At 50.8% G+C, this 69,704-nt stretch overlaps 4 protein-coding genes across 5 annotated transcripts in view; 1 reads left to right on the plus strand and 3 right to left on the minus strand.

Moving 5' to 3' along the window:
• LOC129405631 (alcohol dehydrogenase E chain-like) overlaps positions 1-2,659 on the minus strand; it is a 12,127-nt gene extending 9,468 nt beyond the window's left edge. The window contains exons 1-2 of the mRNA XM_055142350.1: positions 2,609-2,659; positions 696-797 (exon numbers count right to left, since the gene is read on the minus strand). Of these exons, the coding sequence (XP_054998325.1) occupies positions 696-797; positions 2,609-2,626 (120 nt within the window). The 5' untranslated portion in view covers positions 2,627-2,659. The remainder of the gene's footprint in view (positions 1-695; positions 798-2,608) is intronic.
• Positions 2,660-6,764: 4,105 nt separating this feature from the next.
• Positions 6,765-15,839, minus strand: ADH7 (alcohol dehydrogenase 7 (class IV), mu or sigma polypeptide). Its single transcript, XM_055142458.1, has 9 exons — positions 15,785-15,839; positions 14,158-14,259; positions 13,210-13,348; positions 12,940-13,027; positions 12,632-12,848; positions 10,641-10,901; positions 9,980-10,115; positions 8,464-8,602; positions 6,765-7,160 (listed from the first exon to the last, which is right to left on the minus strand). The coding sequence occupies exons 1-9, from the start codon at positions 15,800-15,802 to the stop codon at positions 7,136-7,138; spliced, it is 1,125 nt and encodes a 374-aa protein (XP_054998433.1). The 5' UTR covers positions 15,803-15,839; the 3' UTR covers positions 6,765-7,135.
• Positions 15,840-29,683: 13,844 nt separating this feature from the next.
• Positions 29,684-47,571, plus strand: C6H4orf17 (chromosome 6 C4orf17 homolog). The gene is made up of 9 exons (XM_004617689.2): positions 29,684-29,699; positions 31,714-31,890; positions 34,501-34,698; positions 38,141-38,205; positions 41,641-41,784; positions 43,708-43,789; positions 44,932-45,118; positions 46,246-46,289; positions 47,369-47,571. The coding sequence occupies exons 1-9, from the start codon at positions 29,684-29,686 to the stop codon at positions 47,569-47,571; spliced, it is 1,116 nt and encodes a 371-aa protein (XP_004617746.2).
• A 4,465-nt stretch (positions 47,572-52,036) lies between these two features.
• TRMT10A (tRNA methyltransferase 10A) lies at positions 52,037-68,261 on the minus strand. 2 transcript variants are annotated; one of them, XM_004617690.3, is made up of 8 exons: positions 68,116-68,261; positions 64,417-64,608; positions 64,101-64,263; positions 63,092-63,163; positions 61,648-61,722; positions 58,329-58,478; positions 55,837-55,942; positions 52,037-53,984 (listed from the first exon to the last, which is right to left on the minus strand). In XM_004617690.3, the coding sequence occupies exons 2-8, from the start codon at positions 64,596-64,598 to the stop codon at positions 53,764-53,766; spliced, it is 969 nt and encodes a 322-aa protein (XP_004617747.2). In that variant the 5' UTR covers positions 64,599-64,608; positions 68,116-68,261; the 3' UTR covers positions 52,037-53,763. The 2 variants fall into 2 exon arrangements, with proteins under 2 accessions (XP_004617747.2, XP_054999447.1); XM_055143472.1 differs by lacking the exon at positions 61,648-61,722.
• Positions 68,262-69,704: the final 1,443 nt, after the last annotated feature.

The following is a 69,704-nucleotide window of genomic DNA, read 5'->3' on the forward strand; positions in this document are numbered from 1 at the left end:
ATCCCACCTGCATGGCAGAGCCTGGCAAGCTACCCGTGGCGTATTCGATATGCCAAAAACAGTAACAAGTCTCACAATGGAGACGTTCCTGGTGCCAGCTTGAGAAAACCGATGAGCAACGGGACGACAGCGATACAGTGATACAGTGATATGTTTCCTTAATACCGATGTATATGTTTCCTTAATTCATATCTGGATGTCCATTTACATGAAAAGTGTCTCCTAATGGGGCTAGTACTAGAGCTACCGCAGCAGTCAGGCTGTGGGCTTGGCATGGGCCTGACTGGTGATCCATCCCCGGTGCCACCTGGTCCCCTGAGATCACAGTGCTCTGCATGGCAGGTGGCTCGGACAATCCCCGGCACTGCGGGGTCCCAGCGCCACTGCGTCCCGGGCCTTGCCTGGAGCTGAGACCGGGCTGCTCAGACTCACCAGTGGCCCCTCCAGCCTCCCGAGCACGGCTAGGCCGGCCCCGCCACAAAAGCATCTCTTAAAGGAATTTTGGTTACTTCCAGCTTTATCATTCCATAAAAATGGCTTCTGTTGCAGTGCTTGGGAGATGCTCAGGGGTACGTGGACCCGGGGTTCAAATCCAGGCCCGCACAGGGCAAGGCACCTCACCACAGAGCCTCACTCCTCGCCCTCGGAAATGCTTCTTAGAGCTAAAATGACAGAGAAACGGTGGAATGTTTTACCTTAATACGAACTTCATGGGCCTTAGGGGGGGCGACCTCCACCTCCTCGATGGCAAAAGGCTTCCTCGGCTCCCAGAGCACAGCGGCCTTGCACTTGATGGCCTGCAAGGAAACAGTGGACGGCCCCAGCCTTCCCCACTTCTAATCTGGGGCTGTGTTTTTAGGGATCATCCTAGGTGGGACGTTCATTGCATTCCAGGTATTTGACAAGTCCACAGAAGCAAACCACTTGGACAGAAAACATGTAAATCCGTGGGACGTGTCCTTTACCCCCAGCTGCAGCCTTGTTAGGAGGCTCCAGATCAGCTTATTCTGCTGTTAGGCCAGAGACTGCTCACTCTTCTGCTCAGTTCTGTGCTTCTGCCAAGCAATCTTTTGTGTTTGTTTGGTTTTTATTTATTTTGGGGCTACACCCAGCAGAACTCAGAGTTTATTCCTGGCTCTCTGTTCAGGAATCAACCCCTGGCTGGCTCCAGGGCCGTGTCGGGTGCCGGGGATCAAACCTGGGTCAGCTCTATGTGAGGCCAGAGCCCTACTCGCTGTGCTGTGGCTCAGCCCGTCTGCCAGAGTCTGATCCGGCGTTCAATCCGCAGAGCCTCCCTCTCCACTGCAGTGAGAGACTAACCCAAAAAAGGGGACTATTAATAGAAGCGATGACAACACTGAGGAACACTTGTTGACTAGTTTCCACACACCACTAGTTTCCTGAGTGCTTTTATTAGTTTACCAAATCCTCAAACGTACCCTAGTAGTGTTACGACTTCTAGCATTTGCAGAAAATTGAATGTAAGAAGGGTAGTAAATGTAAATGATGTGTTTCATATTGATGTGTGAGAATTGATTGCCTGTTATTTATTATTCTCACCAAGACTTTTGAGGTACATTTTGAAAGAAAGGATTTTGGAGACCAAACAGTTTTAATGGATTTATCTCCTTCCTAACTTTGATGTTTATCTTTGCTATCAATTCAACTAAAATGTAACATGCCACTGTAATGTCAACCAGTAATGAATGAAAAAAATTGGAATATGAAATTCATAATTGGCTAGCCATATGGTTTCCAAGAATCTTATTGCTCAAACTCCTATAAAGTCTGCTGCACTGCCGTGTGTACAGAAATCTCAGAATCTTGAAATTCAGTTATGGAAGGTATTATGTTGTGTGACAATACAATAAACCCACTGGAAACCATTCTAGTAACTTTCGTGACCCTATACTCCAGTTTGTACACATGGTACACATAAACGTGAATGCACAGAATACTTTGACCCAAGTAACTCTGTCCTTAGCTAATAATTCATTTAAAGGTAGTCATTACATTTTCAGAAGTATTCATTTTTGTATGGAGAAGACATTATTTTAGAGGGTTTCTACTGAAAATTCCTGGCTTGTGTCGTAATCACACATTGATCTTGGTTTGCTTAACTTTGATCCCAATAATTTCAGATGAGTTTGCCTTTTGTAAGACATTTCACATTCAAGTTCAAAAGGCATTTCAAGGTCCATTGAATCAAATTCTTCTCACGGAATTTTCTTCAGACTTAAATTTTCAGTGCTAATAAAAATAATGATTACAAAGAGTAACACATTTAAATTATAATTCTCAACTTTATCAGAAACATTTCTAACTTTATATTTACAAGTTACTCTTGACAAACTTTAAGCGTCACAATGCATTTAATATGAGAAATTAAGACTTCATAATATAGATATATATTTTTTGTTAAAGCTATTTCAGTTGCAGTTAAATATATACCTTCTATTAAAGCATATGAAAGCATATGTTTTATGTTGTAGTTCCGTTTATATTATTTCTATGTTAGATATGAGATTTAAATTAGACATTTCAGTCATATCTTCTTATATATTATACTAATAAAAATATATTTCCCCAAATAAAGATTTGTGCTTACTTTTCCTGCTGTGCTCATGTTTTTGTTTCTTTCTGGTGAATTCTTGCCACGTCTTTTCTGCTGGAGTCTATAGTAGATTTATTGCACAGGGATTTTATATGCTTGGGTAACACCCGATTCCACACACGTGACCTGGGACCTTAAAGCAACACTCGTCAGCTTATTCATAGACCCAATAAAAAGAAATGACTCTGAATATGTTTTCAAACTTTGACTTCCTTTGAAAATTGCCAATTTCAAAGAACATTTTTATTTCCTTAGGCTGGAGATGCACATGTTCCTGGGTGCTATGCTTCTTCCTCTGTCCCACACGGTTTGTTCAGAGTCGTTTGCCTCTGGGAGAATGAAGTCACAACTGCAGATTCACATGTGGAATTAGAGCAGCAGGCAGCTTCCCAGACAGCTACCCCACAAGTACCCGGAGGGCACTCAGGAAATTTGTGCCTAATACATAAGCCACTAATTTCTTAAATAATTCAGTTTATTAATCATAATTTCTTACTTTTCACAATAAACTTTTCTTTAAATACTTCTCCTAAAGACTATGAAAGTATCACTTCCCAGATAGATTTTTTTCCTTGCTTAGAATATTCTCAGAGACTTTTCTAATCAAATCTCTTCCTACAATGGAGGTCTCTTTTCATATTTTTCTCCTCACAAACGTTTTATCCACTAGAGTGTTCTCAGGTTTTTGTTTCCTTAGGGTTACCTTTTCAAAAAAAAAATTTTTTTTTAAGCTCAGAATTTGCTTTGCTCAACTCCTCAGAACACCACCCCCAATAAATCTTCCAACTCAAAGTTTCTCGTCAAGGACTTTGTCAGGGACTCCGTCCAAATACAATTTGTCCTGCCAGACTTCCCGCGTATATACTTTTATCTCCTCAGAACTCCTCTCACAATGGACATTTCTGTCTTTATACTCACTATCTTTGATCTCATGAACCCCTTTCCTAATATAATACATGCCTTGAATTTTCTACTTTTAAACTTTTCATAGATTTTATACCCCTCAGACTTTTCACTAAGACATTTCTCCTAAAACAATCATTCTCAGACAATTTTTCCTCACCAGACTCCTTACTGAATAGGTTTCTTTCCTTAGAAAGTTTTCTTTTGGGGGGTGGGGGCCACACCACGTGATTCTCAGGGCTTACTCCTGGCTCTGCACTCAGGATTCCTCCTGGTGGTGCTTGGGGGACCATCTGGGGTGCGGGGATTGAACCCGGATTGGCTGCATATAAGGCAGGCACCCTCCCTGCTGTGCTCTCTTGCCCCCAGGAGCTTTCGTTTCTTCCTTTTAGTAGGGGTGCACTCTCAGGCAGCTCTGGGAGATACCGGGCAGTACCGGGCAGTGCCTGGTGTTGCCAGGGGTTGGACCCACAGCTCTGCACATGCCAGGAATGAGTTCCAGCTCTTGGAACGCTCTCTCTGGTGCTCAGGAAATTTTCTTCCCCGTGGATTTTTCTTCCTATTACTTCCATACACTTTCCTACTCAAACATTCCTGTCAAAATACTTTTTCACTTCACGTGTCACTTTATTTTATTTTATTTTTTTTTGCTTTTTTGGGTCACACCTGGCGATACACAGGGGTTACTCCTGGCTCTGCTTTCAGGAATTACTTCTGGCGGTGCTGGGGGACCATATGGAATGCTGGGAATCGAACCCGGGTCGGCCACGTGCAAGGTAATGCCATACCCGCTGTGCTATCACTCCACCCCCTTCACACGTTACTTTAGAGAATTTCTCCTCAGGATCCCCATTCCACATAGTTAGTAATTTTTTAATCCCGGAATTAAAACTGTGTTGTCCTGTGTGCTCACAGATAACATGAGCAATCATGTCAACATAGTGCACATAGGGTAACCTGGTGCACACAGGACACGTGCTACACACAGGACAGCATGTGCACACAGGGCAACATGTGCACACAGGACAACATGTGCACACAGGACAACATGCTATACACAGGACAACATGCTACACACAGGACAACATGTGCACACAGGACAACATGCTATACACAGGACAACATGCTACACACAGGACAGCTTGTGCACACAGGGCAACATGTGCACACAGGACAACATGCTACACACAGGACAGCATGTGCACACAGGACAACATGCTACACACAGGACATGTGCACACAGGACAACATGCTACACACAGGACACATGCTACACACAGGACAGCATGTGCACACAGGACAACATGCTACACACAGGACATGTGCACACAGGACAACATGCTACACACAGGACACATGCTACACACAGGACAGCATGTGCACACAGGACAACATGTGCACACAGGACAACATGTGCACACAGGACAACATGCTACACACAGGACAACATGTGCACACAGGACAACATGCTACACACAGGACAACATGTGCACACAGGACAACATGTGCACACAGGACAACATGCTACACACAGGACAACATGCTACACACAGAACAGCATGTGCACACAGGGCAACATGCTACACACAGGACAACATGTGCACACAGGATAACATGTGCACACAGGACAACATGCTACACACAGGACAACATGTGCACACAGGACAACATGTGCACACAGGACAACATGCTACACACAGGACAACATGCTACACACAGAACAGCATGTGCACACAGGGCAACATGCTACACACAGGACAACATGTGCACACAGGATAACATGTGCACACAGGACAACATGCTACACACAGGACAACATGTGCACACAGAACAATATTCTAACACAGGACAACATGGTGCACACAGGACAAGATGGCAACACAGGATAGTATGGTGCATACAGCTAACACTGCGCGCACAGGATGACACAGTACATGCAGGACAGCACGGTGCATGTAGAATAGCCCAGCGTGTGCAGATGCCAGGGTCCACACAGGACGGGAGGAGCAGGAAGACAGGTATGTCCACTGCCGCACCACGGAGTTCAATACCCCCAAGGTCACTGAGGGCAAAGGCCTGGAGACCAGCAGAGAGGAGGAGATTGTCTCTCCAGGATGAGCGTGGGAAGAGGAGGGGCTGAAGAGCCAATGCCCTGGGAAGGAAGAGCAGGGCGGGCACAGAGGACCCGAGGGTTCCATGGGTCCTCGCGGTGGGCGCCAGCGGGAAGTGAGTCAGCTCATCGCAAGGGCCTTGCTGCCCGTCCAGAGGGGCTGAGACAGTCGCAGCAAATGAGTGACCATCAGCCTTGCTTCTGGTGCGTCTCTGCCTCAGAGAGTGACAGGCTGCGATGACCTTAGTGCTTTGAGAATTGCCACAAAGGGCAGACCCTGAAGTTAACACACAAAGGAGTGCCCTGTACTGTTCAGAGCTCCTGTCATTTTGTTTTAAATCTAGATCAACAAATTGGTTAGAGGTGGACTTCTATCCTTTAAATGTTTTGTTTTTATCAAAAAGTCTAGTAGAGACAGACATAGATATGAAAGTACAGTTGTACCAAGTTAGAAACTTTTGTTGTTGATGGAGTCACACTTTATTGAGTGGAGTGTTAAGAAATATATCACTGCAACGGGTAGGGCGCTTGTCTTGCATGCAGCTGACCCAGGTTCGATTCCCAGCATCCCATGTGGTCCCCTGAGGACGGCCAGAGGTAATTCCTGAGTGCAGAGCCAGGAGTGACCCCTGTGCATCACCAGGTGTGACCCAAAAAGAAAAAAAAAAAACCCAAAGAGAAACAAACAAAAAAATATATCATCAGTCATTCTAGTGGTACTTACATAATAGTACCAAAATATTTTTTTATGAACTGGTAATGTATTGAGTTATAGCCTCATGGACCCTTCTACTAGGGTTTTCCAGTTTTACCTAGTTATGTAAGAAGGATCTTAAGAAATGATTAACTGTTCTCTCCTCTCAGGTCCCCGCCTTTTCCCTCTAACCAACACTTGCTCCGTGCAGAGTTGATCCCAACTAAATCCCAGTTGATTTATAACAAGTGTTTTATAGAAAATGTTTGTAGGGGGGCCAGGGAGAGAGCTCAAAGGGTCACGCATGGGACATCAGCTCTGGACTTCAGCACACATGACCCCCAAGGGTGGGCGGGTGGGGAGCACAGACAAAGGGCCAGGGGCAGCTCTGAGTCCTACTGGGCATGGCCCACAAATATTTACATTTGAATCAAGAGAGGAACAGTGGCAGTGTGCTAAAGATCAGCCATGCAGTGAGAATTACTTTAGGAAGTAAATTTATTTCCAGCAGATGCCACACAGGGAAGGAATGAGTCTCTGTGTATGTCTACCTGCTCTGCGTCATGCCCCTTGGTTAAGTCTCTTCCCAAAACAGTCCCCATCAGAAAAGTATGAGCATGCCCCCAGATACATGATTACAGCCTCAGAACATGCAAATTACATTTTGGAGATCTCCCCCTGCCCCCTCCCCATTAATTCCTGTGTGTGCTCAGAAGGTTCTCCAGAAGGTTCCACGGAGGTTATTCCTCTTCACCAAGTCTTCTGAGAGTGCTTCTGGGCTCGGAGGAGGGCAGCTGACTCCTGCCGCGGGAATCTAGAACGTCAGGACGGTTCGGATGCTGGGACGGAAAGAGACAGTTTTCAGTGAGTGACTTGTCCCCACACAGGAACCGCCTGAGCAGTTTCCTTCCTATCTGTCCCGGGAAGTCCGGGTAGTTTCAGCCCCTGCACAACCCTCCTGTGCTGCCCTGTTCCAACTCTCACAGGCGTGTGTCTCTGGCCAGTGTCTGCTCTGCTGGACACGTCCTGAGGGCTGCCCGGAGGAGACGGCCTTGCGGATGGGAAAGGCAATAGAGCAGGAGAGTGGAGGGACGGGGTGCCCGGCCTGCCGTGCTCAGGCGTCCAGGACCGGAGAGGTGCAAGCCGACCTGCTCCTTGGAGACACACCGAGGCTTCAGCGTGTCACCGTCCACTTGCGTCCACGGCAGCAAGGGCGTGTTTGGGAGCAGAGCAGAGGCTACTTTGGACAACCAGGGACTGAGTTTGCAAGTTAACCTTACAGGTCCCTAGTTCTGTGTGACGGGGTGTCGTGTGTGAGGGGCCCTGCCAGTTAATTTCACTCTTCTCTGGCGGTAAAGTGGTGAGGGGTGTCCCTAGGACAGTGACATGGGCCTGGGCCCGCGGCTGACCCGAGATGGGCTCTAGCAGGGAGAGGGAGGAGAGGGAAGCCCAGATGAGGGTGCAGGGGCCCCCTTGCTTTTGCCACGAAGCCCGAACATTTGGCATGTTCTGGGTAATGCAGGCACTGTGCCCTCTCTCTGGCAGACGCACCCCTGAGTGGCTGCTCTGCATCTCAGAGTACAAACTCTGTTCCTGCCTCCAGCCGTGTGAGGCCTGGGAGGACAGACGCTCGGACAGACAGGCCCATTCCTCAGAGCTGGAGTGGAAGCAAGCGGGTGTGGGGCAGGCCAGCACGAACCCTGCCCCGAGCTGGCTTGCCGTTACATTCATGGTTTCATTAATGGGAAACTGGAAGGGCGAGCACGACAATGAGGATAATGAGAACAGCAAAAACAGTGACAATACCCAACGTGCAGGGGTCAAGATAAAACACACGTGAGAAGCAGTCTGAAATGGTGAAGTAGGAATTTTGTGGCATTACTGCTTTACTTAAGCTTGTTTGCAGCTTTTTAACAAAGTGAAAGTAACCAAGATAAAATCCGTGCTGTGAAAAAATAGAACGAAATCTAGAGGGTTGGTTAATGTAGGAAAATAAAACCCATCTCTGTGAAGGAGGCTCAGAATACTGATCTTGCTCGATTAAATAAAGAACTACAACAAGAAGGAAGGAGCAGGCAGCGTTCCTGGGGGTGTCCAGACCGGCCGTGGCAGGGGCAGAGCCCAGGGGCAGAAGAGAAGTACCTTTCCCCCGAATAGAGCAGCTCGAAGCCTTCGTTGATTTTCTTGAAAGGTAAGACGTGGGTTATCAGCTGGTCCAGGTCAAATTTCTTCGCCAGGAAATCAGTGACCAGTTTCGGAACGTCGTCCCTGCTTTTCCAGCCTGCAAGCAAGCACACGTGTCCTCCCGTGTCTGCGCGTCTCCTTCCCAGAGGGCTCTGGTCAACAACACAGAGAGCGGAGTGCCCAGCACGGGACCAGCTCCCCCACGCCGGGGCCCCAGTCTGCTCTGTCCACAGAGTCCCTCTGCGGGAAGTGGCCTCTGGCCCTACTGCCAGGGCCCGTCCTCTCCTCCCGTCCCGCCCTTCCCTCCTGCTCCCTGTCCTCCCTCCTCTCTCTGGACTCCCGGGGCTGCTGGCACCCTGCTGGCACCCTGCTGGCGCTGGCACCCTGCTGGCCCCCTGCTGGCACCCTGCTGGCCCCCTGCTGGCCCCTGTCCTTTCCTGACAAGTGCGAGGGAAGCGGCTCCTTAGGGAACAGAGCTGTCACTCTGCTGTGCCCAGGAAGACGGAGCACTGCTCAAGGGTGTCGGGAGACCGCTGGGTCTGTGAACACTGCCTGGCACCCAGAGGCAACCCTGCTGGGTGCCATCCTGGGCAGCAGAGGCCGGCCAGTGCGTGTGCGAGCAGAGGGCGCCCCCTGGTGGCAGGCGCGGGCAGAGGCGCAGAGCTGGTGCAGGCGGGGAACAGGGAAAGGCCAGAGAAGAGGCAGAGGAGACCTGTGTCAGGGGAAGGGGGAGTGGCCTGGGCAGGAGAGGAGGGCAGGCGGGGGAGAGAGGGCAGGGCCACCCTGGGCCCTGGTGCTGATCGGGAGTGTGGGGACGGAGGCTGTCCTGCCTCAGTGTGCCACCTGGCGGCCGTGGGCGCAGGACCAGGGGCCCTGAGAGCTGCAGGTGAGTCACCAGCTCAGGCCTGACCTGAGCCGACCGCTGAGGCCAGCGTGCCTGGCAAAGACCCCCAAGGGGCCAGGGCAGGAGGCTGGAGACGTGGACTCGAGTGTCACCGCACGGGGCCACAAGGCTGGGGGTGGCCGGAGAGAAGGGGGAGGGGGCGGAGCAGCCAGGGCTCCCGGGAGGAGCAAGGCAGGGCGGAAAGCTGCTCCCCGGAGAGGAGTCTCCTCTGCTCTGTGTGTGGGTCCGGGAAACCGTGTTTCCCTCGCGTGCAGAGAGCAGATGCCCCCCCCCCCCCCGCCCCGGGACCCCCCTGCCAGACAGGCTGGGCCAGTGTGAGCCCGGAAGTGCCACTAAGCTGCTCCCCTGAGAGGAGTCTCCTCCGCTCTGTGTGGTGGGTCCTGGAAACCGTGTTTCCCTCGCGTGCAGAAGGCAGATGCCCCCCCCCTGCCCCGGGACCCCCTGCCAGACAGGCTGGGCCAGTGTGAGCCCGGAAGTGCCACTAAGCTGCTCCGGAGAGGCGGTGGCCGCCCCAGACTCACCGTCTCCCGCGGGAGACCCCGGGAGGGGCAGCGTCCGGCCGGCACTCACCTCCGAACACGCAGCCCTTCCACGTGCGGCCCGTGAAGAGCATCATGGGGTCGAAGGTGAGCATCTTGGCGGAGGGCGGGGCCCCCACCACCACGCTGGTTCCATAGTTCAGGTGGCAGGAGGCGAGCGCGTCCACCTGAGGGGAACGGAGCCTTTGTATGTCCGAGGCCTCCTGGGCTGGGAAGGTGCCTCCGGCCGGCCCTTCCCTCCCGGCCCTCCCACCGGCTCCCTCCCTCCAGCCCTCCGGAGTTCCAGTGGTGAGTCTGGTTCCCAGCTCCAGACATCAGCAGGCTCCCTCCCAGGGTGCCCAGGTAAGTGAGGAGGCTGAAGGCACGAGGGCAGCGTCCACGGTGGGCCCAGATCCCAGCGTGGCCACGGGCAGGCTGTGACGCTCGCAGTCGCCATCTGAGCTGAGCGGAGCTGAGCTGCTCACTGGCCCAGCTGCAGTCTGAAGAGGAACTAAACACTGGGCCGTGGTGACGCGGAGAGTGACCCGTCCTCCCCGGCCCTCCCTCGGCCCTGTGTCCCAGCCCCTTCGCAGGAACGTGCCCACCGAGGAGGAGGGCCGGGGGGGCTGTGGTGGGCCCCGGGCAGGTCACCGTGGGGTGGCGAGGGCCTGCCCCCAGCCGGGTGGGGATGGGCTGCCCGTGGGGCCCCTCACCATGGTGTCCAGGCGCCCGATGACCTCGAAGCTGTAGTCCACGCTGTTGCCGGTCATTTCCGACAGCACCTCGCTGACCGGCCGGGGCGAGTCCTTGGGGCTGATGCACTCGGTGGCCCCCACGGCCAGGGCCTTGTCAAACTTGCTCTTGTTGAGGTCGATGCCGATGATCCGGGACGCGCCGGCCGACTTGCAGCCCATGATGACCGAGAGGCCCACCCCGCCCAGGCCGAAGACCACACAGGTGGAGCCGGGCCTGACCTGCGAGAGAGAGGCCGTGGAAGGGCCGCCCGCAGCCCCCGGGCCGGAGAGGGGCGATGGGCCGCAGCCCGGGGCAGACCGGAACCAGACAGCATCTCTGGGTCGAAGAAACCCCTCTGAGAGGGCCCCGCCTGGGGACGTGGGCAGCCCCGGGCAGCGCCCACACCTCATCTACCCTGAGGGGGAAACGGGCCAGCCCTAAGCTCTCTCTCTGTCCCCCTCGTCTGTCTGTCTGTCTGTCTGCCTGTCTGTCTCCCTCATTTTGGGGAGTTGGGGGCCACACCCAGCGGTGCGCAGGGCTTACTCCTGGCCCTGTGCTCAGGGATTGCTCCTGCAGAGGCTCGGGGGGCCGTCTGGGTGGGCGGGTGCAAGCAGTGCTCTGCCTCTGGGCCGGCTGTGCTCTCTTCCCCACAGCGCAGTCTGTTTGCTTCCGTCTGACGAGCACTGTCATCACCACAGCCCCGGGCCCCGCGTCAGGGCTGACGCTCCACCCTGCCGCAAGAGGGTCTGCGTGTGACTTGGGGGGGGCGGGGCGCACGCCCACCGACGGGGCATTTGCTTGTGCTGAGCTGGAGCGGGAGCCCGGAGTGACAGGCCTCGGGACGACCCTTTCTTCCCCGAGGCACAGCAGGGCTGAGCAGGGGCTGTTCCAGACTCCAGTTGCCTGGGGTTGTTGTCCCTGGAGGAGCTGCCTACAGAAGCATGCTTGTGTATGTGTGTGCGTGTGTGTGTGTGTGCGTATGTGTGTGTGCATGCATGCACGTGTGCGTGTGTGTGCGTGTGCATGCACACATGTGTCCGCGCCTGAGTCAGTGCTGGGTCTCTCTCCTGAACCTTACTTCGGCCTCGGCTCCTGTCCCCTGGAATGGACTGGGCGCGGCCACCCTCTCTAGCCAATCAGTGAGCCCCGGACAGCGTTTTACACCAGAGCCTGAGGGCCGCCTTCTCTGCCTTCTCTTCCATTTAGAAAACTACATTTTCTAGACTTGAGATGGAACATTTTGTTGATGGTTGAATTTAAGATTCTAGATTTTGCCTCAAAGGTTATGATGTCATTCTGCTGTGGCCAGCGTGAAGTCCAGACCCAGACGAGACTGGCCTGACGTGCGGTTGTTCAGTGCTCCCCGCACCCACACCCCAGACTCCTCCCGAGGTCACGTTTTGTGACCTGTGGGCTTTCCAGTGGTTTTAGCCCCAGATTCTGCGAAATTCAGGTGTTATTCGCACCCCAAAGCCAACGAGTTCTGCCCTTGACACCCTCCCGTTCCACTGGACGCCAACAGGAGGTGAAACACCGCCACTGTGGAGAAGGCCATGACCTGGAGCACAGCCTTGGCTGTAGGTCACTTCCAGGGGCGAGAAGGTTCTACTCTGTGTCACTCTTTTTCTTGGTGCTCTTTCATAAAGATCGATGTTTCTCCCCCCGCCCCCTCTCTGGAGGACTGGCCTGAGGCAGCAGTTTGGGGTCCTGGGAATGAGCCCCTGATGTGAGTCTGTCTGCAGCACCCAGGGGATGGCAGAGCTGGGTCTGGGCACAGCTCGTGAAGCATCTTTCTTCTTGAGGAAAGGGAAGCGATTCCACAGACAGCACGGCAGGACTCTGCACGCACAGGCAGCCTTGGACCCGAGGCGGTGCTACACAGCCACCACCCCACCTGGCCCGTCTGTGGACGAGGCTTCAGAGCGAGCGTGAGCTCAGCCCAGCGGGGACAGGCTGGCCGCCCGCTTACCTTGCCGGTTTTCACCGCTGCTCCGTAGCCCGTGGAGAACCCACAGCCAATCAGGCAGACCTTGTCAGGAGGGGCCGCGGCGTCGATCTTGGCCACGGACGACTCGTTCACCACGGTGTACTCGGTGAAGGTGCTGGTGTTCATGAAGTGGTAGACGGGCTGGCCTTTGCACGTGAACCTGGTGGTGCCGTCAGCCAGCACCCCGCGGCCGGTGACACTGTTCGGGCCAGTGGGGACTCGGGTTAATTCAGTGCAAACAGCCCAAGGTCAACGCAACACCCATCAGGGCACAAGCGAGAGACACCTACTCGGCCCTCACGCAGAAGTTGCCGTCCGGGTTCCGGCAGGCGTTGCACTCTCTGCACTGAGGCAGGAAGAGAGGGATGACCTTGTCACCTAGAGAGAGGACCGCGTGACGCCGCATCACAAACCAGACACGCGTGTACCGAGCCCTCAGCACCGGGAGAGGCTCTTCCTCCCATGCTTATTCTGACGGAGCATCGAGGCCCCTGTGTAGCTCACTCCCGCTGCTCCCCATGTCCACTCTCGGGCCAGCCCAGACGGCCTGCCCCTCACACCTGGTTTCACCGTGGTGACGCCTTCTCCGATGCTCTCCACGATCCCCGTGGCTTCGTGGCCCACGATCACCGGGAACTTAGACGCCATCACCCCTTTGATCACGTGGTCATCAGTGCGGCAGATCCCCGTGGCCAGAATCTGGATCCAGAGACACGGACATTGCGCTGCCCAGAGAGCGGGCCGTCCTACCCGGGCGGCTGAGAGGAGGTCAGGCCCTCCCTCCATCGCCAAGGAAGCGGTGCTCTAGAGGACCCACCCGTGGCCGTGAAGGGAGACCCCCTGGCAGTCCTGAGGCCCTTCTGAGTGCAGGGCCTCCCAGGGGCCCACGGTGCTCGCTGGGGCCACAAGAAGGGCCGAGGAATGGGCTGCCAGAAATCAGCAGGCGTGGGAAGCAGAGCGCCAAAGGGAGACAGGCAGCCGGGGGCCGCCAATGCGTCCACAGGGAGCACTCTCAGGCTGGCCCGGGCACAAAAGCTCAGGAAGTGACCACCAACTCCCAGAGGGTTTGAGAGCCAATTAATGCTTATTTTTATCAGCTTCCATGTTGATAAAAATCTGACAAATGTGGGGCTGGAGCGATAGCACAGCGGGGAGGGCGTTTGCCGTGCATGTGGCCGACCCGGGTTCGATTCCCAGCATCCCATAGGGTCCCCTGAGCACCGCCAGGGGTAATTCCTGAGCGCAGAGCCAGGAGTCACCCCTGTGCATCGCCGGGTGGGACCCAAAAAGCAATAAATAAATAAGCAAATAATCTGACAAATGAAAGCTTTGATAGACCAGATTGGCAGCTTTGGTTTCTAATTTGGATGCTCATATTTTTGTCATGTTCAGTAGGACCAAGTGCTTAACCATAAATAAGAGGCAGTAAGAGAACAAATATCAAATTTTAAACACATGTCCAGGCTGGAAAATCTGTGCTCCTGGGCGCTCCCGCCGGGGCTCCCTACCTTGATCCGCACTTCCTGCGCCTTCGGGGGCGCCACTTCGATTTCCTCGATGGAAAAAGGCTTGTGCGGCTCCCAGAGCACTGCGGCTTTACATCTGATCACCTAAGAACCAGGGGTTAGAACAGGCCCCAGCCTGTTCCACGGCAGGGCTCCCCGAAGGACGGCCGGAGAGCTCGGGTCATCGCCCCACCTGCTGGAGGGCGTCTCCTCGCCTGGCCTGGGGCCCCGCCTGGCAGTGCTCAGGGGCTTTCCCCTGCGGGTGCCCGGGAGACCTGCAACGCCAGGGTGGAGCCCGGACTAGTCACGCCAAGCCCTAGCACGAACCCCTGGGCTTTCCTGGGCCTTCACGATTTTGATGAGAGAGAAGACACTCAAGTCATTAGTGTCAAGGTGGCACCAGCTTCTCTCCCACGCTACACCGGGCCCGCGCGGCACTCGAGTGTCCCTACGCTACACTGGGCCCGCACGGCACTCGAGCGTCCCTACGCTACACTGGGCCCGCACGGCACTCGAGGGTCCCTGCGCTACACCGGGCCTGTGCGGCACTCGAGCGTCCCTACGTCGGCCGGGACCGTGGCACAACCATCTCTAGACTGTTGAGGCGACACGTCAGGTCATTGGCATCGAGTAAGTGCTGCTGGGGGCTCCCGGGGGCCTCCCCTCGGGACGTCCCAGCAGTGCTGCTCACACGTCACCAAGGAGGCCCGGTGGAGTGAGAAACCGAGTTTGCACACAGGGCTGTGAGCTTCTACAGTGCAGAAGCAATTTCCCAACTTGTCTAGCGCAGCTGGATTCTACACTCCTTCCGGGCTAGGACGCTTGGATTCCACTTCTATCCCATCCAACAGCTGCTCCGATTAGCCAAGCCCCCTGGCTCCTCCTCACCTGGCATGCTGCCAAGACCTCAAATGCCATCTTCGTTTCCCCAAACCTCAAGCTAAGATAAATGCAAAGTTATTGAAATAAAAGCAAAGCAAACAAAACTGCCCCATGCATAGCTGGGAGCACCATGCCCAGGCTAGCCCCCGTGCATAGCAGGGAGCACCATGCCCAGGCTAGCCCCCGTGCATAGCAGGGAGCACCATGCCCAGGCTAGCCCCCGTGCATAGCAGGGAGCACCATGCACAGGCTAGCCCCCGGCCATAGCAGGGAGCACCATGCACAGGCTAGCCCCCGGCCATAGCAGGGAGCACCATGCACAGGCTAGCCCCCGGCCACAGCAGGAAGCACCATGCCCAGGCTAGCCCCCGGCCATAGCAGGGAGCACCATGCACAGGCTAGCCCCCGGCCACAGCAGGGAGCACTATGCACAGGCTAGCCCCGGCCACAGCAGGGAGCACATGCACAGGCTAGCCCCCGAGGCCAACTCCAAGGCAAAATGCCCAGCACTCCCAAAGTTACTCTGAGTAAGTCTGTTATTTGCTTCCCTCCACCCACTGAGTGCTAGACAGAGTGCCCTCTCTGTGCCGTTAACCTGTTACCACTGGCACTGCAGTGAGCCAGTGTGCCAACTTAGCGGGCACCCACTCTGGGAGAGACCCTGAGGGTTCGGTGCAATCGGAGACCTCAAATCCTCCCCTCCTCCCATTACCCCTGTAAGAACAGGACTCAGAAACGCGCTGCTTACTTTCCCGGCTGTTGCCATCCTGTCTTCTCTAGGTTCTGGACTTTTCCTTCCAGAGATTTGCTGCTGCTGTAAGTAACAGCATCTGTGCCTCCCAATAAATAGTGGCACTCCCCAGGGTCGGCCCTCGGCGGAGTGACTCACAGCCCTGGACTCAAAAGCCCCACCCAGTGCCGATCAGGAGAACAATACAGGGAGTTCTTGTGTCAGACCCAGTGCAGAGATTAGACCCAGGCAGGACGGTCAGCCCCACTGGACAGGGCCGAGCACACCTCACCCCTGTAATCCTGGAGGACATAAGGGAGACCAGGTGCGTCCACTCCTGCACACTCCTGGGCGAGGCCTCGTGTGCTGCTCCTGTACCAGCCGTGACCTGGGGGATGGTGCAGACTTCACTGCAGCCTCCGAACCTCTCCCCCGACTGTGCGGCTCGTGGAGGCATAACTCTACACCAACAAGGCCCGGAAATAAAAACGGACCTGCTCTAGGTGCTGAGGGATGGGAGCAGGGCGTGGAGAAGAGACAGCACGGACAGGACCGCAGGTGTCTGGGGGCAGGAAGGCCGGGAGAACTGGTCATGCTCCTGGGCAGACTGTGATCTGGACCCGAAGCAGCTGAGAGCTGGGCTGCCCCTTCCTTCCTTCCTTCCTTCTTTCCTTCCTTCCTTCCTTCCTTCCTTCCTTCCTTCCTTCCTTCCTTCCTTCCTTCCTTCCTTCCTTCCTTCCTTCCTTCCTTCCTTCCTTCCTTCCTTCCTTCCTTCCTTCCTTCCTTCTTCCCTTCCTTCCTTCCTCCGTTCCTCCCTCCCTCCCTCCCTTCCTTCCTTCCTTCCTTCCTTCCTTCCTTCCTTCCTTCCTTCCTTCCTTCTTCCCTTCCTTCCTTCCTCCGTTCCTCCCTCCCTCCCTTCCTTCCTTCCTTCCTTCCTTCCTTCCTTCCTTCCTTCCTTCCTTCCTTCCTTCCTTCCTTCCTTCCTTCCTTCCTTCCTCCCTTCCTTTCTTCCTCCCTCCCTCCCTCCCTCCCCCCTCCCTCCCTCCCTCCCTCCCTCCCTTCCTTCCTTCCTTCCTTCCTCCCTCCCTCCCTCCCTCCCTCCCCTCCCTCCCTCCCTCCCTCCCTCCCTTCCTTCCTCCCCCCCTCCCTCCCTTCCTTCCTCCCTCCCTTCCTTCCCTCCATCCCTCCCTCCCTCCCTCCCTCCCTCCATCCCTCCCTCCCTCCCTCCCTCCCTTCCTTCCTTCCTCCCTTCCTTCCTCCCTCCCTCCCTCCCTCCCTCCCCTCCCTCCCTCCCTCCCTCCCTTCCCTCCCTCCCTTCCTTCCTCCCCTCTCCCTCCCTTCCTTCCTCCCTCCCTTCCTTCCCTCCTTCCATCCCTCCCTCCCTCCCTCCCTCCCTTCCTTCCCTCCCTCCCTCCCTCCCTCCCTTCCTTCCCTCCCTCCCTTCCTTCCTCCCCCCCTCCCTCCCTTCCTTCCTCCCTCCCTTCCTTCCCTCCATCCATCCCTCCCTCCCTCCCTCCCTCCCTTCCCTCCCTCCCTCCCTCCCTCCCTCCCTCCCTCCCTCCCTCCCTCCCTCCCTTCCTTCCTTCCTTCCTTCCTTCCTTCCTTCCTTCCTTCCTTCCTTCCTTCCTTCCTTCCTTCCCAGCATGACTCAAGCAGGGTCAGGGCTAAAGTCGGCCCACACAGCAACTCACAGAGTCAGGAACCTTCTCCCCTTGGCAAAGGTCAGCTCTTGCACACAGCGAGGGCCAACCTCCGTTTGTTCACGGAAAGGTGATGGAGCCGGAGTGCCCGCAGCCACCCCGGCATGACAGAGCCGGGGCTGAGCTCGGACAGAGGCGTAGACACAGCGCCCCCCACGGGGCCCCCAGGCCGCGGGGCCTGTCACTGACCAGGGATCCTGTCTTCAGACAAAGCTGCTCACACCACCCAATTTTTAGTCAACTTTTCAAGGTGATGAATATGACCAGAATTTCTTCTTGAACCTGGGCCTGAGCTTTGTCACCGCGCACTCTTGGTGTGCTGGAAGCGCTGCAGGTCAGTGTAAGCTGCGTGTCTGCCTGACTCCGACCTAGCCATTAGGATCAGTGATTGTGCCTTCAGGAGCCCCCAGGCCCCGGCCCCACCCAGCGGCACAGCCAGCCCTGTGGGCTCGGCGGCACCCAGGGCCTCACCTTGCACCACGGGCAGGTGGACCAGAGGCAGGTGAGGACAGGACCAGGGCTCTGGGCCTCACCCTCAGAGAACTCAAACACCGTCCTAGCCAGAAACAGTGTTTACTCATGAACAAAGGTGGCACAGCACGGCAGGGACACGCCCAGCTGGAGAAGTCCTGGTGCGGGTCTGGCCGAGAAGCCGAGAACGGGCCCACAGGACGCTCTCGAGTGAGCTGGGATGTTTGCGAGCACCACTATGCCGATTCCCGCCAGGAAGATACGTGGGACAAGAAGATGTCAGACACAGGTAGAACTTTACAAGATAAAAACCTCTAACCCCACCAAAAAATGGGGAGAAGAAATGAACAGAAACTTTCTCAAAAGAGAAATTCAAATGGTCAAAAGGCACATGAAAAAATGCTCTACATCGGGTTGGGGCCGGCCCTTTCCTCCCCCGCTCCAAGGAGATCCCGAGTCGCTGCCCACGTGTGGCCTCTCTGACTCCTGATCAAGTTGCTGGACAGCCATGATCCCAGAAACTCAGAAACAAGTCTTGGAACCCAGCGTTTTTTTTTTTTCTTTTTGGGTCACACCCAGAGATGCTCAGGGGTTACTCCTGGCTCTGCACTCAGGAATTACTCCTGGCGGTGCTCAGGGGACCATATGGGGTGCTGGGAATCGAATCCGGGTTAGCTGTGTGCAAGGCAAACGCCCTACCCGCTGTGCTATCGCTCCAGCCCTGGAACCCAGCAGTTTTTGGCAGAAGTCCCTTCAGATTTAATTATTAAAATTCCAGAATTCCAAAATCACAGGGCCGTGTATCATTATATGCTATTTATAATCAGCAATAGAAAACAAAGTGTCTAATGTTGCCTTTACGGCAGATCTAAGAGTTGGGGAAAAATCTCAAATAACAATGGTAGGTTCGGTGTCGAAATATTGAATGTAATCAAAGTAGAGAGGGAGTAATGTGGAAATCATCTGCCACACAGGTAGGAGGTGAGTGTGGGATGGGGGGAATTCTGGGGTTTTTGGTGGTAGAAAATGTTCACTGGTGAAGGGATGGGTGTTCATCATTGTATGACTGAGACTTAAACCCGAAAGCTTTGTAACCGCTCTCACGGTGACTCAATAAATAAATTTTTAAAAAATGCACCACATTGCTAATAATCAGGGAGATGTAAATCAAAACAACAGCAAGGTACAACCTTATACCACAGAGACTGGTTCACATCAGAAAGAACAAGAACAGCCAGTGCTGGCGAGATGTGGGGAGAAAGGGACTCTCTTTCACTCTTGGTGGGAATGCCGACTGGCCCAGCCTTTTGGGAAACAATATGAAAATTTCTCCAAAAACTAGAAATTGAGCTTCCCGATGACCCAGCAATACCACTCCTGGGAATATATCCTGGAGATTAAAAAAAATAAAAAACCACAGTAGAAATGACATCTGCACCTGTATGTTCATTGCAGCATTATTCACAATAGCCAGAGTCTGGAAAAAACCCGGGTGCCCGAGAACAGATGACTGATTAAAGAAACTCTGGTACATCTACACAGTGGAATAGTATGCAGCTGTTAGAAGAGATCAAATCATGAAATTTGCATATAAGTGGATCGACATGGAGAGTATCATGCTAAGTGAAATGAGTCAGAAAGAGAGGGACAGACATAGAAGGACTGCACTCATTTGTGGAATATAAAATAATATAATATGAGACTGACACCAAGGACAGTAGAGATGGGCCAGGAAGATTGCTCCGTGGTTGGCAGCCTGCCTCATGAGCTGGGCGGAGGAGGAAGCTGGGATAGAGAAGGGATCACTGAGTCAATGATGGTTGGAGGGATCACTCGGGATGGGAGCTGTGTGCTGAGAGTAGATAAAGGACCAAACACCATAGTCTCTCAGTATCTGTATTGCAAACCATAGTGCCCCAAAGTAGAGAGAGTCTGGGGGAAATTGTCTGCCATAGAGGCAGGGGGAGGGGTGGGTTGTGTGTATCCCCAGTGGCGGTCACTGGGGACGTTGCTGGTGGGGAATGTGCACTGGTGGAGGGACGGGTGTTTGATCATTGTATGACTGAAACTCAAACATGATAGCTTTGTAACAGTATCTCACGGTGATTCAATAAAATAATTTTTAAAAATGTCAGAGCTGAAAGCTGGAAATCAATCTATAAAAAGCGAGCTGGAAGAATTCATGGGTCATGCTGGACAATGCAGCTCCTGGAAGTCCTGAGTTTAGGTTGTGAGGAAGGCACCAGCTGAATCTCTCTAAGGAAACTGTTTCTTTGGAATTCTGGGGCTGGCTCTCTCGGGTGCCGAATCTCCTAGCTGCCAAGGCCTGTTTCCACTTAGGCAGGGGCAGAGACAGGATGCTGAGCTCCTCACGGTAGGCGGGGGGGCGGGGGGAGCGCTGTGTCCACCACTTGGCCTGCCTCAGAGTGGAGGGGTGCGGGCGTGTCCTCGGAGCTGCCCCGCACACAGGCGAATGACACCCGGGCTCGGCGGGGGAGAGGAGGGCTGACACCGGAAGGGACTCCTCGCTGATTGCTGAATCACAGTTAACGAGCAGAAATCAGAACTACTCATCAAAGGTGGAGCTTCATCCTGACCTTCGTTTCTAGAACCTTCTCTACCACGGCAGACTCAAGTGGCAAATCCAAGGGCCGTCTGCAAGCTGGAGCCTGTCCTTTACCCTCGTCAGTCCTTCCTGGATGGGACACATTGTTGCCGCTCCTCAGGCGGCCAGCGGCTCTGGGTGCTGGTGTGGGTGGTGCTGGCAGCCCCGTAGGCCTCTCACCGAAGACACTGCGTCTGCTCCACGGCTTTGCAGCCGAGTGCCGGCCCAGGTCCCCCCGGGCAGGCGGGGTGTGGGAAGAGATGAACCTCTGCTTTGTTCCCAGAAGGCCCCTGGGTAAAAACTGGCTTTGCCAAATATCTGCTGGAGAAAAGGTAACACAAGGCCGGGTCTCTGCAGAACCGGCAGGGACCGCCCCGTTCCCTGCCCCGCCAGGCCCCCCATGCTGCCAGCGAGCTGATGCCAGGACGTGGAGCCGTGCCCCACTTTGCACGCACTGACGCAGCTCCCACCCCCAGCCTGGCAGCCGTAGCTTGGCGCAGGGCCGGCCCTGTGCCTTCGCGAGGGCAGACAGGGCCAGGGAGGCTGCAGGAGACGGGCTCTGGCTCGGGCCCTGCTCTCCCCGCAGCGGCCAGGGTCTCGAGAACAAGCACCCAGGCGCGAACCTGCTCTGGGCGGAGTGCTTGGAGGGAGGGGCGAGCCAGGAGAGGGACAGGCGGACCACCCTCCACCTCTCGACATCCCGGCCCGGGTCACTGGCCGCCTGCCCCAGTGAGCCGGCTCTCGCTGCCTCCCGTCCCCGGCTGCCACTGCTGGTGCCTGTTCTGTCTCTGATCAGGCGAGCACAGGGAGGAGCACGTCCAGTCTCTCTGCCTGCCTGGCTCCGGGGCCCAGAGCTCCTGCGGAGAGCCAGCTGCCCCGGCAGCGGGGGAGAGAGGCCAGGAGCCGGGACCCAGCAGGGCAGGTGGGACGAGCCCCTGAGGACAAAGAGCTCCGCAAACCCTTTTCAATGGGGCGTTTCTGCTTTCGGTGACCCGGGCACTGGCTGCGCTGAGGTGCCCTCCCAGGGCTGTGTTGGCGCTCCCGCTCCTGGGGCTTTCCTGCCAGTGCAGAGGGGATTAGGCCAACAAAGCAAGGGCAGAGCAAACAGGCGGTGAAAGAGCTAAGTCACGGTGAGGGAGCAGGGCGGTGCTGGGAGTGTGAGTGGGTGTGCACGCGAGAGCAGGGCGGTGCTGGGAGTGTGAGTGGGTGTGCACGCGAGAGCAGGGCGGTGCTGGGAGTGTGAGTGGGTGTGCACGCGAGAGCAGGGCGGTGCTGGGAGTGTGAGTGGGTGTGCACGCGAGAGCAGGGCGGTGCTGGGAGTGTGAGTGGGTGTGCACGCGAGAGCAGGGCGGTGCTGGGAGTGTGAGTGGGTGTGCACGCGAGAGCAGGGCGGTGCTGGGAGTGTGAGTGGGTGTGCACGCGAGAGCAGGGCGGTGCTGGGAGTGTGAGTGGGTGTGCACGCGAGAGCAGGGCGGTGCTGGGAGTGTGAGTGGGTGTGCACGCGAGAGCAGGGCGGTGCTGGGAGTGTGAGTGGGTGTGCACGCGAGAGCAGCTGCGGCTCCAGCGTCCGGGGGAGCTCAGGCGCAGCAGTCTGGGACACAGTAGAACAGCATCCCCTATCACGGGACACACGCGGACAATGTCTCTGACCCCCTGACCACCCCGCACTGGCAAGGCTGTGGGCACCTCTGAGGGCTGCAAAGGTGCTGCTTCTGCTACAGCTAGGGAGTGACACACTCAGTGGGTCAAGGACTCCATGGGGGGATGACAGATAAAGAGAGAGACAGACAGAGACAGAGAGACAAAGAGAGACAGAGACAGAGAGATAGAGAAGTGTCTGCCGTAGAGGAGGCTGGGGACCGGGTGGGGTGACGGGAGGGAAACGGGGGACACTGGTGCTGGGAAATATGCACTAGCAGGGCGATGGTGTTGGAACACTGTATGAAATCCAGGCATGAACAGCTTTGTAAGGGTGTATCTCACAGTGATTTAATTAAAAAAATTAAAATCAGGAGCCCAGTCCCCAAATTCTGAAATCAAGCAGCATTTCACTGAATTAAAGCTTAGATATTTTCATTTTTTGCTTTTCGGGTCATACCCAGCGATGCACAACGATTACTCCTGGCTCTGCACTCAGGAATTACTCCTGGCGGTGCTCAGGGAACCATATGGGATCCTGGGAATCGAACCCGGGTTGGCCGCGTGCAAGGCAAATGCCCTACCCGCTGTGCTATCACTCCAGCCCCAAGCTTAGATATTTTCAATACAAAAACCCCTCGGTTGTCGGTATTATTTTTCGGGTGGGGCATTTGGGGATCATACCAGGTGGTACTCAGGGCTCTGTGCTCAGGGGTCACTACGGTGGTGCTCAGGGAACCATCTGTGGTCCCAGAGACTGGGCCAGAGTCACCTGTGTGCAGGGCAGTGTCTCACCCCATCTCCCTTAATGCTTTTTAAGATAAAGTATGAGAGATAAAGCACAGCTGACTTGCAATGATACGTGATCATGCTTGCACTTACACCCACAGACACACACCACACACACATCCTACACACACCAAACACATACATACTCACAGATACTCACACAAATATACCCAGATTTACAACATAAAAGCATCACACAGCACACACAAACACACAACATACAACCTACATTGCACATACCTTATAACATTGTCCACACCAGAGTCAGGCCCTCCCACTCTCTTAGAACAGTGACTCAGGAGATGCCCACAGGCCTGAGGGGCCACACACGGGGAGGGCACTTGCCTTGCGTGCAGCTGACCCAGCCTGGGCTCCACGGAGAGACCCCTGAGCCCTGGGCTATGGGGTGTGGGCCCCCAAACCAAAATAAAACAAAGTCAAACAGGCCACAGATTTGGAATGTTGCGGAAGAGGAGTCTGGGGACCAGGAGACGGCTGTGAGGATGGGGGAGATTGCGCAGGCCCCCGAGAATGAGGGGAGGGAGAGGCAGGCGGCTCTCGACTGCACAGGAGTCTCGGGAGCAGCCGGGCACACTCTCGGTTGCTCCTGGGCAGTCCTCAGACACACCAGAGTGGCAGGAGGGCTCCGGCCAGGCACACCCTCAGACGGCCAGCCCAGAGCTGACCAGGGCAGTCCCCACGGTGGGGCCTCGAGTCTAGGCGACATCGCCAGATGCCAGTGGAGAGGGGACAGCCCCGCCTGATGGTCCGTCCGACCAGCAGCCCCAAGACGTTGGCAGCAGGAGTCAGTTGGCTCCGCTGCCGTGGGTGATCACTTCCGGGTGACAGCGCGACAAACACTTGATCTCTCCCGTTTTGGAGGGCAGAAGCCCAACTCTGGTGCCGCCCGCCGGCAGTACTCGACCCTGTCTCTGTGCGCAAGACGGTCAAGTCTAGGCTCCGACAGAGAAACCCCAACTGGGAATGGGCAGTGGAAACGGAAGCCAGCGCACCCGGGCTCCGGGCACTCTGCGGCCCCTGTCCTGGCATCTGCCACCCCAGCCTGCCGGATGCGCAGCCCCCAGCGCCAGGGTCCTCCTTGCCTCCCTTAACTCCCTCTCAGACTGAGGCCAGTGGCTCGACAAGTCCTGAGCACTCGATGTCCAAGAGGCACCAAGAGTTCGGCCGCTTCTCACCAGCACTCCTGCTCCAGTGACCCTCACTCTTGTCTTTACGAGAACCCCTCACAGCCCCCGACCCTTGCGATTCCCTCCTCTGCCCCGTCTCTCTCCCCAGGCAGCCGTGACCCTGGGAGCCACGGCTGCACAGGCCACCCTGCACCCCTGCTCCAGGCATTGGTCCTTCTTTCACTAGGGCTTTATGTTCCCCACCACACTTGGAACCCGAGTTTCTCCCCTCGGTCTGTCCCCTTCTGTCCTCACTTCTTCCTCCCATGCCCTCCTTTTGCCTTTTTTCCTGTCTCTTTGGGCTGTGTGGGGTTGGGTGTGGCGTGCCCGGGCATCACTCCTGGCAGTCAGCACTCGAGGACCACACGCGGTGTCAGGGGCTGGAGCAGGCCAGCTGCGTGCCACGCAAGTACCTTATACTGCTGTCCTATCTCTCTGGCCCCCTCCCGATCTTCTCCCAGAACATGTCTCCAGCAGGGGGACGGAATCTTGACTCTCCCCCCACCTCCCTGTACTTCCGGAAGCCTTGGCACTCACGTTCACACCCCAAACACACCCAGTTAAAAAAGCTACTCCGGCCTTACCTTTCCAATAAAAATACTGAACACTGTGAACAAACACGGTGACCTCTTAGTACCTGTATTGCAAACCAAAATGCACAAAAGGAGAGAGAGAAAGAAGAGAAGCACCTGCCAGAGACAGGCTGGGGGAGGGGAGGGGTGTTGGAGATTGTGGGAGGGAAACGGGGGGCATTGGTGGTGGGAAATGTGCACTGGTGGAGGGATGGGTGTTGGATCATTGTGTGACTGAAACCCAATCATGAACAGCTTAGTAATGGTGTATCCTGGATATTCAATAAAAATTAAAAAACAAGCCCAGCACAAAAACACTACCCGGTGAAAAGTCAGCATTAAATATGATTCAGATCAACTGTAGGATGAAAAGCTAAAGTTCTGGGATGCATGTGTGTGTGGAGGCTGAGGGGCCCGAGCTCTGCTCCTCGGTTTCTCTTTCATCACTCCTGGCTCGAGGCGAAGAGCAACTGACAGAGGCGTCCTTGGATTCTATTTTTCATCAGTTACATCCTAATGACGTCATCTCAGAGAAAGACTCACTAATGAGAGTACAAACAGTTATGGGTAAGCATTTGTGAAAAGAACATCAGGGTACACATTGTCTTGTCAAAGCTATGTTGTCATGATTGAAACGTCAGAAGAAGATACGGAGCTGACATGTAGCCTCTACAGGTCACGTCCCCCACATTCTTGTGGTCGGTTACACGTGGGGCCAAGAGGAGGCTCACACTAATACTTGATGGTCAGTCCATTAAGGATGTGTAAGAGAGGGGAAACTGCTGCCTTGTACTGCCAAGATAGTGTGTGACCAGGCAGGTGTATGAGAGCATGCTGTCCTCCTCCAGGTCATCGCACTCACAAGTTTTTAGCCTGTCCACTTAGTGAGAAGTGGGGCCTCGGTTCTGCTTCCTGCTTGCAGCTTGCAGGGTAGCGTCCAGAGGCTCGTCCTAATATTCTGGCTTAGCGACAACCTCTCTCTCTCTCTCTCACTCTCTCTCTCTCTCTCTCTCTCTCTCTCTCTCTCTCTCTCCGCCCCCCCCTTGGGCATTGCGGTTTGTATAGTTGATACTGAAAAGTTATCAAGAATATAAGAATATCCCTTTACCAGAATTCCCTGCCGCAGAGGCAGGGTGGGGTGGTGGGGGATGGGGTGAGGTGGTGAGAGGGATACTGGGATCATTGGTGGAGATGAAGGGGCACTGGTGGAGGGATGGGTAAACAATCACTGTATGAGTGAAATGCAAACACAAAACTTCATAAGTTTGTACCTGTACATCACAGTGATTCTCTAATAAAAATTTTTTTAAAAAGAATATTCCTTTACGCACTTTTAACGTTCATCTGATCTTATTTTTTTTCATCTGATCTTATTTTTTTTCATCTGATCTTATTTTTAATACAACTTCTGATCCATTTGAAAGAAGCCAGTGCAAAGTTGGAACATTTCAGAAGTGTCAGCCACAACTGATTAAACATGCTACAGGGTTTTGCAGAAAAACAGGAAAACTGTTTTTGTTGGTCTTTGGGTTTGACTCAGCTGTGCTCAGGAGTTGCCCCGGCAGTGCCAGGGACCGTGAGGTGTGGGGTTGAGCCCTGACACCACAGCAAGTGCTCTACCACTGAGCGGCAGCCCCGGCCCAGGGAAACATTCTCCAGGCCAGGCCTGACAGCCTTGAGGGTTCTCTTTTGGGGGGTGAGGTGGAGTTTTCCTCTTTGTCCATCAACCTTGTCACCATCCCAATAATCCACAGGGCAGAACATTCCCTCGATGATAATTGGCTGTTGATCATAATAGTAGCACTGTAGCACTGTCATCCTGTTGCTCATCGATTTGCTCGAGCGGGCACCAGTAACGTCTCCATAGTGAGACTTGTTGTTACTGCTTTTGGCATATCAAATATGCTACAAATGGCTTGTCAGGCTCTGCCATGCGGGTGAGATACTCTCAGTAGCTTGCTGGGTTCTCCGAGAGGGACGGAGGAATCGAACCCGGGTCGCTTGCATGCAAGGCAAATGCCCTACCCGCCGTGCTATCGCTCCAGTCCGATCATTACTGTTGCCTGCTCAAGCAAATCAATCATTATAGTATTGAATAGAATTTATGTACGTTCAGGTTCTTCAGGGAAACAGAACCAAGTTGGCGTATCCCCGTGTTCCGCGTACGTTATCTGAACATAGACGTAGATGGATGTATGTTTGGACGCACAGGAGAGATTTGCTACAGAATGTTGGGTCAGAATCCCGGAGAGCTAGAGATCCCAAGGTCTACATCAGCAAGCCGGACACCCAGGAAGTACTCTGGATTCTGGCCCAGCTGGGGCTGTTACAGCAGCAGAGAGCACATGTGTGAAACAGCTGGACGTGTCTGAGGGAGGTGGCCGGGGCTTATGAGGACACCCAGTGTCCTGCCTGCAAACATCCGCACGCACATTTGCTGTCCTGTGCTCAGTGTCCCCTGGCCTCCCCACACGGCTCCTGTCTCTACTGGGGGACGCAGACACCCTCCCATGCATTGCAAAGACTCCTGCAAAAATTTCTTCTCCATTGCCTTGAGCACAATGACCATGGCAGTGCCCACCATGCTTGCAGGTGGGCCTGTGGCCAGGGGCAGGGACCCGACAGAGTGTCCACCACAAGTGGAGGAGCTACAGGGGGCGCAGAACCCCCGTCACACACCAGGGCTTCTGTCGATGCTCTGCTGGACATCCAAGAGTCAAAGTCCCACATGCAAACTCGTCACAGTTCTTGGCTGAGCTCTACATACATGTTCCGAAATTAGCCAAGGAGCAGAGGACGGGAAGACGGAAGACATCTCTTAGCTCCTTGGCTTTTTGTACACTATTTATGTTGCCTTCTCATGTTAATCTGACACTGGTGGCGTCTTTATGATGACGCAAAATCGGTGTTAAAATAGAGAGGCTGCTCAGCTCCCAGACGTGGCTGCACCCACACGCCTGGGCCTGGACACTTGGGAGCTGTGCCTGGTCCCTCAGTTCATCGGTTCTGGCCACTGTGAAGAAAAACCAGAGACTCTTCTCTTTCCTCAGCCCTGGAGGCTGCAAGCCTGAGAAGGAGGTGCTGGTCAGGCCTCTTTGGGAAGCCTCTTTTCTGGCCCGCTGTTCTCAGGGGACATTTTTTCTGCCACGGAGGAGAGGGTGCTGTGTCTTCCCCCTCAGAGGGACATCAGTCCTGTGGGATCAGGGCCTGCACGTCCTGCCTCGAACTTCACCTGTCCCCTGAAAGGCACATCTCCGAGGACAGCCACTTTGGAGTTAGGGCTCCCACAGGTGAATTTGGAGGGTCCCTAACAGCCCTGAAATCTCTGTGGAGTTTGCTACTTAGCAAGACCTCAAGCCATGCTTGAAAAATCACCCATTGTTATTCGCAGCTTCGTGGGTGCAGCCCAGGAAATCTTTCCACCTATTTCCTATCTTTGCTGGGAAGAGTGTCCTGCACCTCTCTGTCACTGAGGCAGTGAGGGGGTGGCTGCCTGGGCGGAACCCCACAGTGAGCACTGTCCACGATTCCCACGGAATCTCTGTGAATGACCCAAATCTGAGACAGAAAGGTGCCGTGGGCCCCGGGGAGGGAGCAGAGGGGAGCAGAGGGTGCGCTGGCGCTCTGTGGAGAGAAGCTGCATTGCACAGGCGCAAACAGCACAGGCGGGCGGGAAGCTCCTGTTGCCACAACACCGGCCTCTCCCTCTGTCGCAAGCAACTAGATGCCTGGATGTGCTTTGTGTGAAAGCTGCACTTCCTACACAGTGCAGCGGGACCTGAGCAGGGCAGGGACCAGAGCTGGTGCACGCCCACGCAGAGCAGCCCCACCCATCTGCTCACTGGAGGTGGGGGGACAAGGCAGCCCCTGGAGGGCTGGGACTCAGGACCCACCCTGGGGATGAGGAGTTGTTCCCAGAGGCCTCGCAGCCCAGAGCTGTTGAGCGCGTTCAGGAGAGAAGGAGCATCTGTCCCGGTCCTGGTGAATTAGCTGCCATTTCCACCCCTTCCCGAGCTGTGTAAGGCAAGTTCCTCACTGACACAGTGCAGACAGCCAACATGTTTGGTAAAATCCTTTAAAGCCTGCTCCCCCAACAGATGAGAACAGTGTGGGTAACTCAGGCGTAAGTCACAGGCATGCAGATCTATGGGCATTTCACTATTGAAAGAAAATCCAACTTTCCTCTGGCATTGCTTTAAATTATATTTGAAATATCAGTTTAGTATCAGAAATACCTCACTTCTTTCAGTGGCTGTAATTTAGATATTTAAAACTGCATGCACTCGAAAGAAAATATTGGTGGGGCTGGAGCGATAGCACAGCGGGTAGGGCGTTTGCCTTGCACGCGGCCGACTCGGGTTCAAATCCCAGCATCCCATATGGTCCCCTGAGCACCGCCAGGGGTGATTCCTGAGTGCATGAGCCAGGAATGACCCCTGTGCATTGCTAGGTGTGACCTAAAAAAAAAAAAGCTTAAAAAAAAAAGAAATAAAATATTGGGAAGCACTCACATATTATTAAGGACTGAAGGCAATGAGCACATAGTTGTATCTGTATGTCCACATGGAGTGACCATGCTGAGTCATGTATTGTGTATCTGTATGTATATGTGAAGTGACCATGCCGAGTCATGTATGTGTATCTGTATGTATATGTGGAGTGACCATGCCGAGTCATGTATGTGTATCTGTATGTATATGTGGAGTGACCATGCCGAGTCATGTATGTGTGCAAGTGTCTGTATGTACATGTGTGCCTCAGCCTACCCTTCCATTTTTCAGGCATCTGTATTACTCAGTGTTTTATCGACTTAGTAGCTTTACTTGGAAATCTGAGGAGAGAGGAAAGAGTGGCATGCTCCAGAGAGAACGTGAGCTTCTCAGAGGGAAGAGAACCTCTTCATGGATTCTACTGAGCATCTCCTGGCCTGGAAGACCATGTCGTATGTAACGAGCATGTGCCTGAACACAGGTCAGGCACAGATTCAGTCCTGGGCTTCCCCCTGAGCACTGCCAGGTGCGGCCCTGGAGACCACCAGCACTGCTAGGACCCAGCTGAGCACAGTGTGGGAAGCCCAAGGCAAAACACACAAGTCAGCATTTCCGTTTTCCTTCAGTGCTGCGGAATGAAAACACAGCATGGTCCTCTCGCAACGGGGGCAAAGGGCTTGTCTTCCTTTGGTCCAGGGGCCACTCGGGCACTCCCTGTGCTTAGGGGCCATGCCGTGCTGGGGGTTGAACCCGGGCCTCCTACATGCAAAGCCCACAGAGCCCACTGAGACATCCGCCTAATGGTGTTCACACATCGGCCATCGGGACTCGGGGAAGAACGGTCATGGTGACTGACATGCCTCTCTTCTGCCTTCTGCATTCTGTCTTTTGCATGTGATTGACTCTCTGTCCAGACAGCCGCCACAGTTGACAGAAAATAGAACTCGGAGGGGAAGGCAGGTGGGAGGATCTAGAACTCAGACTCCTGAAGGAATGCTCCCAGTTGCTAAGCTGCAGAGTGTACCTCAGTCAGGGGGCACAGAGGCTCCTTGAAGGAAGAGCAGGAGACACGGGGGAGGGAGTTTGGTCTTCAGGACGTGTTGGCCGGGAGGCGGCCCTGCCTCTCACAGACGCCCAGCCCAGCGCCAGGAGCTGAGGTCCCCACCTGGCTCACAGACTCGGGCCTGGAGAATTCCTGATAAGCACATCCTCTCTTTCCAAAACGGTCCTCAGGTAAAACCCATCCTGAACATATTTTTAAAATTGTGAATTATGCTCAAGTTACTGAATCTTGCATTCAGCTTCTTTTCAGACTACATGGAAATCAAATACATCTATTTTGAAATTTATTGGGTATTACTTTCTAAAGGAAACACTTAGTTTTGAGCTGATCGTATAAATAAAAAATACTTTTGTGGGATAAAAAAATTTATTCTTCACAAAATTTTTGGTGTGGGATAACACAAAAATTTCCGAAGAGCTGGATATTTCAGTTGAGAGTTAAGTCATGCCACCTACTCTCAGATGCGCAGACAAGGCCGTTCACACAGGGTCACTTTGCTTCTAATGGAAAGGTTGGGACCATAAGTTCATTTTTAAGTTCCAAATTCAGAGTCCCATCCATTCTCAAACAGCCGGCTACAAATGCCTCTTTCTCAAACAGATAAAATTAGAATATCTTGACTTGATCCTATAAAAACTGTCTCCTCTTTACTCAGGAATGATAAGAAAATTAACTTGATTGCTGGGCAATGGTCTTTTATGAATTCAAAATACTTAAATATATTTTATCCAACCTAATATAAATAACAAATTCATGAAGATCAGATGCTTCTTGGCAACAGGGCCAGGCGTTCATGCACAGTGCAGAGTAGTCATGTTTCTTGTGTGTTGTTGTGTGGCTAGGAGCTTGGTTAGAATGTCTTTTGTGTTTACGGCATGTCATGAAGAGGTGAAGAAACTCTGGGAAGCTTCACGGGCAGGTTCGCTCCCGACCTGGGGAGCAAAGTGGGTCTCCTGAGTCAGTCGGGCGCCTGCCTGCCTCTCCTTCCTTCTCCACACACCAGTGAAAAACCATGAAAACACTTAAGCGCAGGTGCTGCACCTACAAGTATTGTCAGTGAATGTCACTGAGACAATGTTGCAAGGTCAGTACAACAGTGCGGTCCCGGAAGTATCCTGCGGTCAGGGTCTAAGATATGGATGCATTCTGGGGCTGCAGATTACCTTTCCAGGGACGCTCCTGCCATGGCAGAATAGAATGTGTCTTGCCGCCTACTGCTGTGAGTACGACACTCACATAAGACAGGACGGACAAGCCACGCGCCAGACAAACACCCTCCTTGGAGCCCAGGCCTGGCCCGGCCGCCTTCAGCAAAGCCGCAGGAGCGTCGTTCCCTCGTGACCACGTGTCTCAGGGTCCTTCTCCCTGGCGGCCGGGGAGGGAAGGAAACAGGGCGGAGACGCCTCGCTGACGACGTGCCGTGTGGTTGCAGGGTGGACGCCTCTGCGGGAGCCCGGGAGCACCATGGCCGCCCCCCACGAGCACCGGCCGCACGTGCTGGCATCCGCGCTGCAGACCGAGGCCCAGGGCGGCCACGGGAAGGCCGGGAACGCGGGCACCTTCCCGGTCAGGCACACGCCGCACCCGCGAAGGGTCTGCCACATCAAAGGTCAGTGACGTGGGCACTGGGGCCTGAGCGGCCTCAGGCCTCGGTCTCGGGTGAGCTGGCCGTCAGGCAGCTTCCCCAGAGGTCCCGGAAGTCTCGGCGCTGCCTTAGAGCTCTCTGAATCAGGCGCGCAGGTGGGTCCTGGCCACAGCAGACAGCCCAGGAGGAGGCCGGGCCTGGGGGCCCCAGCCGCGGGCTGACACCAGGCAGTCAGTGCCAGAGGTCAGCTGAACCAAGTGAATCTTCTGGGGTCGGGTGGGTGGGGACCTCCGCCTGGCAGTCCTCGGGGCTTACTCCTGGCTCTGTGCCCAGGGATCCCTCCTGGAGGGGTTGGAAGACAAGTGTGGTGCCCAAACGGAACCCAGGTCTGCTGTGGCAGGCACGCGCCTCAGAGCCTGCCCTGCTTCCCCGCTCCCCTGGGGCTCCCTGCTGGCGTCCCAAGCCCAGCACCTACCTCCACCCCATCAGAGTCCAGTCCCAGAGGGAACTGGCGTCCTGCCTGCTGGGTCAGCTCCTGCACGTGGCTATGTTGGCACAGGCTGGCCGAGGGTCTGCTTCCCTGCAGGCTGCCGTGGACACACAGGATAAAGGCCCGGAGGGGAAGGCCAGTTCTCCTCCCGCTCAGAGGCCTCGGCACCCAGAGCCTCAGGGACTCCGTGCCTCCTTCCACCTGTCACTCTGGGGGTGCCACGGGGCGGGTGGGCCGGGAGAGGCCTGGCACAGAGCTGAGGGAGCTCGGACACGGGGACTGGAAGGTTTCCAGCTTGGGTTTCCAGAACGCTCACAGTGGTTTCTCTTCAGGTTAAATAACCCATTTCAGATCATTTTGTCAACATCTGACTTACGAATATTAAGACTTTCCTTTATATGAGACAAAACTGAGGAAGATGAAAGATTCGGGCAGTTTAAAGAGCACTTCAAAACAGAGCATACTTTCCCCACGTTAGGAGGAAAGATGGAGATGGCAGAGGAAAGGGGATTCTCCGTTGACCTGACCCTGTTACTGTTTACTCACTTCGTTGGGCAGAGCCTTCCTCTGCACCCGGCCAACCACAGCCTCGGTCTTCAGGGTTCAGAGCCAAGACATCTGCCCTCCCCGCCTCGTGCACCCTCCAGACCAAAGACGAGCGCTGTGACGGGCAGATCACTCCTGCTCAGCATCGCAGGGCAGCGCTGGGCTGGGGAAGGACGACAGGCCAGGGGCAGACGCAGGCCCTCGGCACAGACCTTCCCGAGTCCTCCAAGCAGACGGGGACGAGTGGACAGCGGCAGGGGAGACGTGGAAGGACGGGCAAGGAAGGACAATTTCCAGACGCTCCGCTGGCACTTCAGGGGGGAACAAAGCAGCTGCCAATGCCGCGGTCTCCCACCTCCTGCCACCCTGCTCCGAGGGTCTGGGCAGAGGAGAGGGGAGTAGCTACCGCTTGGCATCTGGCCAGGGCTGCTCTGCCCCAGACGGAGAGGGCAGGGGGCCAGGGCTGCTCTGCCCTGGATGGAGGGGGCAGGGGCCAGGGCTGCTCTACCCTGGACGGAGAGGGCAGGGGGGCAGGGCTGCTCTGCCCCAGACGGAGAGGGCAGGGGGGCCAGGACTGCTCTACCCTGGACGGAGAGGGCAGGGGGCCAGGGCTGCTCTACCCTGGACGGAGAGGGCAGGGGGGCCAGGACTGCTCTACCCTGGACGGAGAGGGCAGGGGCCAGGGCTGCTCTACCCTGGACGGAGAGGGCAGGGGCCAGGGCTGCTCTACCCTGGACGGAGAGGGCAGGGGGCCAGGGCTGCTCTACCCTGGACAGAGAGGGCAGGGGCCAGGGCTGCTCTACCCTGGACGGAGAGGGCAGGGGCCAGGGCTGCTCTACCCTGGACGGAGAGGGCAGGGGGCCAGGACTGCTCTACCCTGGACAGAGAGGGCAGGGGCCAGGGCTGCTCTACCCTGGACGGAGAGGGCAGGGGCCAGGGCTGCTCTACCCTGGACGGAGAGGGCAGGGGGCCAGGACTGCTCTACCCTGGACGGAGAGGGCAGGGGACCAGGGCTGCTCTACCCTGACGGAGAGGGCAGGGGCCAGGGCTGCTCTACCCTGGACGGAGAGGGCAGGGGCCAGGGCTGCTCTACCCTGGACGGAGAGGGCAGGGGCCAGGGCTGCTCTACCCTGGACGGAGAGGGCAGGGGGCCAGGGCTGCTCTACCCCGACAGAGAGGGCAGGGGGCCAGGACTGCTCTACCCTGATGGAGAGGGCAGGGGGGCCAGGGCTGCTCTGCCCTGGACGGAGAGGGCAGGGGGCCAGGACTGCTCTACCCCGACAGAGAGGGCAGGGGGCCAGGACTGCTCTGCCCTGGACGGAGAGGGCAGGGGGCCAGGGCTGCTCTGCCCTGGATGGAGAGCAGCCCCTGGGCCAAGCACCCGCAGCGGTAGGGGGCCTGCCCGGAGGCTGGGACCCGCAGCCCCCTCGGAAAGCAGGTTCTGCGGACAGAACCTGCCGGCTGACTGTCAGAATGTCCCCCCAGCACAGCTTCCAACGTCTCAAGTCTGACAGCTTCTAGCCTTGAGGGCCAGGAAACGGTCATTCCCCACAGGCCCTGCCCAAGCCCTGCGGTCTGGTCTTTCTCGTCCTGCCCAGGTTTGAACAACATCCCCATCTGTGCTGTGAATGACGACGTGCACATGGCCTGGGGCCGCGAGCAGCTCGGTCACCTGGAGGAGGACGAGAACCCACCTGCCAAGCCCAGTGCACCCAGCCCCGCGGCCCCGCCAAGCCTGGGCAGGGGGCCGACCCCAGCCCCAGACGCCAGGAGGGTGCCCCCGCGGCCTCATTCCGGTGAGTCCCACATTTGAACGGGAAAAGCTCGGCGTGACTGTTCTTAAGCCGCGGGAGAGGAGGAGCCGTGGCACTTTCCACGGTGAGGTAACCGTGAGGATGTTTGTGCACCAGCACACCGATACTGTATCAACTACATTCATATGACAACGGTCACTGTTACTCGTGGTAACCGTGAGGATGTTTGTGCACCAGCACACCGATACTGTATCAACTACATTCATATGACAACGGTCACTGTTACTCGTGGTGCAGCACAGACTGTGCAGTTCTCTCTCTCCCCCTAAAGAGCAGGTAGGAGGCGAGACTTGTCCCGGTGGTGAGCAGGAAAGTCCTTCACACAAGGTCGAGGGTGTGTCCTGGGGAGAGTCTCTCAGGCCATGGAGCTCCGTGAGCTCCCCGGGCCCAGGGCCCGGGGTCGATGCCTCGACCGCGGCACTCAGCCTGGCCTGGAGAGCCACAGTGCTCGATCAGCTGATTCTAGGACGCTGACACGAAATTGACCCAAAGGGCAGTCAGCAGCCAGCTAACAACAGATTGTTCATATGAAAACTAATGGGCGTGAAAGGTTCTCATCACAGAAAGGACTGTGAGCTGATGGCTGTGAACTGAACTTTCTCTGGTGATCAGTTCACAAATAACCCCACCCCGAATGGGCAGAGACCACCACCATTCCCCTCCCGCCGGTAGCACTGACCTCTGGCACTCGGCATCCCAGGCGCGTGGGCACGACTGGCTCAGGGTGGCCAGATACAGGATGCGAAAGGGCAGTTCCCGTGTGGTCCAGGGAGGGCCTCACGCTGTCACCAACTCCATCCCTCCCAGGGCTGCTCCCTCCCCCTCTCCCAGCTGGAGGCACCCAGGCCAGGGACGGGGCTGGCTTCCGGAGTCCGTCCCCCTTGGGCGAGGCCCTCCGCACTGGTGACTGGGCTCAGCTCGTCACTGGCCTGGTCCCTCCTGGGCACACAGCAGACACGTGGGGTCACAGGCAGCCTGGCCGACATGGCGGCTCCCTGGGCACAGCACCCTTTGGCTGTGCGACAGTGACAGTGACGGAGCAGCCCCCGGCCCCTCCCTCCTGTCAGGCGTCCCCCCTGAGGCGACCTTGAGGGGCCCTGCAAACCCCTCTCGCCCCAGGCCCCCTGCACCCAAGCTTCAAGCAGCTAAAATGGTTTCTGTTCCCCAGAAGGGAGCACTAGCAACAGGCTTGCCATCCCAAACTTAGTCTTACTACTTGGAGGAGGTAACGTTACACTGTTTTTCTATTTTTCTACGGCTAGAACTAATGAATTCAGTCATTATTGGGTATAGATACTATTGGTTTATAGATAAAAAATCTTTCATCCTTTTAAAAATTGTGTCAACTATGGTTTCAGAACAAAATATAGTGTTTATTGTACAGAATATATATTTTAAAATTTATTTATTTATTTTTCTCTTTTTTTATTTTTTTATTTTTATTATATTTTTTAAAATTCTTTTATTGATTCACCATGTGGAAAGTTACAAAGCTTTCAGGTTAAAGTCTCAGTTATACAATGCTCAAACACCCATCCCTTCACCAGTGCACATATTCCACCACCAAGAAAATTTATTTATTTTTTTTATTGAATATCCATGAGATAGACCGCTAGAAAGCTGTTCATGACTGGGTTTCCGTCAGGCAATGACCCGGCTCCCTTCCCCCGCCAGTGCACATTTCCCACCACCAATGTCCCCGTCTCCTTGCAGCACCCCCCGGAACCCTCCGCTCCAGCCTGCCTCTGTGGCTGCACTTTCCTTCTTTCTCTCTCTCCTTTTGTGCGCTATGGTTTGCAACGCTGGTTCTAAGAAGTCATCGTATTTGTTCGGGGTGTTCAGTATTTTTATCGGGATGTAAGGCTGGAGTAGTTTTTTAAATTAGGTGGCGGCTTAGGGGTGTGTATGTGACTGTCAAGGTTTCCAGAAGTACGGGGAGGTGGGGGTGGGTAGCCCATCCCAACCCTGAGAAAGCCTGGAGAATCCAGTCAGAAAACCCACGTAACCCGGATTTTCAGCAGGTTAATACCTCGGTGAGGTCTGTCCTGATGATGGAGTCCGGCCAGGGGCATGGCAGCAACTCTGGATTGTGGAAGAAGGTGGCTGCCGGGGTCTCTGCTTGGCTGGGCACCAGGCTGACCCGCCCCCTCCTACCTACCCTGGACTGTTCAGCCTTGTGCAGGTCCGAGATTAACTGGCTTTTTGATCTCGTTTGAGATTTATTTATGGGTCTCTGCAGCAAGGCTGGTAAATGAGCTCGTATGGCTGAGCCGGAGGTGGTTTGTGAGCGTGACTCCCACACATCTGACCTTTGGTTTCAGTTTCTCAGGAAACTTGGTCCCAGTTGTTGGGGTCTGCACAGAGGCAATTTTGGGGTATCAGGCAGCCTGAAGGCTCGCCCTGCGGGTACAGATGACCTGTTGCCAGCACCGCACCCCTCAGAATGTATCTTTAAATCGATGCAAAAAGGCCAATTTGTATGTCTTTTTAGAATAACTTAGGATGTAGTTAGGAACTGTGAAAGGGTTAGAGCCAGAGAACTGACTCCATCCGCATACTGTTTCACTTTTAAGAAACAAAATAGAGACTGTATTTTTCTTTCTTTTTATAGAACAGTGCAGAGTCTCTTTTATTAAAGAAAGGGACAATAACACAAATAGGAAAAAGAAAACTGTATCTTATACCGAAACATGTAATTAAAAAACCAGTTTACCCACACCCGAGGCCATTCTTTTTTTTTTTTTTTAATTGAATCACTGTGAAAACAGTTACAAAGCTTTTAAGTCTTGGTCATACAATGATCAAACACCCATCCCTTCACCAGTGCACATTTTCCACTAGAACCCCAGTATGCCCCCATCCCATCCTTCCCCCTGCCTGTTTGGCAGATGATTTCCACTTTACTCTCTCCACTTTGATCACATGCAATATTTTGGCGAAAGAACCACCATTATTATTTGGAATTTTCCCCAACAATCAGACCTGCCGAAAAGGTATCATTCAATAATTTGTTTTCTATTGCTGTTTATGAAGAGCATATGATTTTGGATTTCTGATATTTTAGTAATAAATCTGGGAATTTCTGCCAAAAGCTGCTGCGTTCTGAGACTGGTTTGTGTGCCTCTGGGATCATGGCTGTTCAGGAGCCGGAGGCATAAACTTGGGGCCTCGTCAGGGCGGGAGCCCAAGGCCACTCCTGAGAACTTTCCTTTATATCCTCTTCCTGGGCACAGAATTTTGTTATACAATTAAGCTTTTAGAATATTATTGTGCAATTCTAGTTGCAAGTTTATAATCATTGTATTCAGATTTCTGAACTGAAATTCAGATGCTCCACAAGTATTTCAGCAACAACAGTGCAGACGTCATGTGGTGAGAACAGTTTTCATCCTGACCTAAATAGATTTTCTTCTTAACATTTTAGCTCCCTGTAGAAAAATCCAGGAGTGCTTCAGAACTTGCGCTGAGAATCCCTCGGTAAAGAAAAAGGTAAAATCAGCCTCCCACAACTACCAACTTAGATTGCTATTTTTTTTCGTCTACTTCATGTGTCTCTGGAAAGGTACCATGTTGCACAATATTCTCTGTAGCCTGACTTAGCCTGGTCAGTATGTGTAAAGCAACATCACTCGGTGAGACCTCCTTATCATCTGGCTCTTGAACCTCAGGGTGATGCCTGAGCTGTCCATCCATGCTGCCAGTCTGTGGCTGGGTATGTGACTGTCGGTGGACACTGTCCCTTGGTTTTGACAAGGCTAAGATGAACATCTGTGTACAGTCTGCCCGGACTTAGATGGTCTTTTCTCTCGCAAGTACCAGAAGTGCAATGACTGGGCCTTAGCTCGGGAAGTGTCTGGGTTTCCTGGGAATCGGCCAAGTGCTCTCCTAAACGGTCGCGTGGCTGTGGCACTCGGCCAGCAGAGCGGAGTCCTGCCCTCCACAGCCGCCCAGACTGGGTTGGTATTTCTCATTTTACCCAGGCTAGTGGGTGTGCTGTGTCCTGGGCGACGGGCACAGGCTCTCTCCCGTCACGTGCGTTTGGTGGCCACGAGCCGCTTTCCCGCCCCGGCCTGCCGCTGTTGCCATCAGGCTCATGAAGGAGGGAACAGGGCTGCCAGGCTGGTTGGTGAACAGCCGCAGTTCATCCCACCCTCCCCACGCGCCTGGTCCAGGCTCACGGAGCTCCCCATTCCCATCTCCTCTGCCCGCCCTGCTCCTCTCTCCACGCTCCAACTCGCAGCCTCAGTCTAGAGCCCAACCCCCAAAGGCTGGGGAGCAACTACAGCAAGGTGAGGTAGCACAATCAGCACAGGAAGCCCTTCCTTCTGGGGAGGCTCTCCGGAGACAAAGATCTCCTCTTGGGAGATTCTCTCAAGGGCTTGTTTTCATGTAAGGACATACTTCTCCTCTCCTTAGTCCATAAACAATCTTAGATCTACTTCCTAATAATCTTTCTAGTCATTTTGTACGGACACAGAGACACAATAAGCTTACAGGGTGGCTCTCCTGGGAACATCTGGCTATAGATCCCAGACTACAGTGCTCAGGCCAGATTAGTCCTTCCTAACCCCAGCAGGGTCCTTGTCCAGTCACTTCTCTTTGGGTCATGACAGAGTTTGTCCATGACCATGCTTTTAACTTATAGTTAAGTATTATGGCACTTGGCCTGTCCCTTTCTGATGCCAGGGTAGCTCACACTTGCCCTGGGTCCGTTCAGTGCCTCACTGGGACCTTGCTTTGGGGTGCTAGGAAATAAGGGCAACTGAGGCTTAAGTCGAGAAAACAGATGCCCGGGAGCGAATATTATTCAGAGTCAATTAACTCCCAAGTTATAAAATCATAGCATAACTGTTTTCCTGTGTCTATACTAAAAGGATTTTGTTCCAAAGTAAACTATGCAAAGGATATGAGGAAAAGACAAAAGCAGTATTTTACTTACAAATACAAATCCAGAGATCTCTAAAGAGTTTGACTTTACAAGTCACTTTACAAGTCTCTGCTTAGGGGAAATGAGGGATTAACAGATAGAGCAAGCAGAGCACAGAGAAGGTAAAGATGAGCACCGAGGAAACGGGAGTGCTTTGGGAGCACTGTGATGGGTGTGACCAATAAACCTAAGCTCCTTGTGGCAGAGGAGAAAGCACAAACCAATGTTATCCTACAGTGTGTAACGCATCTCCCTGGTTTTCATTTGCGTTTCCCAGGAGAGACCATTTCATGGATTTACTTACCAATCCATATATCTAAGAGGTACATGTTCGGATCTTTTACCTACTTTTAAAGTTGGGCCCCGGGTCTTTGTATTATAAAGTGATAGAGACAGATATGCCTACATATTTATGTTTTGGTGATAATCCTTTTGTTACTGGTGCATTTTACAGGTATTTTTTCTTAATCTTTTTGATGGTGCTGGGGACCACACCCAGGTTTCATGCATAGGCATATCTTTTCTGTCATGCTAACCCTGGCCCTAGGGGGCAGGAATGAGAGGGAAACATACCCCTCTCCCCTTCTACTTTAGCTAAACCCTTCCTTCCTCCTCCCCTTCCTTCCTTTCTTTTCTTTTGTTGCTAGGGATTAAACCCAGGGCATCACACTGCAAACTAATAACTCTACAACTGAGTTATAGCCTCACCCTGCAAATTCTGTCTATTCTTGTTTTGATACTTTTGATCTTTTGAGGGACAAAAAATCATAATTCTGATGAGGCCTGAATTAAGCTGCTTTCATTTCCTGTGTGGTTTTCCTCTTTGCCTCACGGTGATGGGCAGAACGTCCCCGATGCTGACTGGAGGCACAGCAGGTGCCCTCACCTCATGTCAGTCCTCAGAAGGCATCAGACCCTCTGACTCACAGCGCCGCTGGCTGGCTCTTCAGGCTGCCCTTACGTGGGTGAGAGGTTCCTTTCCAGCACTGAACCCCTCAGTCTTTTTCTCTCTCTTTTCTCACCATAAAATAGGAACTACCTAACTTAACAGAAAATCTCACATGCTATTGTTAGAGTCCGGAGCCAACCACCCCTCACTCAAGGACAGAGAACAGAGCCGATAATGCAAATCACATAGCGAGGTTTATTGCTCCAGCTAGCTGGGGTCCAAGTTTCCCCCCTATGCAGCGGGTTACAACAAGGACCCCGAGCACTAGGTTCAGCAAGTTCTTATACCTTCATTTTGGCAAGTCAGCATTACTCGGCAGATTTCTATTACCTACAGAGTCCACATATTTTGTTGTTGTTGTTTGGGCTGCAACATCCAGGCCACTCCCTGACAGTTACATTCCGGAGATCTAATCTCATTCCAGGGATGTAATCTCTGACAAAAGCATCTTTTCTTTCTGCTTTTCTTGTTCCTGGAAGAGGCCTCGTCACTCAGAGCCTGTCATGGCAGTTCTCTGGTGAGTTAGTGAGTTAGCCCACTTACCTAACACCGTAAGTTGGTTGCTATTCGGAGCAACTATATAAGTTACACAGAAAAAACTGTAAATCACCTTGTCTAATCAATGGTTTGAAAGAGCTTTACAAAAATGAAAAATCAGTGTGTATCATATATTCAAGTGCAAATGCTTGATACCCAGAACACCTGTGAGAGGGGATGTGGGTCAGGTCCTGAGGGCGACTCCTGCATCAGTGCTCAAGGCTCATTTCTGGAGTGCTCAGAGGACTCTGCAGTGCTGGAGAGCGCCTTCCATTGTATGCAGTGCTGGGGACTGGCCCTGGACCTCCCAAATGCAAAGCACGTGCTCCAGTCCGCACCGCCGTCTCTCTATCCCTGTTAGAACATTTTAAGAAAAAGACTAAAACCACAATCTTTTTAATTTCTTGCACGTATCTCATCTAATCTACCATTTGTCATTCAGTTTCTTTTAATTTTCATAGAAATGATAAATGTGTGCAGGTTATTATTGACTATATTACCTTTGACTTAGGAGGAATTTAAGGTCCAGCGTAGCCCCCCGCCTCCCAAGGCGAGCTCCACCGCCGGGTCCTGTTCTTCAGAGGTGCTGAGCACCAGGGCAGCCGCCAGACAGAACACTTTCCGCATACCCAACTACCTGGACCAGGAGATCAAAGTAAGAGGCAACTGACCAAGTCCCTAGCTGGGAGAAGCAGATGCGCACGCCAAAGCGCACCTCTAGCATTCTTAAAGCTTTAACTTTAGTATAGCAGGTGGACACTGCCCTTGCACGCGGCCCACCTGGGTTTGGTCCCCGGCACCACGTAAGATTCCCCGAACCCCACCGGGAGTGACCCCTGAGCACAGAGCCAGGAGCAAGCCCTGAGCTCAGCTGGAAATGGCCCCCAAATAAACAAACAAAAACAAAGCTTGACCACTGCTCCGCCACCACTGAACTGAAATCCAGGAGCTGCTTCTACTTTCCCCTCAGTTCCAATCTCCCCCGACGCTCCGGCTTCTTGCATAAACACAACCTTGGTGTCAACAGAATGAAGACCATGGCGCTTGGCTAACAGCACCCCCAGCCCTGGTCCTCCCATCATCTTCCCACAGTGCTCTCCGACTTCCCTTCTCCACCATCTCTAGCTCCTCTACCTGTGTGAGGACAGAGATTCGGCCAATCAACACTCACCTTACTCTCATCTGTACAGATTTGCCTCTTCAGACCTTTCCCACTGTGGCCACACACAGTTACACCAACAGTAAGGTGTCGCATCAGACTCCTGGAAGCTCTCTCCAGGGATTCCATTAACTAGTAATGACCAGCTAAGGTGGGCCACTCTCCTTGTCCACAGTATCTCACTCTAAGACCCACGGCAGTGAACTACGGTCAACATGTCCGTTCTAGTTTTAGATGACGGGTACGTGTGGTGGGGACTAAGCATTCCCGAGCACTGCGGGAGGGCTGCTCCTGAACAATACCGATAAGGCTATTTAAGAACTAGCCTAGTTGGGCCGGAGAGAGAGTGTGGGGGCTCAGGAGCTCACCTTGGGTTTGATTCCCGGCCCTGCAGATGGACTCCTAGCCCACGTGCCTGACACGGCAGGGCCAGGAGTGGGCCCAGAGAGCTGCTGGGCATGTCCCAGAACAAACAGAAGAAAGTGAAGCCTCGGGCCAGAGAGCACTGAGGGCTGAGCACTGCTCTGCATGCACGAGGTCTGTTTCCAACCCTGGGCCTGCCTGTCCCCCGAGCACCACCTCTGAGTCAAGCCTACCAGGGCTTCTGCTGCAGACGGAGAAGGAGCAGGGCAGCCGTGCACGTCCAGGCTTCAGGGCCAATGAGGCCACCCTGACCTCTCCGGGCAGCTTACTTCCATCTCCTCCCCTTGACCCTGCGGAGTCCCCTTCTCCTTAGGGCCACTGCCCTCACCTGCTGGCCCAAGGCATCACTCAGGCACACTATCCTGTTACGCTTACTGTTCCCTCCGTGTCTGTCTCTGTCTCCCCTCCCACGCAGTGGCCCTGGGGCCTCAAGGTCCCGCATGGTGTTCTGGTTACTCCCGTACCGTCAGTGCTGACACAGAGCTAGATACCTGATAACTCACATATAAGGACACCACATTTCTTGAAGGTTGACTAAGTTAAATAGAAGAGCATTAACAAGATCAAAGCTAGCTGCACAGAGGCAGCTGACCTCACCGTGAGCAGCCCGAGGCCAGCATTGCTTCTGGAAGGCCATCTTGCTTTGGGCACACTGACAGCGCATGGCCCCGGGGTCGGGCCGCGTGAGCGTCCCCTTAACTGAACAGCGGCTGATACTAAATTGGCTGTCCAAGAAAACCTGTCCTGTTCACCCTGATTGCCCTGTGCTCGTCACTCTTCCTGAAAAAACCAAAACCAAAACCTACTGGACTCACAGCCTCGCTGATTTTGGGGTTGTTTTTTTTTTCTTTTTGCTGGGAGGTTGGCTCCTCCCGTGCGGGGCTCACGGGGCAAAGGACCACTCCCTGCAGTCCTCAGTCCAGCAGGGCAGGCCTGGGGACCTAGAGAAGGTGCAAGGAACCTCATTTACTGCTCATCTTCCTCTCTCTCTGTCAGATCCTGGCAAAGCTCTGTGGCATCTTACACACAGATTCTCTGGCAGATGTCATCCAGTGGCTGCTTCATGCAAGCTCAAAAGGTGAGAGTGAAATAAGCATCTGTAAGCACAGAGCTGGGTTTTGTCCGACAGCTGCCATTTATAGCCTCAATTTGCAAACTAGTTTTAATGTTTCCCTGTCTTAGGGAACAGTGTTGTGATTCCAACTGCATGCAGATTCACTCGATGGCCAAATTCTGCTGTGCCCCACCGTGAGTGCACTGGGACACGTGGGCGTGCGTGTCCAGGGCCGGCGGCATTTCTCCCCGAGGCCACATGCCTGGGCCTTCCCCTGAGCACTCTGGTTCAGGATGTCCCTGAGCCAGTCTCCTTGCTCTCTGGGGCAGATGCCAGTCTTCCAAGTTTCAGGTCCCAATAGCTCTGGCACATTCCCAGCAGACCCAGAAGCCCAGCCACTGAGCAGCTTCCCCGGGCCTTCCCTGGCTTCCCCAGGAGGGACAGCCTCACACAGCTCGTAAGACAGCGAGGCAGAAGCCCCTAGTGGGCAGGCCTGGCCACATGCATTGCCTACAATTCTCCGGGGTGTGACAGAGTTGGTCTGGAAACCCCCGGGTATCTGAGGCAGGGTATGAGGTAGGGTGCTCCAACGTTGTCTCAGTGGGGGCATTTGGGAAACATCTGGCTCAAGCCGAGAATTCACAGCAACTTGGCAGGCAACTGCGAAGTATCTGGGAATAAGAAATCTTCCAAGGTCCTCTCTGCCCCGCCCCCCTTTAATACTGTGGCTTTGAAACAGTGCAGCAGGAATGAGACTTGCAGGAGGGAGGCCACAATGGGAACGATGAAGTACTTCAGTGTGTGTTTCTAGATGCGCTCGTAACGGTTGGTATAATCTGGACTTTATGGGATCATTTTGACCTTATTTTGCACAGGCATCCTGTTTTTCATTTGGCTGAATCTTACGGTCCATATTGGAGGTTCTTGCAGTGTCATTCCGGGAGAATGTCTCAGTGAGACACAGGCAGCCCAGGGGACTGAGCCACTCTGGGCACCGCCAGAGGTCACAAGGAACGGGGCTAGGAACCAGCTTTTCTGCAGAAACCTTGCCTCACGCACAAGCATATGCCCCAAACCCAACCTTCACTGCAGCGCGCTGGTCACAGAACCAACCCCGAGCTTCTAGCACTGACAGCGACTCTCCTGCCTCCCCTTCCTCCAACCAGAGAAAGAGTGGGTCTCGGCTCTGATTCACGCTGAGCTGTCGGAGATAAACTTGCTGACTCACCGGAGAAACGCCTCGGCGGGCAGAGCGGCACAGAACTGGATACCACCCGCAGCTAAGGCACCCCCAAGTGCACTGGCAAAGTTAAGAGCGCTGAGCAGAGGCAGGGACGGACATCGAGTGAGCAGGTAGTTAGACAAGCAAGGCGGCAACAAGCCTCCTGTGTTCTCTCTCTCCTACCTTGCGGGACACTAAGTCGGTGCAGGTTTTCCTCTGCTCAGGCTGGGCACGGGGTGTTTGCCGCCTCTCTGGGTGAGAGCGGCCCTGACACCGGCTCTCCTGCAGCTGACCACGGGCAGCCCCTCGCTGAACACCCTTCCTTTACGCGAAGGCCCCTTTGCAATGCGTGCAAAGCAAGAGGAGTCCCCAGGAATCAAAGGGAAAGCAGAGCTTCCAACTCAAAAGGAAGCCAAAACTATAGAATTATTATATATTGTCAAGTGTGTAGCACAGAGTTATCACCTTACTTTTTTTTTTTAAGTTTTGGGCTACACCTGGCAGTGCTCAGGGCTTACTCCTGGCTCTGTGCTCAGGGATCACTCCTGGCAGGTTTGGGGGACCACACAGGTGACAGAGATCAAATCCAGGTGAGTCACATACAAGACAGAAGCCCTACCCACTATACTATTGTCTGGGGCCCATAGTTATTACATTTTTGGTAGAAAGTAATGCAAGATTAAAGCTAATTGCTCATTTAATTTTCTCTGAGATACTCCAGGGGGTTGTCAATGGGAAAATTAACCATTAAGGGAACTAGAAATTAGTACATTTTCTTGAATCTCATAATTTCTTCAATAATAGAATGAAAACTATAAGTTTATACATAACATTATGGCAAGAGATTGTGCTGATACTCTACTTAAATGGGAAGGGAAAATTTTATGCCACTAAGATTGAAAGCTGGTAAAGCCTAAGTTCAGAGAAGATATTCAAAGCAAACAGTGTCACTTACACAGCATTAAAGCAGGGGAGAATCTGGCATTGCAATGTCTCCACCTTCATGTTCCCAGGAGGTCAGGAACTGGGAGGTGGTCAGGGCGTCTCTCCCCTGAGAGACTCATAATAGATTTTCACTCAAAGGAAGATGACTTTTTTGTTGAAACACATCTTAATACTGCCACCTGCACTGACAAATAAAAACACGGCATTGTGTGTTTAAGAAGTGTGCGTACACACAGCTTTCTCGTGACTTCACTGATGGGGAATATGTGTCTGGGCCCATGAACTTCTCTTTCTCTTTCTCTGATTTATTTAGAGCATCAACTTGTGAATCTGAAGAGGATAAAGAAGCGTCAAAAGGTTAAGTACATTTTGTGACAAGTGCTGGGTTGCATTCTCCGGCAGCCATGCCCAGCAGCCACTCACAGCTGCTGAATTGCTCCTAGGAAGAAATCGGACATAAATTTTATTTTACTTTTTTAAGTCCAAGTGGCTCGTTCGGGACAGACACACTTTGCAAGCCAGACAGCCCAGCAGCAGTACGATGGACTATGCCCATCCAGTGACAGGGAACCCCTCCGTTTACCCAGTGAGGGAGGCGGACAGTGAGCCCCGCAATCACTGAGCTACATGATTTCTCCTCAAACTGCCAACCGAGGAAAGCGTGAAGTGCAATGCACCACAGGCAGATGCCCAATGAGGAAAGCGTGAAGTGCAATGCACCACAGGCAGATGCCCAGTGAGACCCAGAGGAGACTGGTGTGTCCCCCGTCCCATCTGCCCCCACAAGCCAGTCCTAGATGACAATTTGGACCAAGAATTAAGACACATGGAAAGTCTTGGGGTGCTGAGAGCTGACCGGAAGTGTCCCTGCAGGTTAGGCAGACCCTGGCTTTGAAGTGGCGCCCAGGACCTAGCCCCAAATCAGACTCCTGTTTCCCACACAGGCTTCCTTTCACACTGAAAACCATATGGTCATTAATGAGAGTTCCCTGACGTCTCTCACCAGTGGTTTCCAGCTGCTGGTCTGTGGCCAAGTGCCAGCCTGCAGGTATAAACAGGATGGCCTGCTCCAGACTGCAGCTGGCTCCACTGGGTCACGCAGACCACAGGCAAGGGATCACGCTTGCCTTGCAGGTGTGAGGCCCTGTGTTGTAACTCGAGTAACACCAGCCAGAAATGCCTACACTCCACGAACAAGAACAAGCATAGCTTAGGCCTCAGAGAGCACTCCCGTATTGTGACCTTCCTAACATGGTCTTCTCATCGGAGACAGTCTAGTGTGAGGTTAAAACAGCCAAACCCACAAAGAAGGTTTTTAACCAAACTCTCCAGTCTAGGAACATAAAATCATTTTCTCCTTGTTTGCCATCAAGACATGGCAGCAATTACACTCAGTGTCTCTATTGTGGTCTTATTTATCTTTTCTTCTGTTTCAGAGGCTGGGCACAAATCTCCATTGTTTATAAGAAGAAATAATGCAAAAATACCGGTTGTAGAATATTTCAGCACACCAGTGTCTCTTGTCAGGGCTAAAACTCAAGAGAGCACATCCGGAAAATCAGCAGCATCAAGGAATACACAGCAAGGACAGAATCTTTCTCCCCAAAGGGCATTTTACCCTGTAACTTACCAAAGGTAGAAATGCAAGACTGAGTTAATTCCTCTGCAATTGAAGCTTCAACTTTTTACACCAGCAAATCACTTTTTAAAGAGTATTTCAATGTTGGGGAATCAAGAGCTCCTTCTCTGATGGCACACACGAGTCTCGATGTACCTGTGTGTGATGCTACTAAATAAATCGTAACTGAGACTTTTCTACTTGTAGTTAAATTTAATGTCACAAGTAAAAGAAATATGTGTGCTCATTTTGATTTTACATTTAAGTATGAGTTCATAAGCACTGGGTTGATCTAATATTAATAAGAGGTCCACAATCAGAGCTAGGCAGTTAAAATTCAAAAGCTCTCCCAAACTGTTAGGGAAAAACAATGAGAATTTTTAACTCCTGAGTTAATTTCACAATCACAATCTACAGTGTTTCAATGTTGTTGAACTGCTATGAAAAAAATGCTTACCTTCCTTGAAAAGATGAGGCAAAAAGGAGTTAGTTTCTGTCACTGCTAATTAGAAATGCTAGCAGATATACTATTATTGAACTTTCTGTATTTTTGTTGTTGTTGAGGTAACATTGGTTACTGCATACCATACTCTTTATTTTTTATTTATTTATTTATTTATTTGCTTTTTGGGTCACACCCGGTGATGCTCAGGGGTTACTCCTGGCTCTGCGCTCAGGAATTACTCCTAGCGGTGCTCAGGGGACCATATGGGATGCTGGGAATCGAACCCGGGTCGACCGCGTGCAAGGCAAACACCCTCTCCGCTGTGCTATCGCTCCAGCCCCTACCATACTCTTTAGAATTATAGCTTCATAAATGTACAATTCCATACCAGTCACCACCAAAGTTCTAGTAACTTTTTACCACCATTGAATGAACCTCTACCCTGCTTCTTGCCCCCAGCCAACTCCTCTGGTTACCGGGAGACACAGCAGCTAACCTAATGGCTGACGGATGGCTGGACAGAAGATATAGTATGTGTTACTATCGCTCAGCTATAAAAAGATGAAATCCCGTTCATTTGAGATGACAGAAAGGACTAGAGAGATTATGCTAAGTGAAGTCAGGAATTTAGATAGTTATTGCATGACTTCTCATATACAGGAGATAAAAATAGCAAGCCAATGCAGATCTTTGGAGATATTTTGATTTTTGAAAACAAACTACTTTGGACTCAAAGCTGTTATTCTCTGAATATCCTGCTGGGGTCTAGTGGCCAATTAGCCCATCCTTGTTTGGAACATCTGCAGTGATATTCAAAAGTGACAGTATAGATGGTGTATATATATGTGTGCATGTGTGAAATGAGTCTTAACATACACACTGTACTCTCTAGTCAGGAATCAGATTAATACCTCAGAAAGGGTAAATGATTTAGTATTAGCAGTAGCTTTCGGAGTCATTTTCATTTTTAGAGGTAAAACGGAGGACAGAGGGAGAAGCAGCTGAAACAAATGTTTTCTTTCAAATACATCTGTTTTATTTTTCACCGCAGAGTCCGAAGTGCCTGCTCTCAGGCAGCGGTGACTCACAGGCCCAGTTTCTTTCATGAGTGAGGAATGAAGGCTCAGCCATCACTGGACTTGGGAATCACCCACAGAGACTGAGGGAAGATTCCATTCCTAGAGCTGCAGTAAGAAATCACTACAGTGGGCATGGTGCCGCCGGTAGGTCCACTTGTACCTGCGGGGCGAGTGCATCAGCAGCCTGATGTGCCTTCAGGCTTCCTGACACCTCCAAATTGCTGCTGTGCCTTTGGCCGGACCCAAATAACTTGGGACCAAGTTTACCAAGAAATTAAACAGCCAAAAGTCAGGTATGTGGGAGTCAGACCCACAAACCACCTCCCGCTCAGCTACAGAAGCTCATTTATTGGCCTTATTTCAGAGACCCACAGATAAATCTCGAAAGAGATTAAAAGCCGCAGTTAATCTTGGACCCATGCATGGCTGAACAGACTCGGGGTAAATTGGACGGCGTGGGCTAGGCTGGTGCCCGCCCAACAGAGCCCCTGGCAGCTGCTTGCTTCCACAAACCATAATAGCCGCCATACCCCAGCCTGACTGCACGGTCTCAGGACGGACCTCACCAAGATACAATCTGCTGAAAACTCGGGTTTGCAGGTTTTGTGACTGAAATCTCCAGGTTTTCTTAGAGTTGGGATGGGCTACCTCCCCCCGACTTCCCAACACTCCTGGAAGCACTGGCAGTCACCCCTAGGAACCAACTCCAGCACCATCATGTAAGTTCTACTAATGGCCTTGCTTCAGAGACCCATAAATAAATCTTGAAAGAGATCAAAAGCTGCAGTTAATCTCGAACCTGTGCAAGGCTGAACAGACGGGGGTAAATTGGAGGAAGCCAGGTTGGCTTGTGCCCGCCCAAGCAGAGCCCCTGCAGCCACTTGCTTCCACAATCCAAAACCGCCGCCATACCCCCAGCCTGACTCCACCGTCTCAGGATGGACCTCGCCAAGACATAATCTCTGCTGAAAATTTTGGTATGTGGGTTTTGTGACTGAAATCTCCAGGCTTTCTCAGGGTCGAGATGGGCTATTCCCCCTACCTTCTTGTACTTCCGGAAGCCTCAGCAGTCATATCCACACCCCATAGCAGCCACCCAATTGAAAAGCTATTCCAACCTTAACGTCCCAATAGAAATACTGAATGCCCTGAACAAACACCGTGACCTCTTAGCACCTGTACTGCAAATCATAACGAACAAAAGGAAAAGGAGAGAGAGAGCAAGAAGGAAGGTGCCTCCCACAGAGGGAGGCTGGGGGTGGGGTGTTGGGGGATGGAGGTAGGGAAACGGGACAATGGTGGTGGGAGATGTGCACTGGTGGGGGATGGGTGCTGGATCATTGTATGACTGAAATCCAATTATGAGCAGTTTTATAATGGTCCATCCCACGAATATTTAATTAAAATTTATTTTAAAAATTAAAAAAAATAACGAGTTCATGCCCAAGTCAATCAGCATAATCAATGGCCGAATAAAAAGCAGTACTCCTACATTAAAAAATAAACTTAAAAGAATCACTGCAGACTCAGTGGTGGTGGAAACTCACGCAAATTTAATCTCTTGCCAAATCTGGGGGCAGAAGTCCCAAATGGGTGACAGTGGGCTGCAACCGAGGTGTTGGCAGGGCTGACTCGAGGTTTCAACTCTGCGCCTTTCCTCCTGTAGCTTGCTACACCTTTCTCTATTCTTTACTTTCAACATTGCTGAGGAGCTTTTCCCCAATGTTTTAAATTCAATTTTTCCCCCATTTTATTTCCCAGTAGGACAGAACTTTCCAAATTGTTACACAGTTGTTTTCTTTTTCTCCGGTGTGGGGTGGGGGAGGTCTGGGCTTCCCCCACAGACTGGTCAGAGACTGGAGTATCCCACGTGCCGCCCAGGGCAGAATCTAGGTTAGTTACACGCAAGCACAGCAAGTGCCCACCTCTGTACTCTCTGAAGCCGGCACTGTTTCTATTGCTTTCTGAAATTTTCACTGAATAGTGTGCTTTGCACATTTGTGACTTCAGTTATTTAGGAAGTTGCCTTTTCTGTGGAGTAGCACACCTGACGATGCCCAGCGGTTATTCCTGACTCTGGAACGCGCAGTGGCCATTCCTGCACTCAGGAATTACCGTGGCGTTGCTTGGGGGACTGTGAGATGCCAGGGATCGAATCCTGGCCAGCCACGTACGTGCTACTGGCTGTGCCAAAGCTCTGGCCTGAAAGCTGCCTTTTAAAGAAACCCTGTGTAAGCCCAGGTTCCTCAGAAGGCGGAGACTGAGACAAAGGCTTGGGTACCATTATTAAACAGGCAATGACAAAAAGAGCGAGACAGTGGAATAAGAAATGAAGAAACATCAGCCTGAGAAAGCGTACAAGGCAGTTGCTGCTCGGGCTCAGCCCTGAGGCAGCTCCGAGCGGCAACACTGAGACTCAGAAAGTTTGGGTCACGTAAAGCCACACGAGAAGCACGGCTGGTAAGGTCTCTGCTTCCCCCTGGTTCCTGCTGCATTCTGTCTCTGGCTCTGTCTAACATTCTGCTGGTTTCCTCCTTGCGGGGGCCTGGCAGGGGCTGGGGGCTCCCAGGTGGTGAGGGCGCCTGAGGGCTGCCCAGTGACTCTCGGCTGACTGCACCTGTGGCTCAGCCACAGTAAACTCAGAAGGATTTACTTCTGTTGTTTCTGGTCCCATGGATTGTAGTAAGTTGTAATGGCAGCCCTAAAAAATGAATGGCAGACCTCTATAATTAGGAAAAGTAAACTATGGTACAGGGGCCGGACTGATAGTACAGCAGCTGTTTTTACACACAGCTGACTCGGGTTTGATCCCCAGCATCCCATAGGTCCCCTGAGCACTGCCTGGAGTAATTCCCGAGTATAGAGCCAGGAATAAACCCAGCGCATCACGGATGTGGCCACAAAACAAAACAGAACAAAACAAAAAAATAAATACAGGACATAAGCTTGTTCTAGAATTACAGGTTTTTTTTTTATTTGTAAACCTTGTTCACAGTTCTTAATTTAAATGGATAACTATAAGAATTAAGACCAATGCAACAAGAAACAGTGAACATCAATACTGAATCCAGTAAATATTACTAAGTATGTATATATAATGTGAGATGCCAGTAAATAAGTAAAGCAGAAATCTGATTTAGCCAAAGCAAGGGTTCCTGCAATCTGTTAGCTGCGACAAACAATACTCACCTCATGAGAACTGCCCCACATTTACTGGAAAGTGTGCAGCACCTCCCATTAGACCCACCTTCCCCAGCCAAAGGCTGCACACAAATGTTTATAGATTTTTGTACTTGATAAAATTCTAATTATTTCATGTTATTCAACACAAACATCCCCACAAAAGGATACATAATTCAATCCTATTATCATCAATTAGTAGTCAAGAACTTTACATGATGTTTACGGATATATGCACTTTTCACACAAGCTTATATTATTTACAGACACATACATCTCTTCACTTAATATTATGTGATCGTACGCAGATGTACATATGGACTAAACTTTATTCATTGTAAGAACCAGTGGATTTTTGACATTAAAAAATATATTCTGGACTGGGGATGTAGTTCAATGGCAGAGCACAGGCCTTGGATGTGAGGCTGGGGCTCCAGTTAAAAAAATTCATTATTAGGGCCAAGGGTGCAATACTGGTTTAGCCCTACGGCACTGGAGACTGTCAGAGCCACCCAGTGGTGCCGAGAGGTCTTGAGGTGATACCCGTAGTACTCAGGAGACATTTGGTGCTGGGGGTCAGGCCTGGGTGTGGCACTGCCAAGTGCCTAACTACTGTACTACCTCTTGGCTTCACACGCTTTCTTTTTAAAATTGGTAAAGACAGAATTGATCCTCCAATTGTTTAAACAAATAATCTAACCTGAAAGAACTAAATGTTTTATTGAAATAACATCAGTATTATTGGAATTGAGAAAATATGTTAAAGGGACTATTAATTCTTCAGTGACTACTTTAGAACTACAAAGGCATCACGAAGACAGAGATATGCTTGGCTGTCCAAACATATTGATTTTATCAACCAGCATGTTTACTTATAATCATTATCTTCTTTTGAAGTAATAAAACAGGACATAAAAGCCGCACATAGAAGGCAACTTCTCATACAGAACATTCTGGTTGACTTACAGTACAATGTGACTGATCTGCTTTCACAAATATGTAGGCAATAAATCAGAATGACTACACAAAGATGGAATTGAAAGGCCAGGAGGCACATTCTGAAGAACACAATTCCATAATCAAAAGAATGAAGGTTTAAGGAAGTCTTATACAAAATGAAAAAGGATTTCTTTATAAGGCTTTTTGTCACTTAGCTCAAAATGTAATATTTTTAAGACTCACATGAGAAATTAGGTGAAATTTTCTTCCCATTTGAATATTCTATAAAGCACCTATTTTCTAATTTTTTTCTTCAACAAAAATAAAAACAGCAGGGCTGGAGCAATAGTTCAACAGGTAGGGCGTTTGCCTTGCACGCAGCTGACTCTGGTTTGATTCCCAGCATCCCATATGGTCCCCTGAGCACCACCAGGAGTAATTCCTGAGTGCAGAGCCAGGAGTAACCCCTGAGCATCGCCAGGTATGACCCAAAAGAAAAAAAATCCAAAAAGCCAGATAACATCACTGTGGAACAGAATTCAATATAGGTCCAAAGCCATTTTCTTTATTCTATTTCTCTTCTTCATGTGATAGGTCTTGTTCATTTCCACTCTTTTCCTCTTCACTGGAATCACTGTCCAATCTACATTCGACACTCGCCAATTTCTTGTCACTAGAAGAACTTCCACAAGTTTTGTCTGCAGGAACAGCTCCTTTCCGCTGGGGTAATATAGTGCAAAAGGCTTCTTGCCAGTCTCTTGTTTTCAGGTACTCCAGAATAATCTCAAACACTGCAACAAAGACACACTCCATAGATTCCTTAGCCAATCCACTTCCCTGCTGACGCTGCATTTAAAACACAGTGCGTCTGGTCTGGACCACGAGAGGCAGCATTTCTCAGTAAAGACACACCCTCTTCTCAGCGCACAGCTGCCGGCCTGCAGACCCGCAACCCTGAACTCGGTACACTTTCTCTAGTTTCCCCAACTCAGCTGAAAGCACTTGGGAAATTTACTATTATACTATTCTAAAAACCTTTAGCTTTTCCTTTGCTTTCTTCACTGTTAACAAACTATCATAAAATGAGGGAGGAAGAGTTATCATAAATTTGAATTTCTTCTAGTTTTTGTATAACGAGCCATGCCTCTGGGGAGAATTTAGCCTGATTTGCTTTTGACTTGAGTGTCTTCACTGGGGGCTAGAGCGGTAGCACAGTGGGGAGGGCGTTTGCCTTGCACGCAGCCGACCTGGGTTTGATGATCCCCAGCATCTCACATGGTGCCTCGAGCACCACCAGGAGTAATGCCTGAGTGCAAAGCCAGGAGTAACCCCTGTGCATCGCTGGGTGTGACCCAAAAGGGAAAAAAAAGCTACCTAAGTAGGGCTAGCTTGCTTGGCACACAACCAACTCTGGTTGGATCCCTGGCATCCCATATGGTCCCACCCCGAGCCCACCAGGCGTGATTCCTGAGTGCAGAGCCAGGAGTAAGCCCTGATCATTGCCAGATGTGGCCCAAAACATAAAAAAAAAAGGGGGTCTTCACTGTCTTCAAGGTGCTCTCACCATCTATACACAGGAGGGTAATTTGGATTACCTCATAGGAAACTAGTATCCACTACTAAAGGCCTTAGAATATCATCCCTTCAATTAACAATTTCACTAATTTAACTCTAGAGTCTGCTGTAAAGTCTTTAGAACATTTTTTTTTTTTTTTTTTTTTGGTTTTTGGGTCACACCCGGCGATGCACAGGGGTTACTCCTGGCTCTTCACTCAGGAATTACCCCTGGTGGTGCTCAGGGGACCATATGGGATGCTGGGATTAGAACCTGGGTTGGCCGCGTGCAAGGCAAACGCCCTACCCGCTGTGCTATCGCTCCAGCCCCAGTCTTTAGAACATAAAAACAACCCAATAAATAGATCCTAACAAAAATCTACTGAATTTCTTCTTGAAAAGCAGTCTCCAGGCAAAGACTCATATCCAAGAATGTCTTACTACAATGTAACAATAATTTTTTAAAAGTTAGTAACATGAGGGTGGTTAAATGTATATATTCAGATGGTAGAAGATTACATAGCATTAGTAGTGATAATTCTGCAACAAAGAAAAATGTATGATAAATGGGAGAAATATAGGAATCCAATTCTGTAACAAATCATATACATAAGTATAGGCGCAAAACTAGAAGAAACCATACCAAAAAGAATACCAAGTACCTCTGAGAAGTATAGTTTTGGCCATGGGTGGCTAACGACCTTTCATTCACTGACAGACAGCACCCTGACAGTGAGACCGCCAGGCCGTCAGAGAACCCCATCCACGTACAGAAAGCTGGACCTTCTAGGTGTTTGCAATTATTCTCTATGGCAGTTACATGGCAAAGAAATCACCTAACAATGCATTTCTCAGAACATATTCCCATATTTAATTGACACATGACTGGACATCTTATCTTTTTCTTTAAAACATTCTATATTCCCAAATTTTAAAAATATATATATTTCTATTAGCAAATTACAAAGTTACATTTTGTAAGTTTGTTTAATCAAGGTGTATTTTCTACTTGTCCAAAACTTAAATGTAACATTATTATTCAAAATGTTCAATCAGGTACATTTTCAGTATACCACCCTTATAGCTTACCATGATTAATTGCCAAAACTTTTCTACTATTCATCTTCACAAAATTTCCAAGGGGGAGCTGTGCATGACCAATTCCATGATCTGAGGCTTGTTTATATGTGAGTCCCTTAAACAAAGAAATTATAACTTGGACCAGAACATTAAATTATTTTAACTTAAAGTCAATACTAGAATAATATTTTAAAAGACTATTTTCAGAGACTATTAGTTCAAGGTAGGGGTGTGTGTGTGTGTCTGTGTGTGTCTGTGTGTGTGTCTGTGTGTCTGTGTGTGTGTATGTATAAAAAAGAGTATTAGTTGTGGGGCTGGAGCAACAGCACAGCGGGGAGGGCGTTTGCCTTGCACGCGGCCGACCCGGGTTCGATTCCCAGCATCCCATAGGGTCCCCTGAGCACCGCCAGGGGTAATTCCTGAGGGCAGAGCCAGGAGTAACCCCTGAGCATTGCCGGGTGTGACCCAAAAAGCAAAAAAAAAAAAAGTATTAGTTGAACGTGTATGTGTGTGAGAAGCTGAGACCTTTGCCTGTGTGTATGCTTATGCATGCCTAACAGCTAATTTGGAAATACTTTTTTGATAACGGTATAGCCAGATGTTTAGGATTGTTTTTAACCTAGCTACAAGACTGAAGAAAACTGAAGACATTTCTGTTCTCTGCCCCATCAAAACCTCTTCAGTGGAGACGCACAGGAAGCCCGGTGCACACCTCCAGGTGACTCTAACTTCACCTTCCACAGGGCCTCCTCAGTTACAAAGACTCAAAGTCCAAGAGAAGCACCATCACTGTTCCCATGAATGTACAAATTAAAGATAAAACAAAATTTCCATATATAGAGGCTTAAATGCAAAGATAAATTAGAACACTTAACATTTCATATGTTTTATTATCCTTTTCCTGTCAATTAGATGAATGAATATAAATTTTCTGGGTTTTTAATTTGTTTTTTTCCCCAGGGGTGGGCAGTGGCAGTCACACATGGCCATGCTCAGGGCTCAGGGATGACTCCTGGGGAACACTGGGGTGCTGGGGATCAAACATGGGGTTGGCCACGTGTAGGGCAGTGCCTTATCCACTGTACTGCCACTCTGGCTCCTTGAATGTAAGTTTTCTCTCTTTGTAGAACTGAAGCTCTTAAAGCCTGAGTCCAGCCAAAGGACAGAAAAAGGAGAGATATGAATTTTTCAACTCATCGTTTATTTTAGGCCCATATGTCAGTCTATGGACTGGAGCGATAACACAGCTGGTAGGGCATTTGCCTTGCATGTGGCTGACCTGAATCCAATTCCTCTGTCCCTCTTGGAGAGCCCAGCAAGCTACCAAGAGTATCCTGCCTGCACGGCAGAGCCTGGCAAACTCTCCGTGGCGTATTCAATATGCCAAAAACAGTAACAAGTCTCACAATGGAGACATTACTGGTGTCCACTCAAGCAAATCAATGAACAACAGGACGACAGTGCTACAGTGCTACGTCAGTTTATATCATTAGTAAATATTAGATTGAGTCAGGCACTATAAAAATAAAAATTTTAGTTCAGAGAAATACAGATGTGAGAAGTGGCTTTCTGTAAGTAATAAAATAGGTATTTTTTTTACTAAGAAAATTAAAAAGTACAAAGGCTAAAAATCACTCTGATAGTTTCTTGATGCCACAGAGCTATGCCGCCCAAGAGCAGCCTAATGTAATTACTTTAAACTAAAAATTCTTTAAAAATACGTTTTTAGTTAATCATAATTCAAATGCTGAATAGTCACACAGCTACCACCACACTGAACAAGATAATATACACACTTCCAATATTGCAGATAGCTTTACTGCACAAGAATAATAAGTGACTTCATATTATAATGCTGACAATAATTCCTGATACTTAGTAAACACGTTTTTCTTTAGTTGGGCTAAATTTAGCAAGCCGCAAAGTAGCTGCCAGAGTACAAAGTGATATTTCCTTTTAGAAAGTTTATCTGTGATTTTTCATTAGAAGAGGAGTATAGAGGTGGGACAGACAAAAGTACAAATAGAAAGAGAAGAGAAAATACATATCATGAATATCACAAATTTAAAATTAGTATGAATTTACCAGTTTTGCTATAATTTTGTTGCAAGTTGGTACAACTTTTATCAATGACCTAAAAATTGATTAGCAGCATCATATTATACCAATATAGCATACTATTTAAATATATGGGCTTAGATTATTTTCTGCCTGGTTTCAAATCTGCTTTACTCCATCCTACTATTTATCATAGACTTAATTTCTCTTTGCCTCTAATTCCCCATCTGTAAAGTACAGATTTATAATAGCTCTGACATCATTAAGTTGCAGTGAGAATCAAGAATCTATTATATGCACAATGTTTTGCTTAGCAAAGAAGGTTATCAAATATACTAGACACTCAGTAAAGGTCAGTGACCATGTGTCTTACTGTTACTACTGAGAAAATTGATACATCCATTTTAAGTATGAGCAAAAGCAGTAACAAAACATATTCGTACCTTGTGATGGTTGTGATCTACTAACCCTCCAATCACATAGGCCTTTGATTCGTCTAATTCCTGCAGTACATTAGGTGAGTCTGATGTAAGGTAAATCAGGTCTTCTTTCTTTATGAATTCACTATAGTGCTCTGGGTTGATGTGGATATCCTTTAAGATATAACAAAAGATTATTAGCAACATTTTATAAAAATTGGCTAAAAATGATTGTTTCCTTTTTCCTAGACAAGTCCATCCTGAAACCACACAAAACTTGAAAGAACAATATAACAATGACCATTTAGAACTGCATAGCATTATTTAGAACTGACTACTGGTCTTATTACTTCACACTATGGTTACCTCAGTGGCTTCCTAATGCTATTTCTGGATTTTCTTCAGATCCTTTCACTTCCTAAAGGTGGGCTTGTTTTCTAAAAACACTGCCTTTAGTTTTATCTTTATCTGTATAATAATTTTCAAAATCCCTAACTTAGCAACTTTTTCCAAAATGTGGCACTCACTTACTTTTTTCACTTTATCTCTAACAAAACAGACTTTTTTGTCATGTATCTGCTCCCAATGTTTTTGGCCAAAGAATGTTTTCTTCAACAGAGCTAGCAAATCCCGTGCATCCATTTCTACCAAGATACAAATCTGAGTCTTCCTCACAAGACTGTATGGCCAGAGGTAGAAGATTCAAACAGCTAGCTCTGGATGCACACACTGTACTGATGGTGTAAGAAAGGCTCACGGCCAGGCTCCTGTGGAATCTACCCAGTGTTTAAGGAAGGAAAACAGTGAACCAAGTGGGGCCGGAGACAGTCCCAGGCAGTAAGACACTAGCACTGCAGTGGTTCCTGGCTTGGCCCCCGGGTACCACATGTGGTCCCCACGCACCACCAGTAGTGACCCCTAGGCACAGAGCCAGGAGTAAGCCAGCTCTGGTCCAAACATGTCCATGTCCCAACAACAAAATAAGAAAGAAAATAAATGAAGCAGTATACATCTCACCAAAACTATTAAAAATGAGTCATTTTTCTGGGAAATGGTAAAGTTTAGTCCCTAAAGTTAATAAGGATCCCAAAGAATACCAAATAATTAGAGACCAATATAGTAGCACTGTCACACTGTCGTCCCATTATCAATTTGCTCGAGCAGGCACCAGTAATGTCCCCATTGTGAGACTTGTTGTTACTGTTTTTGGCATATTGAATATGCCATGGGTAGCTTGCCAGGCTCTGCCGTGCGGGCGGGATACTCTCGGTAGCTTACCAGGCTCTCCAAGAAGGGACAGAGGAATTGAACCTGGGTCGGTTGTGTGCAAGGTGAATGCCCTATTCACTGTGCTATGGCTCCAGTCCAGACCAACATAGTACAGGTAATAAATTCAACAAGCTTCAATATAACTATGCCTAGTCCCACTACTTAGGAATAAAGGTCTAAGCAGACTTTGTGAATTGTACTTTAAAAAAGTTAAAAAGCCTAGATACACAAACGAACCTCAGACCCAAGCAACTTGCTGCAGAGATGCCCTGGACTCTGCAACAGGTCGTTTCTGCTGGGCAGTTCCCGACGGGGGCGGGTGCTGTCTCTCCACCTACCCCCAGGAACTCCGGTGGGTGCCATTTTTCTAGAAGCCAGCAATAAGCTCCAGGTACGGGGGATGGTGGCGCCAAACTCCAGGCCTCACAGGACAGGGGAGCCGTGGGCATTCCTCCTCCCCCAGCCCCGATGGGACTCTGAGATGAAGCTACACCTGGCCACCATCTGCTTAAGCTCCCACACGGCCAGGATCCAGAGACACACAAATGAACCTCGGACCCGAGCAATTGCTGCAGCGACTTCTTCAGACCCTAATTATCAAAACTTTAGAAGCCCTAGGGCTGCGCAAGAGCAGGGGCGTGACATTATGTTGCATCCATAACAAATAAGACAAAGCACATTGTCTAGCATTGCCTTTTCGGAGGTGTGAGTGGTGGTGGGCGTGGTCTCAAAATATCGAAGGTAACTAAAGTAGAGAACGAAAGTATCGTGCAAATTGTCTGCCACACAGGCAGGGGGAGGTGTGGGATGGGGTGGGGAAGGGGGGATACTGGGGATTTTGGTGGTAGAAAATATGCACTGGTGAAGGGATGGATGTTTGATGACTGTATGATCAAAACTCAAACATGAAAGCTTTGTTTCTGTACCTCACGGTGAATCAAAAAAAAGGAAAAATGTTAAAAAGCCTTAGTAAACAATACTAGCCTGTTTCACATTTTAGACTATTACTAACATGAATAAAGTCAATATAGACTTAGTGAAAAACAAATGCACTCATTACTTTGGGAGGGAGAGTTTGTGCAGCTGTGAACTGGGTCTGAGAAAAAGAGTACAGGAAGAATGGAGTAGCTCCTTGAATAGGGAATGGTTCTTCAAAGAAGATACTGATGTCAATCTATTGGCCAAATCTGCAAATGACCAAGAATAGATTCCATTCAGTGATTTTCCATCTGTTTTATACCTAGAGACTGACTAGTACATATACCATGGTTAATCCACTGGATTAGTCCAACAGAAATAAAGTTTGAGATATATATTTAACTAAACCTAGTAGCACTGTAGTCCCATTGTTCATTAATTTGCTTGAGCGGGCACCAGTAACGTCTCCAATGTTAGACTTGTTGTTACTGTTATTGGCATATCAAATTAAACCTAGTAGCTATATTAACTGATTGCGCAACTGGAGCTCCAAACCTAGTAGCTATATTAAAGATGTAAGATAGGGAAACTTAATTTTAATAATATAGTCAACATAAATATATTATATTCAACAATATACTCAGCATATATCCAAAATGTTATCATTTCAACATATAAGTGTTTCTCTTGATTTCAAGGAGCCATTTTACATTCTCTTCGCACTAAGTCAGTGTTGCACATGTGAATCATATATCGGATACAAATCTTTAATTCAAACCAGACACATCTCAAAAAGCTCTAGACTGAGTAGACACAAAATATAAGTACACTCTCAAGTTTTAGAGTGACTTCACTTATGGACAGTCAGTTTCTAGGGAGAGATTATGTAAAGGCCTTTAAGATGTTCTCTTCTTTTAAATATGTTTAAAATTTGATGGTGAAGTAGCAAGTAAGATTTAATTAGATCAAATACAAATTACTATGAAACATTCCATTCTCTTGAGCTCTCCCAGTCATAATTCTGGCTTTGCTTACAGTGAGACATACTGAGTTTGGGACTGCTGATGCCTGTAATTATGTTAGGTGGCAGGTGGGTAGAAATTGTAGACCTTTCAGCGTAAACATACGTGAAACCATGAGAATTAATTTTGATTACCTTCCAATTGACCCATCCTTTGTCATTTTCATCCATGTTCTTTTTCAATTGACCTCCATGACTTGTCAGGTAAAACTGGTAAGAGATTGGCAGGCATGGAAAACAATGACTACCCAAGTCAATACCACAGATCCCTGACATACTTACCTGATCATAACGAGACTCAAGACATTCTCATTTAAGAAAACAGTCTGTGGCATGCTTCACACATGTAAGAAATCTGTGACAGAACTGACCTGTTCTATATATCTTATAACCTACTTACTTCATATTCCTTCTGCATTTTCATCACATCTTCTAAGCAGGTATAGCCTTCCTCTTTTTTAATGGTTACTTTTCTAAATTCCCTGCTTCTATGTCAAGTTTCCTTTACATTCCTTTTGCTACTACTGTTATTTACTAATCTAAAGTCTTTGACTCCTTTATATTTTTCTTTGATTCTAAAGTGATACTTATATTTCAAATTTAAATAGTCTAAATATAAAATATAAAAATACTAAATTACTAAAACTTGATAAAAATAATCAAAAATATATTTAAAGTTTCTGATTCTTAATATCAGTGAGCCAGTAATATCAGTGAGTCAGACTTTTAGTCACCCAGAATTCAGTTGAAAAAAATTTGGTTGGGGCTAGAGATGGCACAGCAGGTCAGGTGCTTTCCTTGCAGTGGCTGGCCTGGGTTTAATCCCTGGCACCCCACGTAGTCCTCAGAGCCTGGCAGGAGTGACCTCTGAATAAGAGCCAGGAGTAAGCCCTGAGCACTGCAGGGTGTGGCCCCAAGCTCCCAACCCAGTCCCCTAGGGATCCTCTTTAACAGCAGCTAATAGTGTTGTAAATCATTCCCTCACTCAGAGGAAATAAGAAACTTTCAGAATGATCAGTGGGCTGGAGGGACGGTACAGCCGGTGATCTTCCTTGCTGTGGCCAATGCTGGTTCACCCCGAGTAACAGATGGCCAGGGATCACTGTGACTCCTCAACAGTCAGGAACAGTCCCTGAGGGTAGCCACTGCTGAGTGTGGCCCCAAATGAAACCAAACCAAAATCAGAATGAACAAAACAATACAAAATCCATTCCTTTAGGCAGAAAGAAGCCATACAACAGGCACCAGAGCACACATGCAAGTGCAGAAGGATGGCCCAGAAGGTGAGGATTTAAGAGCTGAGAAACTGGTACGAGAAGTTGTGTATATCCTTCCTGAGGTCTCAGCAGTAAGCTGTTCATGTACAGACTGACACGAGTGTGCCGTGCATCTGAGAATGATGTTTAAATGTTTGTGTTATTTTTGAGGAAAAAAAAAAAGATTTTTTTTTTTCAAGAAAGTGTTTTGTTCTCTGAGGAAGACTATAGTTAAGATTCTTGTACAGGCAATCAAGATTGTCTATGCCTTTCCTGTAGAAGACAGAATACGAAAGGAATTTATCACAAATTCCTCAACACACCTGCACAGGATGTGATGCTCGGCGGTTTTCTGCATAACATCGTTGAATCTGCTTATGGAGTTTCTTAATGTCCTAGGAAAGATTGCATTTCAAAAACAGTAACATCAAAATCATCTATGGCCAGCCCACAATCTTCATGAAGCACAATTAACAGAAGAAATAACTGATATGCATTGTTTCTTTTGAAATAAAACTATTTCATACCTTCTTTCTTTTGCATTTTTCTTTGTGCTTTTGTCTAAAATTTGTAATTAAAATACTTTTTTTGCTATTTGTAACTTCAGATATTTATAAAACTCTTCTAACTAGACAAAAATCCATTTTAAAAGTTCTTTTATTTCAAAAGTAGGAGGTAGGAGAGGGACTGTGGGAAGACTGATGGAGGAAAGCTGGCACCAGTGGCAGCATTGGTGATGGAACACTTTATGTCAAAAACCTAACTATGAATAACTTTGTAATTCATGGTGCTTTAATAAAATAAAATTTTGAAAATGAAAACAAAAAAACTTCTTTCTCATTTTTTCAATTCCTTGTATACTAACATAGTTAATTTTCTCTAAATCATCCACTATTTTATATCTCATGTCCACTTAAAATGTTTCTTTATGAAAACAATCTCTTAGAAAACAAAAGGAAAAAATGCTTATAGAAATACTATTACTTTTTATAATTTACCAAAAGTTGGACAGTAAAACAATCTCTTTTCACTAGCATTGTTCAAATAACTACGTTTTTCCAACTTATAAGAAGTAATTTTAAGCCAATCATATTATTGCTTTTATTAGAACTATTAAGTAAAACATAGATCTTTATTAACATGCAATTACTGGGCTTTACTATTACTGTGTGTCTCTTTCCTCTGCTTATGCATAACATAGAGGTAACTTGTGAACTAGTTTAACTTAGCACAGATTTAAAAACTTGATTTAAGATGCAGTAAGCACAAGTTAAAGTCACACTCTTCAGCCTCATTTACCCACTGGATTTATCTAGCAGTGATTCATGATACCTTTAGTGCCATCAAGCTGTCAAAACTGCAGTCGATGATCAGGCGGAGAGCACTGTGAGCAGCATCTCTCCGGATACGTTTCCTGTCATTTCCATCTGAGTTTGATTCCTGCTGACACTGTCGCTCTAATTTCTTTCGCTTGCGTTTTTCTTTCCGCTTTTGTCTAAAATTAGTAGTAAAATGATTTTATTTGTATCTTCAGATACTTGTAAAATTCTTCTAAAGAGACAAAATTTAATTACTTTTTTAAACCAGCAGGCTGGTTCTACATGCCATATTTCTGAATAGGCATACATTTAAGCATTTTGAAACATACTTGCGGAGTTCTCTTTGTTCTTCCCACTGCTTCTGTTTAATTAATTTCTTCATTTGCCGTTTTGACATTGGTTCTAGCCCTTCGTCAAGTTTTGGCTTCTGGTTTTCCTCTGGATATTCACTTAAGTCTTGCTTTCTTTCAATGTTAGTCTCAATAAATTCTGGCAACATTTCAGATGACATTTTTTGGTACCTATGGAAAAGTGAAAAGCAACATTTGACAAGAATAGATGATTCACAAACCCACAAGAAGTGAAAAAACAAATGGTGCAATTAAAATCAAACCTATCATGACAAAGTTCTTCCAGAAGGCTATACATTGATATTTCAAGATGTTTAAAACTATTTTAAACTACTGCTGGGGTGTGGGGAGTGGGAGAAGGGCTGGAAGGAGCCCTTGGGACACTGATGGAAGGAAGCTGACACTAGTGAGGGGTGCGATGAGGGAGCGGATATATGCATGGGGTAGGAGTGATAGTACATCAGGGAGGGTGTTTTCGTTGCATGAGGCTGATCCAGTATAATCTTCAATATCCCACATGGTCCGCCAAGCAACGCCAGGAGTAATTCTTCAGTGCTGAGCCAAGAGTATATGATACCTGAGCATCACTGGGTATGACACGCCCCCCACCCCCCCCCAAAAAAAAATGATATATGCATGGAAGGTATAACTAAAGACATGTAAATCACAGTACATCAATAGAAATGATAAAAAAATAAAGCAACACTCAAAAAGCAAAATGCTGATAATGGGTCAGATAAGATACTAGTGCTGAATGCAGTCAATAGGCTATTATCTCCAGAAACACATGCCATGCCCCGAGCATCACCAGGAATGAGCCCTGAGCGCAGCGAAGTATGGCCCCAAAACCAAAAATTGAAATGAAATGTTGATAGCCTTTGTTTCAGTAATTTATTTCTTTGGGATAAATCACTATAAACAAATCAGAAATGTACACGGGATTGATGCAATAGGATGTAAATACTGCAGTAACATTTCTAACATTGAAAACTTAGGTGAAAACAATGGAAAAAGTTTTTAAAAAGTTAAAACTTATTTTAATTCATTTACAGAGCTTGAAATCACTGTATCACTGTCGTCCCGTCGCTCATCGATTTGCTCCAGCAGACATCAGTAATTGGGAGACTTGTTTACTGTGTTTGGCATATCGAATACCACACGGGTACCTCTGAGCGAGTGGGATACTCTCCATAGCTTGCCAGTCTCTCGGAGAGGGCTGGAGGAATCGAACCCGGGTGGGCCATGAGCAAGGCAAACGCCCTACTCGCATCGTTATCGCTCCAGTTCGCAGAGCATTTAATACTGACATTTATTTTTCTTAACAGGTTATTAACACCAAAGTATGACTTATTTTTCTTAACAGGTTATTAACACCAAAGATTGTATTTGACACCTCTATCTAAGATTAAGCACGAAGCTTACGGATGTTCCATTGGTCTGTTCAAAAATAATGAAAAAGGGGGCTGGAGCGATAGCACAGCGGGTAGGGCGTTTGCCTTGCACGCGGCCAACCCAGGTTCTAATCCCACCATCCCATATGGTCCCCTGAGCACCGCCAGGGTTAATTCCTGAGTGAAAGAGCCAGGAGTAACCCCTGTGCATCGCCGGGTGTGACCCAAAAACCGAAAAAACCCTCCAAAATAATTTTGTTCTTCCTTCTGACAGTTTACTAGTACATACAGTGAGATAAAAGAATAGCTAAAATATATACTGCACATAATTCGAGCATTAGTTTTATTGACTAGTCCTAACTTTCTTTAAAAGTGAGCTGAAACTATGGCTGAGAGCTAATGTAGGAGGTAAGGTGCTTGCACGCACTGACAGGGTCCCCGGAGCCCGCCAGGAAGGATCCGGTGGCAGAGTCAGGAATAAACCCTGAGCTCCGCCAGGTGTGGACCCCAGAGCAAAAGTTCATGCTCTGAAGAACCAGAAAAGGAACAGAAGAAAACAGGGTGGCACAGTGGGCACACGTGGGTCTGTGCGAAGGAAAGGGCAGAAGGCAGAAGGCAAGGGAAACGCCTACTCCTACGAGCGAAGTGCACGCTGGAAACCGGGCTGCATCCAGCAGCAGCGCGCGGGGCGGGAAGGCCGCCTGCAGCTCCACACGCGCGCGCTCGCGGACGCCAGAGGGCGCTCGGCAGCCCTAGCCGCGCCGTCTCCCGGGACGCGGCCTAGAAGCGCTTCCGGCCCAGCTCACGCCGGACACGCGGACGAGCTGACTAAAGCTGCTCTCTGTGGACACGCACTGATCTGGTCTGTCAAGCGGCAGCTCGCGGCAGACACGGGCGCCACCAGGCCGCGCCACAAGCCCGCGCTCGTCAGGGCGCCGCTCACAGACCCTCCACACGGGCGGGGCGTCTCGCGGCCACAGAGGGGCATTTACGTGGAACGGGAGTCCGTGACAGGGCTGTGCTGCCCGGTGGCATGGGGACGCGGGCGGGCACGTGCGAAAGAAACCAGAAGAGCCGACCCCCGTCCTCCTCCCTCCTCGATAGCGATGCCTCTGCCGGGCGCCCGGCACAAACTAGAAGAAAGTGGCCCAAGAGACTGGGAACGTCTGTCAGAGACTTGGGGCTTAGGCGGGGGGGCAGAGTCCTGAAGAGACCGGGAAGGTCTGTCAGAGACCTGGCGTTTAGGGGGATAAAGTTCTGACGAGACCGGGAAGGTCTGTCCTGAGGGGGGGGGGGGGGGGGGGCAGAGTCCTGAAGAGACCGGGAAGGTCTGTCAGAGGCCTGGCGTTTATGGGGATAACGTTCTGACTAGACCGGGAAGGTCTGTCCTGAGGGGGGCAGAGTCCTGAAGAGACCGGGAAGGTCTGTCAAGAGACCTGGCGTTTAGGGGGATAAAGTCCTTAAGTGGGAACGCCTGTCTGAGACTTGGGGTTCAGGGCGACAGAGTCCTGAGGAGAAGTGGAAGGCCTCTCGAGAATCGGGGTTTGGGGCGACAAAGTCCCGCTGACGGGGTCTCGCGCGCCCCCGCAGAAAGCGTGGCCAGTTTCCGGGTCACCCCCGGCGTTGCCCGGGGACGGCCGCGCGCAGGGCAGGTGCTCCCCCGCTGCACGGGCGCTCCGGGCCCGAACGGGCGCGGCCTTGGCACGGGCGACCGCGGGCCGCTAAGGCGAGGCCTCGGCAGGGCGCAGGCTGCCCCTGGGCCCAGGGGCACGGCGGGATTTCAGCGCCCCAGAAGGCCCGGCGGGAGACGCGAGACGCGCGCCCGACGCCGCCGGGGCTGGGCAAGGACTCGTCGGAGCAGAGGAGGTGCGGCGGCATAGGGCGACTGAGTCTCCCGGGCCGCCGGCGAGCCACAGACCCGCGCCGACTCCCCGCTCTCCCTTCTAGGAAAACGCAGACTAGGCGCCGACGCACGCAGCCCGCGCCCGCGGCAGCCCGCCAATCACAGAGCTGCCCGGAGACGCGGCAGCCCGCCAATCACAGGGCCGCCCGAGGTAGACCGCCAATCACAGAGTGGCCCGGAGACGGTGCCCGCCAATCACAGAGCCGCCCGGAAGCCGGCGCGCTCTGACGTCACTTCCGCGTGCCCGTGCGCGCCCCGCGGCTTCTCCAAGGCCCACCCTCGCCCCGCCGGAAACCTTCCACGCCGGGGGTGCAGTTCGGCCGCCTTCGGGCCGCAGGGCCCCAGCGGGCAGGCGAGCGCCCGCCGCGTTGCCGGGAGACGTACCGAGCCGCAGAGCTGTCGCAAGGAGAGAGAGCGCGCAGGGAGACCTCGGGAGCGCGCTGGCTGGCGCTCACGAGTACCCCGGAAGCCCGAGTGCCGGCTGCAGGACGGTGGCCCGCGGAGGACACGTGGGCCGGGCGGCGGCCGCGCTACGTCATCCGGCCGCGCCGCGGGCGGGCTGGCGGGCGGGGCGGGGGCCTGGGGCTCGCGCTGCCCCGGCCACGTGGGTGCGCACCGCGGAAGGCGCCCGGAGTCAGTGATGTCACGGTGCTCGGAGAGTCAAGTTGGAGGAAAGTCCAGTCGCCAGTTAGGAGCGTTTAGACGCAGGCGGGGTTGGGCTTCTCCCTGCTGGCGCGGGGCCGGTTCCTCGAGCCCCTCCGTGTCCCCTGGAGCTGTTTTGCAGTGTCGGTGGCATCTCTGCTTGCTTGCCCCGGGGTGGTCGCGTTGCGGTCTGCAGACCCGGGCGGGGAGCGGCGCGGCCCGCGGGTGCCCCTCGGGGTGGCGCGTTTGCTCGGCCCCCGGGCTGGCGTTGCAAACTCGGGGTATGTTTGCATCCCAGAAGACGCGAGTCGCCGCCTCTGGCAGCAAGAGCCTGAAAGTGAATTACCTTTATTCTGAAAACATGAGCACGTGCGTAAGGGTCGCAACGAGCAGGACATTAACTTCAGAACTCGAGTTTTCCGAAAGACTGCAGTCTCGTCACAAAGCCGAATCCTCATTTTAAACACTTGGCCGCCTGCACCGGGGCCGCGGTCACTGCTCCCTCCTCGCCTCCGGCCTGAAGGCCCAGAGGGTTGGCAGGCACATCTGCACCCATTTCTGGCCTGCTGGCCAGGCCCGTCTTCCAGCTGCCACCATATCGGGCAGAGCCTGGGAGGATTAGTAATCGGATCCCGGCCCTCCACTTGCACTTCATTAAACTCAGACTGGCCCGGGGAGGTGCCAAATCTTTCAACAGCTGTGGAGTTGCCCATCAGGGATCTGTCTTACAGATAATTACATGGATTTTTTTTTTAGATTTAAAGCCTGATGCTTTATGTACTTGAAACTTGAGCTTTTCAGTGTTCTAAAAGTCAGTAGGTTTGTTTTTGATGTAGCCACTTAACATTGTGGAGTCAATAAGTTTTATTTTGATGTAGCCATTTAACATTGTAATCTTGTGTTGCAAAATTTTTAATTATTTGGTGTCAGTCCAAAGCAAACACTGAAGAAGGACCGGCAATTGAAATGCCCAAAAGAACAGTGTAACCAAAGATAGAAACACACTGGAAGATAAAATCAGACAAAATCTGTATTGATTTGTAAACTTGTTGCTTTATTTGACATTATTGTGTCCCGTATTTTGTCTAAAATGATTAAGCATAATTTCTGCCCTATAAATCCCTAGTCTAGTGGGCATAATGCAGTGAGTAAACACCACACACGTTTGTGAGGTCCCCCTGTAAGAGAAGCAAGTACATGCTTTTGGGAGTAAATTTTAAAGACTACAGTGTTGCACCATCTTAAAAACTAAGTAGCAATTTCCCAGATATCAGGAGGGAAAAGATATTTAAGTATCAGGCGTAATGAAAGCAAAGACTTAACCATATTTT

Source organism: Sorex araneus, chromosome 6 (genome assembly GCF_027595985.1).
Source record: "Sorex araneus isolate mSorAra2 chromosome 6, mSorAra2.pri, whole genome shotgun sequence".
Lineage (NCBI taxonomy): Eukaryota > Metazoa > Chordata > Mammalia > Eulipotyphla > Soricidae > Sorex > Sorex araneus.

What these genes read in the sequence shown, in the direction of transcription:
- ADH7 (XM_055142458.1), bottom strand. An exon ending in GAAGGGCTGCGTGTTCGGAG is followed by an intron (nt 8,603 to 9,979) that starts GTGAGTGCCGGC and finishes GCTTGCTTGCAG; the next exon opens with GCTGGAAAAGCAGGGACGAC. An exon ending in CTGCTCTATTCGGGGGAAAG is followed by an intron (nt 7,161 to 8,463) that starts GTACTTCTCTTC and finishes TTTCCGTCCCAG; the next exon opens with CATCCGAACCGTCCTGACGT.
- C6H4orf17 (XM_004617689.2), top strand. An exon ending in ATCCCTCGGTAAAGAAAAAG is followed by an intron (nt 38,206 to 41,640) that starts GTAAAATCAGCC and finishes CCTTTGACTTAG; the next exon opens with GAGGAATTTAAGGTCCAGCG. An exon ending in GGATAAAGAAGCGTCAAAAG is followed by an intron (nt 46,290 to 47,368) that starts GTTAAGTACATT and finishes CTTCTGTTTCAG; the next exon opens with AGGCTGGGCACAAATCTCCA.
- TRMT10A (XM_004617690.3), bottom strand. Translation starts at nt 64,598, where the DNA reads ATGTCATCTGAAATGTTGCCAGAATTTATTGAGACTAACATTGAAAGA. An exon ending in GAGCATCACATCCTGTGCAG is followed by an intron (nt 61,723 to 63,091) that starts GTGTGTTGAGGA and finishes ATCTCTTACCAG; the next exon opens with TTTTACCTGACAAGTCATGG. An exon ending in AGTTTTGGCAATTAATCATG is followed by an intron (nt 53,985 to 55,836) that starts GTAAGCTATAAG and finishes TCTTTGTTGCAG; the next exon opens with TGTTTGAGATTATTCTGGAG.